The sequence below is a fragment of the Hyposmocoma kahamanoa genome, unplaced genomic scaffold, assembly GCF_003589595.1.
Source record: "Hyposmocoma kahamanoa isolate Upper Pololo Valley unplaced genomic scaffold, ASM358959v1 97, whole genome shotgun sequence".
NCBI lineage: Eukaryota > Metazoa > Arthropoda > Insecta > Lepidoptera > Cosmopterigidae > Hyposmocoma > Hyposmocoma kahamanoa.
This window is the reverse complement of record NW_020655294.1, coordinates 1,614,583-1,675,298: the sequence shown is the minus strand read 5'-3', so window position 1 is coordinate 1,675,298 and position 60,716 is coordinate 1,614,583. Positions and strand designations below refer to the sequence as shown.

General features: G+C 36.1%; 1 protein-coding gene across 1 annotated transcript; it reads left to right on the top strand.

Annotated features, from left to right (window-relative positions):
* Positions 1-23,861: 23,861 nt before the first annotated feature.
* On the top strand, positions 23,862-38,428 carry LOC113238625. Its single transcript, XM_026475452.1, has 3 exons — positions 23,862-24,129; positions 35,349-35,494; positions 37,648-38,428. Exons 1-3 carry the CDS (start codon positions 23,937-23,939, stop codon positions 38,083-38,085), a joined length of 777 nt encoding a protein of 258 aa, XP_026331237.1. The 5' UTR covers positions 23,862-23,936; the 3' UTR covers positions 38,086-38,428.
* Positions 38,429-60,716: the final 22,288 nt, after the last annotated feature.

Sequence of the window (60,716 nt, the reverse complement as noted above, 5' to 3'; positions counted from 1 at the left end):
ATGTGAACGATGTAGGTTTTCAATTAACTATCGATTGAACCTGTGTGTTCTTTCATTTACCAGTAAATTGCTTCCGCTTCTACCGGCATTCTGTCACGTTTCTTACATTTTTTCACTGTATAGATAACATGAACCATTTTTAAAATTATCACCAGCAAAAAAACAATAATTTTGTTCCCTCTTAAGTAATATTGTAGATTTACATGACAAGTTTAGACCAATTTTATCATTCATTCTTAGTAGCTGTAGAACTCCTCGTGAAAGAGGTCGTCCACGGAAGTATTGCCATCTTACTTTTTGCTGCCGCCAAGCAGTAATGTAAGCATTACGGCATTCCAGTTTTGAAGTGTAAGGGTTTTGTGAAATTATAGGCCCATGGGACTTGTCAACTTACGTTACAGGGTGATGGGCGCAGTGGCGCACTTCTTTGCGACTTAAAGTTCTGACTGGCATTGCAACTGTTATAGACAGGCATGTCGCACAACACCAGGCTTTAGTACGACTGACTTTTACATGACATCCAGCAAATTATTATTAGCATAGTCTTAGTATAGTCGTGAGGCCAAAATTTCTTTCAGCCTTTATGTATACCATACACATGATATTTTGCAATCACCAACAGTAGGAACGACCGAAATTTGAGACAGTTAAAGATTATTTTCTTTGGCATTCACATCTAAACAGTTTATACAAAAGCTTTTATGTAATGTCAGTCAGAATATACAACCGAACTATTAATAAATTTGAAAAAAATCGATTAATATTTACAAAAGTTTCTTAAAGATTTGGCAATTAACGATGTGACATGTTTATTAAATGTGATTGTTTTTGATTGTTAATTAATTTAATTTTAGTCTAATGACATTTAAATGTATATGATGTTATACACCTTAATAATTGGTAGACTACGGAATGACTACTGGCAATTAAATGTTTTTAATACAGTTGCTCAAAACGTGGTATTTTTCGCACTACAAATCGTGCCGAAAGTTGGAATTTTCGCACTAGTGCTTTTTACTTTTCCATTTTTTTTTAATTTACTGTTGTTTCAAATCTTAAGCACAGAACTAAAGAAGTTGTATATTTATTTAATATTTATGTGCTTTGTGACGTAAGTCATTCGTCATTAAAACTTATATTTATTTACAAATACTATATAATGAACGTATCGAGTGGAGGTCTCTGCCTACCCCTGAATGGGTGACAGGCGAGATTTTTATGTATATATTTGTTTTATGTATTACAGATAAATTGTATCTCACTACCGTGCACAGGTTCCTAAAGAAGTTTAAACAAAAGTACCAGGACTTCATAATAAGAAAAGTGGTTACAGACCGATATTACAGAAAATAAACAAAAACAGCACGTTAGAACTAGATTTCCATAGACTTTTAAATAATGGTTGCAGTGGTTGTATTTCATTATTTTAATTTACTAGCAGAAAATGAGTTTTTTTTAAAAACTGTTTTATTTTACTTTCAATGTAGTTTTTTCGCAAATGTATTAAAAAACGTCGTTTGATACACGAGCGGATTTGTCATTTTCACTTGTCTCACGTCTTGACCCTCGCCTCTGGCTCGGGCCAAGAAGCCTCGAGCCTCGTGAATAATGACTAACATTCCGCACTTATATCAAAAATAATTATTATTTAAATGTCGCATAGGCTCTTTTATGCATCCGTTTGGATTTATTAACTTGGAATTTATTGTTAATGTTTAGATAGTTTTTGGCAAATGTTGAGAATGCCTATAATTGGCAAGCATATTTATTTTGATACCACTGTTTTTAAAGTGCTACGATGCGAATTGTTATATTATAATATGTTTTGCTGTTGGTGTACCTTTTTTTTAAAAAAAAGATCACGAGGCTCCCCTTGCGACTTTCCATTCCTCATCGTCATCATCATATCAGCCGGAAGACGTCCACTGCTGAACATAGGCCTCCCCAAAGATTTCCAGACCAGCCGATCGGACGCGGCGTGCATCCATCGGTCAACCGCCGCCCTTACCAGGTCATCTGTCCATCTAGTAGGGGTCCGTCCCACTGAACGCCTTCCGGTTCGTGATCTCCATTCAAGAACCTTTCTGCCGCAACGGCCGTCAGTTCTACGAGCTATGCGCCTTGCCCACTGCCACTTCAGCTTGCTAATGCTAGCTTCGAGCTATGTCGGTGACTTTCGTTCTGCTACGGATCTCCTCATTTCTGATTGAATCACGTAGAGAACTCGAAGACGTTTGCCTTCAAGGACTGCGGTATTGCTGACGAGAAGACGTCCCGGAGCTTCCCGAAAGCTGCCCAACCGAGTCGGGTTCCACGATTGACCTCTTTCCAGAAGTTGGCCCTGCCTAATTGGACGGTTTGTCCGAGGTAGACATACTCGTCAACAACTTCGAGAGTAGAGGTTCCCATTGTTATAGTACCATTATTTTCCTGTAAGTCTCGCGCATCCTGAGTAACAATAGGCGAGAATTTTCGCCGATTGGCAAATCCTTTAATTACTATAGTTTCTTCTTCTTATCGTGTCGATGACATATATTATACTATAGTAGCCCAGAATTCAGCTACGCCGACCGCGTCACTAATAGCCGCCTTTAAATCCTCAAGTGTGCAGGTGGGCTATCAAATTCAAATTCAAATTCAAATTCAAAATAATCTTTATTTCATAGATAAGCATTATTACACTTGAAATCGTCACAATGGTTAAACTCTACCGCTCATTCGTAAGGCAGATTCCCCCGAGAAGAATGAGCAAGAAACTCTAGGGGTTGCTCTTTGTAAATAACATTTACAATATTTTTTTTTTCTATTTGAAACATCAGAGATCGAGACTACCTCCATGAGCTAAACGGGTTACTGCCACGGATTTTTGTCATCCAAGTACGCAGAAGTTGTATAATAACCTTTTGGTATAAAGTTTTTGTTTCACTATAGTTTTAAACCTCGTGAAAGGCAAATTTTGTATATCAACCGGAATCTTGTTATAGAAGCGTATACATTGCCCCTTAAATAATTTTTTTACTTTGTGAAGACGACTATTATGAAAAGATAGTTTATTTTTATTCCTCGTATTAATGTTATGTCTGTCACTATTTTTCATAAAGAAATTGCTATTCCTTTTAACATAAATTACATTTTCATAAATGTATTGTGAGGCTAGTGTAAGAATGTTAATTTCCTTAAACTTATCTCTCAAAGATACTTCGGGGCCCAGATTGTAAATTGCCCTAACTGCACGTTTCTGCAGGACAAAGATTCTATTGATATCGGCGGTATTACCCCAAAGCAAAATGCCGTATGTCATTAGAATGTGAAAGTAGCTGAAGTAAACCAATCTAGCGGTTTCGACGTCTCAAAGTTTCCTTATTTTTTTAATCGCGTACACTGCAGAGCCGAGCCGTTTTGATAAATTACTTATATGGGGATTACTTATATCGTTTGAATCACACCGTAGAAACAATCCACGTCAGAGCCTTCTGAAAATCCTACTATGAGCTCGTAAAGCAATCCTGTTTAAGCCCGTAATTTGGATAGCCTGTCAAATTCGTACTATGACCTCACAAAAACAACTCCCTGTCCATGCAGGTTACGTTCCCCATCCGAAATCCGTTCACCTTTTCTTTCATAGCAAAATCGTATCATAACGTGTCATTTGCCATGCACATGGCAGTCTCATCTGTCAAAATAAGCAATTCAAAGAAACTTACTGCGTGACTAACTTTTTTTTCCAAAATGTTGAGATTTTGTTACATTTTAAGAAATGTCGTTTAAGTTTTATTATGTTTCCAGTTTCTAGTTCATAATTATTTGTTATCTTTTTAGGCTACATAGCCAATTGTCATTAGGTAAATATTTCAACTATTGAAGTTTTTTTGAAGTTTACAAAAAATACAAATACAAAATACAAAATACAAAAATATTTATTCATCAACAAATCATACAAAACAAATTAGTGGCAAGGGTACTCCTTTTAAGTATATAAATACCTGTGTCAGGAGACCCCGCTCTTCCTTAGTAGAATGTACAAAAAGTTTATGATTTATTTCCAATTATTTGTTTTAAATCTAAAAGTAAATAGTTCAAAAATAAAAACAAAAAGAAAACATAGCGAAAATGTCTGAATGTGTGTGTGTGCGTGTATGAGTGAGTGTGTGTGTGTGTGTGCGTGTGTGTGTGTTTCACTGTATTTTTGTGTTTTAAGCCATGCGTTCAGGGTACTCTTACACTCGTATAAATTCATAGGGTAAATGTTCAATTTCTTATTTATCAAATTATATAAGTCAGCACTTTGTCTTGTAAATTGTCTTTTAGCAAAACTTGTTTTAACAGGTATGACAGACAGAACAGTACAATTTCTTCTTTTATTTATTATATTTGAGTCATATGTTAGAGTTTTATGTATTTTTAGAATGCAACCCAAAATATATAGTTTTCTAATCGACAAGAGATCAGCATACGTATACAACTCTTTAGTGGGAAACCTGTATGGTAAAAAGTACATCACTTTAAGTAGGGATCTTTGTACTCTTTCTAACTCTAGAAACTTTGTCTTTGCAGCGCCACCCCATACAGAAATGCAATAACATAGAAGTGACTGAGCTAGTGCTATGTACACTTTGTTTACATTTAGGTCGAGTTTCCTATCTACAGAGTATTGTTGGTAAATTATTAGCATGAATGTAATTACAATTTTTAAATTGTATATTAATACATGTATTTATACAACGTATTTTAATAATTTTATAGACTGCGAAATTCATAATAATCTCAGTACAGAGTACTAAAAAAACCGACCTCAAAAGTACGTGGAATTACGTCTATTTGCTAAGTTTTATTGAAATATCCCCTAGTTCGCCACTATACAGGACTTGCCACTGGAGATAATAGAAATCGGTTCTCACTACTCAAAGTATATGGAGAGAAAAAGCCTTGAATTGGAGAAATAGCAAAATCAACCATTAAAGTAATTGCTCCTAAATAAAAATTAGGCGCTTTATAATAATGAATCTTCATGGGTGAACAGTCACCCTTTGAGGTGGATGATTTTCTTCAAAATGAAATGAGACCACTATGGAAGTACCCCCTTTCCAACAAAAAAAGAATCATGAAAATCGGTTCACAAATACCGGAGTTATCGCGTAACATACATACAAAAAAAAGAAAAAAAAGAACATACAGTCGAATTGAGAACCTCCTCCTTCTTTGAAGTCGGTTAATAAAATAACTTTTAAATAGTGCCAAATTTGACTTTAACGCATATATCAATGAAAATGTACGAATTCACCATATTCATTTCATTGATAATGACTAGATATGACACCTAATTTTGTCTTACGTCAAATTGTAAAGTATATAAACCTTTGATATATGAAATATAAACGTCAAAGTAGACACGCCAAGAAGAAGAAGTCGCTCCCAGGGTAGTGCATATGTCTATTTCCTTCATATAATTTAGGCTCCCAGAACAAATTGTCCTTACCCCGACCAACGTGATGCCTATTTAAAGACTTCCAGATCAGCCATGGCTATTCGTGTCCAGGAAGATGGCTCTCAGAAGGTGATACTGCTTTCCGTCAAAGGTTGCAGCTCGTCTGAGCCGGCTTAATGCTCAGAGGATCGATGCTTATGTGGTCTGTGGTCGACACATTTGACGAAACTTTGCCGGCTCCTTAGTCTCTCTCGCAAAGCGAAGTGATCGTGCATAGAGTGCCGTGTGTTGATGGCCATTTTTGCTCTTTCGCATTATGCCGCTACATTTCTGCGGATGTCTGGCGGATCTATGTCAGCTATGCGTAATGTGTAAAGTTGTCTCTTTTTAAAAAAAATATTTTTTACATCGAAAGAAGGATGGCGAAAGTTGCCCAATAACGACGAAGAGCCGTTCATGGACTTTGGCAATATAATTTTACGTTTCAGAAGTCGGGGATAAAAGATGTAAAACAGTGTATTTTAGAACAGATGCAAGAACACAACGCAATTGATTCTGATCGACCATAGATTAGGTAACGTTCTTGTACGTACGTTTCTTTTTAAGCATGATTGAATGTTTACCTTTCTGAAGTATTGGTTATTTTATAGTACACACATAAAACATTAAAGCTATAAAATACCTAAAGAAATAATCAATTAAACAGTAATTGCATAAAGCAAAAAATGAAACACAATGTGACAAAAATATTTAGACAATATTTAAATGACGGATATTGAAAGTTGCAAACGAACGAGACCTCTTGCCAATGTCAATGTCACATTGATATTGAGAACAGTGTGACCATTTGTGGCAGATTTCTGCCGTTTGGACAGATTTTATTTTTATTCATTTCCATTGCTGCAGAACATGATAAGTTATATCAAATGTGGCAGAGTTTGGCAGATTTGGAAATATTCGGGTAGTGCTTTATTATTTTTGGGAACAAACTGAAAACTTGTTATTTTCTACTACTACGAACAAACATCTGAAATACAGGACAATGTTGTAGACATAACCTATATCAACTTTATAACCCCAGCTTCTACAGGCTGTACTCAATTAGCTTTTTTGATGCTTTGATAATGAATCACAAGTATTGATAGGTATCCTAAATGCTCGTTGTTAAAAACACTGGGTCACAAAATACACGGGATGTCGCCATCCTTCTTTCTAATACGTATGGAATTATACCAAATTTCGTATTCGCCGTTTGTGCGCATGATTTTGGGTAAAAGCTCTAAACATTTCTGGTAAGGTAACAATTTTTTTATTACTGACCATGTATACACTCTTTAAAAAAGATTTTTGAATGTCCCAAAGAAAATTCAATAATATCGTGCAAATATGCAAATTATTATAATCCGTCCCATTAGGCGCACAGTGCGCGAAACAATAAAACTGGTGGCCAAAATATATCGATAAATTACAGGATTTGCCACCCAACTATCTGTGGGGTTACCATGAACGACGATAGTTTGCGGATTATGTCACGTAAATTCGGTAGTTTATTTGTATTGGTATTGAAATTTTATGCAATACAATAATATTTAATATCTGTTTGTTGTATTTGAGGTTTGGTTAATTTCATAATGGATGCATTATTTATTTAATTTTCATTTGTATTTAATAATATTTTATGCAATCATTGCATAATGGGGGTTCTTAAAGCCGAGTGCCCACGAGACTTTGCCGAGTGTAATGATTGCATCCAACACTTTTTCTACGAGTAAATAAAATTATGTAACAATAAATTTTTAATATACATTAATTTTATTAACAATCCATGACGACAAGCGCAACTTTTTAATAAATTTTAACCCATTCGTTAGGGTAGGCAAAGGTTCCGCCATACAGACTATTCATATATAAAACAAAAATCAAAGAGATAGGATAGAACTGGTCATGTGCCGCATATATTTTAATAATTTTGTTGTTGCAAGTTGCAGTTGTTGTTTTGTTGGTTACAAGATTTTTAGGCCAATTTTGATTAAAATCAGGAGTAAAGCGTTTGAGTAACGTCCGTTTTTAATTAGTAAAAATAAGACGTCCTTTTTGAAACTCATTATAGTTATGTGTACAGTACTTACTTATAATTATTATTCTTCTTATAAAAAACTATTTAGCAAATTTTAGAGTAATTATAAACCAAGTAACCATATAGAGAAAAAAATAATATTGTTGACGAGCTGTTAAAACAGTTGTACAATTAAAGCCTTTGATGTAATTAGAGCACATCTGTAAAATAACAACTTTTTAGGACAGAGGTTTAAGGATTCTACAAATGAAATTAGTTGATAATTTTTTATGCTTAAATGGGAGAGTCATAAAATGTTAAATATACGAAATTTTTTTTTCATGTAGTTCGTGTTATTTTTATGACTTTCATGTGATAAAAGCACTTTAGACGCATGGTCACACGTGACCTTATTATACCAAAGGTAGCAAAGCGTCCTTTCAGTACTCTTGGTATATAGTTTTCATTGTATGGTAATTAAAATATATAATGTTATCCCAATAAATATAAAAACACAAGATACACATAAGGCCTTTGTAGCCCATCTTAAGAGCTTAAAGTAAAAATAATTTGTAAATATTATGTCAAATAAGTGTATCAGGAATGAGATCTGAATGTCAAAGGAATTACTAATATTTATTGTTGTATTTGCTTAAAATTCTTAATTTTATTTTAATAAACTAATTAGAAAAATAAGGACTTAATGCATTCAAAATGGTGCAGTGTCTCCACGGGGTGTTACATCTTAAGTACCATCAGCATAAGCACACCTGTTATATAGCCATGTAACTTACAAATAAAGAATATGAATAAGGTACGAGTTAGACAGCAGAATCGTCATTATACATCATCGTGGGTCTTACTGCTGGCCATGCATTCACTAAGAGGATGTGGACCATAGTTCGGCAAATGCGGATTGCGTAGTTCATGCGTTTTCTAAAGGGTTATGATATGTATGATACGTGCAGCTTGTAGGCCAATTATATGCGAAAATATTTTTTCACACAGTTTTTCAAACATACCAACGTTTCGGGTCCTTTACAAGTCCAATGGTCACCGGTGACTGTGATTATGACCATGAGATCTGAAAAAATATCAATGTGTAACAATCGCGAAAACCTTAACAACTCGATATATCGAAAGGCTTACAGTGCTTTCTAGAACAATATAATAACACCTTTAGGGAGCTGTTGAGGCTGCGGCGTTTCTGTAGTGCATCAGGAATGTTTGATGAAGCACAAGTTGATTGTTTTTACGGCACAATGCGCATCCTCGGGTTTGTAGGACGTGTGACTGCTGCAACAGTATATTGTACATGTACGCCTACAGGATGGACTCCTAATATATCAGCCACAATAGCGCCGTTTCAATAGACTGTATTTGATGATATATGTATTTTACTTTATGTTAGCGGCAGTAGAGCTCCTTGTGAAAGAGTTCGTCCAGGGAAGTACTGTCACCTTACCTATTTCTGCCGGTGAGCAGTAATGTCAGCATTACTGCGTTTTGATTTTAAAGGGTAAGAATGCTAGTAAAATTACAGGCACATTAGACTTCTCAACTTATGCCTTTGGGTGATGGACGCAGTGGCAGTGCCCGTCAGATATTTGCGATTTAAAGCTCTGAGTGTTACTCCAACTGCTATGGACAGGCGTGTAGCTTACCATCAGGTGCTTAATATTATAAAGAAAAGCTTAATGATTTGTCCTAATGATAATAGTAGCATAGTACCGCTGCATTTAGAGGGAGTTTCCGATGCTTAGCCACTCGTTGTTGGAACAATATTCCTCCTACTATCCGTAACAGCGTCACAAAAAGAACTTTCAAGCAGAAGCTGCAAGAGTATCTTTTATATATGCAGAAATTGGAAATATGAGTGGCTAAGGTGTTTAAGAAAAAATAAATAAATAAAAAATAAAAGTAAATAAGTAAATTGGATGAAATTAAATTGAATAGGATTGAATTTGAATAGAAATAAATTGGTTTCGTTTTGGATTTTTACGAGTGGCGTCCCTGTTCTATAGGGTCCTGGCAGAATATCAGCGCCTTTTCATTGCCATGGCTTCCAAGAGAGATATTAATAGAATATATTGTGTTACGTCTAAGTTAATGTCTGTATCATGTGTCTGTGTATGTATTTGTCATGGTGGGGAATAAAGATTTTATCTATCTATCTATTTAATGCCTCTGAAGCAGACCGTCGTAGGTTTGAATCTGGACTTGCACTCCGATTTCTTGGAATTTATGTACGAAATTAAAAAAATATTAGAAATTTGCTTTATTAGCTTTTTGGTGAAGGCAAGCAACGCGAGGAAACCTGCACAAGTTCCCAATAAGCACTGTGCTCATGCGGGAACTACAGCCCAAACTTCTCGTTGTGTGTGATATATGTACAGGCTAACTATTATTGTTATAATGTATATTTTAGCGATTCTAATTATGAGTTGGTCAATTATCTTCCAAATAGAAAGTGGTTGTGGCGCCTCTGGAGGCAATTTGCGACAAGTGTTTGACTTGGCAGGATATCAAGGGTGAGTGGTGTCTTTGGTGAGAAAACATGGCTGAGGGACTTTGTGCTATTATTTTATTAATTTATTTTTTAATATATAATTTTATTGATTTAAGTTTAATTGTTTTAAATTCTAACATTAGCTCAAAATCAAATAAAATATTCATAAAAGTACGTTACTAAGAAATAAAATTCATTGGTAGATGCTGCCACAACAACTCGAACTGCTAACGTCTCCCAACAGTTAAAACTTACTATATATAACTTGTGTGATTTTATAAATGAAAAAAAAAGGAAGATAGCATAACCAAACAAAAATTACTTATTTTAAATATAAAACTAAAATATATAGAGCTGAGTGAAGAAGTAGATTTCTCATAGATGGCGTTACGGTAAGAAAGTCGTTTAAACCAAAAACAAAGATCAACAAGCACATAGAAAAATTCGTAACGAACTAACAGTAGTTCGTAAGGGTAATTATAACAAGTTAGTGAAGTAATTTCACAAAAACAATTGAATGTCATCGTGGTACAACATTGTGACATTCAATTATATTAATAATAGATAACGCACACGTACATAGACAACCACAAATTACATCCAACCTCATGAAAGAAATAAATGTAGGCTATACAAATATTTCTCCAGGCCCGGGTATCGGACTCGGGATCGGGAGTTCAAGTTAACTGTTTGGTCACAGACTTTTTCAATGCAGGAATATGTCATGGTTACATACAACAAATTTGATCTACACATTCGGTAAATTGGTCTATTTGCAGAAACATTGTTATTACTTAAAACTTGAGCAACAAATAATTGGGGTCGATGGATTGAACGAGTTATCACCTTTATGCAAATTCTGTCTAGTAACATTTCATCAGATCTGCCATTTATTGTTTTATGTAATGTGCATAAGTCAGTGGTAATTTTTCTTCCATTATTATTCTTTTGTCACAAATTATTAACAGACACCCTACAAATAATAAATAGCCGAGGCGGAACTCACAAACAAATGTGTGCCGGTCGACCGCGTTCGACGTAATACAAATTAATCACTGCGTTTTGCCCAGTGCGGTCACTGGATCCGGACCACTGTGCAACTGTGCAATTTCATAACGCCCTTTAATATCGTTTTATTATACTTGTACGTGATACTAGGAAGTACGTTTTCACGAGAGTTACGAGATTTTTTACGAGAGATTTGAAATTACGTTCTATAAGAATGAAATGGCGCCCAAGTATATTTTTTTATGATAGCTAGGGACGGGACGAATAAGTCGTGCGCCTGGTTGTAATTGTAAACGACACGCCGGTATATAGCAGTTACAGTGCCACTTAGAGCTTTAAATTGTAAAGATGCCATCCATCGAGTATATAACCGGAACAGAGACGAAATAAGGGCCCTCCATCCCTGGAAAGTCATCAGGAAAATGGGACTTACATCACTTTTAAATATCACGTTTGCACTGAAATAGCAAATTAGAAAGCTGAAATAGTACAGCGCCAACAACTGACCTGTGTGTAAGTCTCCGTATATTCCAAAAATATTCTGTATTTATTGTAATAAAGATAATATCTCTAACTATGGGGCTGTTCCATTCGGTGGTGTGGAAAAACAGCAAAACATCTAATTACAAAACAAACGGAATGACATTTCGTCAGTAGTTAAATATTAAATATGTAATTTTTAAATTTTCGTTAATTATAGCAAAGCTCAAGTTAAACTGGTCGATTTGAAGTAAAACAATTGATGACACCCGTCATTTGTTTCGAATTCGGGTTGGCGAACCGGAGCGCAGTAACGATTTGGCAGAATAGGTTTCAAACAAATTAAATGACATTTCGTCTCTATTTCTGGTTATATACTCGATGATCCCATCACACTGAGACATAAAAAGTCCCATGTGTCTCTAATTTCACCAGCACCCTTACCCTTTAAAATCAAAACGCAGTAATGCTAATTTAGTGGCAGTAATAGGTAAGGTGGCAGTATTTCCCTGGTCGAACATTTATTTTCATTTCATGAAAACTCATGGACGTGTGCATTCTACCCATCCTCACCAATGGCGCACAGACCTGGCCACCGACAGCTCGGCAAAAGTCCAAACTTGCCAACGCGTTATGGCGTAGCATCCTGGAAGTCAAAATGTCAGACCAAATTAGGAAAAGTGATCTGCGCTCCAAAACATAAATCGTAGATGTGGGCCAACAAGCCGGTAAACTAAAATGGGACTGGGCGGGTCACATCTGCCGCATGTCAGACGAGTCGTGGGCGAAGGCCACCATAGAATGGCTCCCCAAAGATAGAAAATGGCCATGCAGCAGGCCAAAGCGTGGATGGAGAGACGAGCTAGACGCGCACCTAAAATACTGGGCCTCAGTGGCGCAAAACAGAGAGGTGTGAAGTGACGGGAGGGAGACCTTTGCCCGGCAGTGGGACAGTATAGGCTTAAAAAAAAAGAACTTTTTCATAAAGAGATCTACTACTCCTACAAAATGTAATTTATGTCAAGAGAAAACTGGTCATAAACATAATATTAACACAACAACATGACTTATGTTGCTCTGATCCCAAAGTGAGTAGCTAAAGCACTTGTGCCATGGAAATTGACCGGGGAACGAACCCGGGACTGATGATGGCGACACAAAGAAAACCAGTGTGCAAGACGTCGTCACTAAGTCACAAATTTCGCCGTTATACTGGGAAAAACAATTATTCTACAAAATATCGACTTTGAAATAAAAAACTACGACGAAAATTTCTTAGGCATACCATGGTCATCCCACGTTAATTTATAACGAATGATTCCACATTTTATGTTTTACCGAAATCTGAAAATGTTTGCGTTTTACGCAAGTAATTTTGTCGCGTTATCCTATATTAAGTAATTTTCTGTGAAAATTCCAGATAATTGGTTTTCGCAGTGTAACGACGATTTATGTATTTATTTATTCATTTATTTATTATAACACGTATAATTTTCAGGTTAGTTTTCTCTACCTAACTTCGGTGGCAATTTATATTATTTCAGTACCTATTCGAGTATATTATCGTGAAATATTAAATAAACAATATAATAATAATATTTCAGGATACCATACTCGAATATGATATATAATAAAAGTTGCCACCGAAATTAGATAGAGAAAACTTATAGATGACTCGGATTTAGTAGAGGCGGAGCTGCAGAGCCTTGAACACCGTCGTAAAGTTACCTGCTTATCGGTATTCTACAAGATATATCACGGAGAGCGTGCGATGGAATTGCGTGATTTGATTCCGCCTTCCCCCTTTCATCAGCGGGCGATCAGACGTGGGCTGGGGTTTCACCCTTATGTTGTAGATATTCCCAGTATACGCACGAAGCGGCTAGCTCTAACTCGACCACGAAAGCCATGACGTCGTCACTAAGTCACAAAATGTATTTATTTATTCTTTTAACGCATTGTTACACTTATTTTAGGTACAGTTGCTTGTAAATGTGCATGTGAGACCATGTAGACCAAAGCAAAGTGATGTAAGAGGCAATGTATACGTTTCTTGGAGGTCCCGGTTGGTTGTCATAAGAGGCATTTATGAGATTTTGAACTATAGCGAAACAATAACTGTAATCAAAGGTTATGAGATACCTTTCTGCGTACTGGGATGACGAAAATGTATGCCATCCACTACGATCAGGTATTAAATATAATCTCAGTTCAGAGACTAAAAAACCGACTCCAAAAGTTCGTGGAATAACATCTATTTGCTAAGTTTTATTGAAATTTTCTTAAAAAAAGATTTTTTAGAAGATGAAATTCTTGGTATCTGAGTTTTGTTAACTAGTTGTAAACATATTTGTTTAAATTTAGTTTTAGTTACAATAGAAAAAGTACATATTATAAAAACAGTAAATTGTATAAAACTGTTGACAGATATTTAATTAATTAAACATTAAGTAAATGTAACAATTAGGATAGTCCTCTCTTCTACTATTTACTGTGCCCTATTGAGGGTCCATAATTTAATGTACATTATGTTATTGTATGCAAATAAATGAGAATAAATAATAAATCGATTACAGGTAAGTGCGCGAAATCGGAATCATCCCCTGGTTTGCCACCTTTAGAGGTTGAATATTTTCTTGAAATTTTATGTTTTCGGTCTAAAAAGTCGTTGAAAACCAAACACAAAGATCCGACAAAAAGCACATAGAAAATTTCGGCAAGTCCGCTGATTTGTTCCTTGGCTTAGTTGGCTTAGCGTCTGGTTTGCTAGGAGACGTCGGTTCGTATCCGGCCGGATCGAAGGAATTTTTTCTAAGCGTTCGACCTTTGTATTAATAATTATAACAAACTAGTGGAGTAATTTCACAAAAACTAATTGAATATCATTGTGATTAAACATTCTGACATTCCATAAAAATTTAATTAAATAATGTTTCAGGATATATATAAATAATAAAAATTGCCACCGAAATTAGATACAGCAATTTCACCCGAAAATTACCCAATTAGTGATAATCATTTAATCAAAAATAGTGACCGGAATAATGAATTATATCATATTATTATTACAATTCATTTGATCAGGTATTGCGATTGATTCAGTTAAATTGGAAAACAGGATTATTTCAATGCATAAATATAAATACGTCTGCTGCGGTATGCCACAATGAGTCTGTAATTGCTTTCAAAGAAATGTATGTAAAATAAGTGGAATAGTAGAAACCCAGTGGCGTATATTGCGTTCCAATGTCTATTTTCATCGCGTAAGTGTCGCATGTCGGGCCACAACCACAATACTGCCACACAATTTACAAACGTACTAAATAATGTTTACATAGTAACATCAGTGTTGTCTCTTCGTCTAAAGTTCCATATATATTTTAGTAACACTGTGGTCGCATATTAATTGTTTGTAATAAATTGACGTTTAGTGAGGAGCTAGTAGTTAATAGTTATTTGTTACGCTATGCTGCAAAGTTGTTGTTTGACGTATGTGCTGCTTGTATTAAAACCTGAGAAAGTGAAGGATTCTAAGATTCAAAAATACAATTCTGATCGTAGCGAGGGTTTCAAGGCATGAGATGCAAAACAACTACTGCCGAGGGATACACACAACTTTTCACTTTAGCGAGGAAAATGGTAGATGAAAGAAAAACAGTTGAACTACACTACTATACCAAATCAATTTTAATAAACAAAATTACTTATCGTTGTCAATTTAATACCAACAATAACAAGAATAACGTATAAAAACGGATTTAAATTACATAAATAATGTACAACAAATCGCGTGGTTGAACGTGTCATTATGTTTTTTTCATCGAAAGAAAAAGTTAGGTGCACCACAGTCCACCGTCCAGTTCGAATTCCAAAAATCTTTTCCACTAGGAAAAAACTATTTTGCCCGCAGATTTCTAAAAAAGAAAGAAAGCCTTTCCGAGCTACTGAGGTGAAAAGAAAAAATCCTTTGACAGGAACAGGACACAGAACAGGATTTGACAGGACCCGAACCTACGTCTGTATTCCAATCTAGGACAGCCCAACGCGGACAAGCTGTACAAGGTGTACCTTTAATAAATATTAGGCTTTTAATAGTAGAACTCCTTGAGTAAGAGTTCCTCCAGGAAAGTACTGCCACCTTACCTAATTCTGCCGCCAAGCAGTAATATAAGCATTACTGCGCTCCGGTTTTGAAGGGTAAAGGTGGTGGTGAAATTACAGGAACATGGGACTTGTTAAGTTATGTCTCAGGGTGACGGGCGCAGTGGCAGTGCTCCTCATATCTTTGTGATTCAAAACACTGAATGGCACCACTAGGCACACGACTTATTGGTCCCATCATTTGGTGTTATAAAATATATGCTACTATTAAATATTCATTGTTAGCTTTTTTATAGTAGTAAGTGAAGGGACGAATAAGTCATTCGCCTGGACGTAAGCGACACGCCTGTCATAACAGTTGCAGTGCCACTCAGATCTTTAAATCGCAATAATCTGAGGGGCACTGCCACTGCGCCCGACACCCTGGGACATAGTTGACAAGTGTCATTTGCCTGTAATTGCACCAGCACCCTTACCCTTCAAAACCGGAACACAGTAATGCTCACATTACTGCTTGGTGGCAAAAATAGGTAAGGTGGCAGTATACTTCCCTGGACAACCTCTTTCGTAAGGAACTCTAAGGCTGTTAGTTTTCGAAATGTAAAAAAAAAGTTATTTAAATAAATGATTATCACGAATATCAGGTTTCTTACCACGGTATGACTTCTTTTTATTTACCGTGGTAAGAAACCTGATATTAGTGATAATCATTTAGTGAATAACCACGAAAGTCTTAAAATCTATATAGTTATTTAAATCTTCAAAAATAAATAGTCTTATGAAATAGGACACTTTATATAAACTTTATCATCCCCTTTCAGATGCTTTAGGGGTTTATTTTCAACAAAATTCTTACTATAGCGAAGGTTAACATCATCAATAAAACGGCTGTCCAAATTTCACACTCATATCATTAGTCGTTTATGCTGTGGGTTAGTCTGCCAGTCAGCTCTGGTGGTTAAGTTAGTTACTGCCTTTGTTGCTATGCGGTTACTGCATTTATATTATCTCGTACAACGTAAACATGGTCAGTAATATTCTGCTGTATGTGGTTTTATTGCTTTTTAACTCTGTAAGCGGAAATATACTAAACATTGAAGTTTTTCGAGAGATGGTTTACGATTCCAGTGATAAAATGTAGTGAATTGCGTTGGACTAGGTCTGAAAAACAGCTTTGTTATAGGAAATGAAACTATTTTTCCGGATTTTTTCGGAAAGAAAACATTCCAATTTACGCTATATTAAGTTTTACTGTTATTTAATGTTTTCTCTGTAAAATTAAAAATAAGGTATTTAATTAATAACTATTGTAACTATGGTGAAAAAATAAGGTGGTTTGCATCAATATTAGACATAACTGGTTGAAGACTGTACCACCTCAGTCAACCGTGACCATGGGACCTGTAAAGGGCCCGAAACGTCGGTTTGTTTTAAAAAACAAATATACGCAATTTAAATCCGGAAAAATAGTTTCATTTCCTATGTGTAACAATCGCGAAAACCTAAGAACTAGAACTAGAACTCGATACAGCTTTGTTATAATAAGTTTATTGAATATCACAATGTCTTACCACCATCAATTATTTTTATAATTATATTACAAAGAACGAACACAAGGAAAAATTCCATCGATTCGGGTGGACATGAACAGGCCTTAACATGGCCGCAGCAGACTTTACAAATTTTTCCATGTTTGTGCTTGTTGCAGATCTTTGTAAAAACACCAAAAGGTTTTAATTCCTTATTGCCGTAACGCCATCTATGATAAATCTATGAAGATATTAAGTAAAGGGACAGGACTATCCAGAACAAATGCAGGATACCCAAAGCTGCAAGCTGCAGAGGGCAACTTTAAGGCTGGACCAGGCGGCAGAAATCATCGCTACACCACTACACAGTAATGCTCACAATACCGCTTGGCGGCAGAACTTGGACGAACTCTTTCACAAGGAGCTCTACTGCTACTAAACAATTGGGACTAGACGAATAATCTGTAAAAGATCTGAGAGGCTCTGCCACTGCGCCCGTCACCCTGAGACATAAAGTTGAAGTTTCACAAGCATCCCTTACCGTTTAAAACCAGTGACGCTCACATTTAGGCTTGACGGCCGAAATAGCCGCTCACGCGATGCGCTCCTCCTACCGCAAAATGGCGGCTATATGGTTTCGCAAATTAGAAAAGCATTCAGTTTAAATACAAGTTTTCATAAATAAAAATTATTATTCTGCATTGCTAAATAAATACCCTCCGTACTACCAACAAAAACACCTCAAATAAAATGCAGTAATATACCGCGAATTCTGCACTTAAAAAGCACTAATTAAATTTTTGGTGTACTTGGATAAATATGATAATATTCCGTTTGAGTGGTTCTAACGTTTACCATGAAATTACTCCTTATAGTTTATAAACATTTATATTCAGGGTAAACTTAAAAACGCTACTTACGGTATGTTTTTAATAAATAAACACCGAAATCACCAGCCCAAACAATAACACACACGATTGTCGTGACGTATATTTGAAGTTGTTTATTTTTTTAAATGACAGACCCAGGCATTAAAAACTTTATGGTTTGCTAGAGTAGTTACCGAAATAGCAATTAATATTAGTTCTTTTACCTGTTATAACTTCGATATCCGATAAATCGGTATAAAATCATCACCGGCACCTCTAGGTGTGGTATGCGTCTACAGCTGCATGTACCGCGTGAGCGGTTAAGTATGGGTTACAATTGGCAAGTACCTTTACGTTGATTGGCAAATCCTTTTCGTCTCGATGGCAAGCATTATAGTTTATGCCATCAATACGAGGAGAATTTGAAAAATACATTGGGATATATCCGGCTAGTGTTTCATAATAAATATTCTTACCATAATTCAATCTTGTTTCCCTCTAAAAATCTAAGTACAGAGTACTAAAAAAACCGACCTCAAAAGTATGTGGAATTACGTCTATTTGCCAAGTTTTATTAAATATCCCATAGTTCGCCACTATACGGGACTTGACACAGGAGATAATAAAAATCGGTTCTCACTACTCAAAGTATATTGAGAGAGAAAAACGCCTTGAATTGGAGAATAGCAAATTGAACCATTAAAATAATTGCTCGTTATAATAAAATGTAGGCCGGACTAAACCGGACACGGTTTTGTAACGGCGGGATATTATAAACTATTTTAGGGACAGCGGGACACGAAGCTTAGAAGCAGGACTGTCCCACTCAAAGTGGGACGTATGGTCGTGTTAGATAATATGGTGTTTGTGGCCAGTGATTCATATGAACATTGTTATCATGATTCAACCTTTTTAGTATTCCTGTGTATAAAGGAACATTTGTCGCTATAGTAGGTTATGTTTACGTCCGGGTTATTCCCATCTGATCCTCAACAACTGATCCTCCGTCAGTTTTAAATTCCAACTGATCCACTCTATATTTTGCTTTAAACGGATTCCCTCATTGTATTTGTAAGGTCAAGGGAAACAGAAGTTTTAAAATCAATTATATTGAGCAATAAAATTGTGATCAAATGTTGTCAAATCAATTTTTTTTGTGACAGGTCATTAATATTGACATATTGCTAATCATAAGTAACTAAATAAAAAAAAATCAATACATTAAAAATCAAAAGTTGATCAGTGATGTATTTTGCGGGTTTATTAACTGTAATTTATATTCAATAGAGCTTTTGAAAGCTTTTCTCGTTGCCTGTATCACAGTACACCAAAAATAAGCTTATAAGTACCAGGTTATCGGGTGTGAATAAAATAGTAATTATTTATTCTTGATCCCCTGGTGGGGACCAAATGGGAATAATCCTCTCTTTCCGGATATCTTACTTCTAAGGATATTTCGATAAGTGCCCGAAGGAAGACACTTTTATCTACGGCACTGACCTATAAGTACATTCAAGCACTTATCTCGTTCTAGAACACGAATAGCTTCACGCAAAGAGAAATTCTTAAAAGGAATACAATAGTTTCTACCTACGTCCGGAGACCCATTTAGCTCTTAAGGAGAGGCTATTCAGACGTCCATTATGCAGCAGCATTTAGATACTGGTTATGACGTGCCGTCAACGTGTTGTCTAGCGTGTTGTCACAAAACGGATCTATCTTCTAATGATGGCGACGTGATATTTAATCGAGAATTTTGATTAAATTTTGGTTTAAAGTATATTTTTCGCGCGTAAATATGCGAAAAAAAGTTTAATGGGGCGTTCGAGATTGGGCGCGCAAACGTGTGTCTTGTGTTGGATACATACAACACAAGAGACTATGTAACGCGAAAGTGTAGACGCGAAAACATTGAACGCATCGAACGCAGCAACGTTGCGAATTTGTGGCTTTAAATCTTTGCAATTTAAGGTGTTATTTGGATCTGAACCTGGATTCATGAGGCGTGGTGGGAACTGCCAATTAATTTAATTTCGATTTTTTACAATATAGATTGAGAAAGTTTAAAAAAAAGTCAATTCCACAATATTTTTTTTAATTTGTTTGGATGTATGTTACGCGATAACTTTGGCATTTGTGAATCGATTTTGATGATTCTTTCTTTTGTTGGAAAGGGGGCACTTCAGTAGTGGACCCATTTAATTTGAAGAAAATATGCCACCTCTAAACGTGGCACTTTCCGGTAACCGAATTCAATGAAAGTTGGAAAATAGATGTAATTCCACGTACTTTTGAGGTCGGTTTTTTTATTCGGTACTCTGTACTGATATTACTGTAAGTCGATGTTAATTTACGTAATTGTTACATTATCTTATTTAATTTATACATTACACAGCAGAAAAAACGACCAACATTTAATTTCAATTTATTTTAAAGGTGGAATATTCAATCGAGAGAAATACTACATGGTACTAAATACACTTAAATGTTTTTCCCAAACTTATCAGGCTATTAATCACTTGCGCAAATGCCGCTTGGAGTCGTTGATACGTGAATATCAAACTTTTCTGCCAAACGGTTTTTCCGTTACTGTGATCAACATCGGGCTGTTACGGACTGTTTTGATAATGGCTCAATTTTAATTTCAGGTATGTTAAATATGGTTAATCACTAACAAAACGACATATCCAATGAACACTACGTTAACTTATTTTTTTTACTTGTACTGTTTTTTTATTAATCGACTTCAAATAAAGGAGGAGGAGACTTATGTCTCAGAGTGACGAGCGCAGTAGCAGTGCCGCTTAGATCTTTACTATTTAAAGCTCTGACTGGCATTACAACTGCTGTGGACAGGTGTGTCGCTTACCACCAGACGCACGACCTTTTTGTTCCTTCTCTTGGTGCCATAATAAAAAAAGAAAAAAACTGTACGGCAAAAATGTTAACAATAACTGGAGGCGAAAATAAATCTTAAGAAAACTGATCTTCGCTTCACTAGGATTATATTGCGCTAACTATTATTTCGTATTTTAAATATTGTATTAACTTATTAGCTTCAACAAACAAAATTTTGTCAATCTCCCACCATCCACTCAAAATCCGACAAAAACGTGAAAGGGTTGCAACCCTAACAAGCCGTGATCAGGTTCACAGCATTAAAACAGAAAACTTCCGGTCCACAAGTTTACTTAATGTCTGGTTAAGAGAAACGATAACAAACAATTAAGGAGTAAGGCGTAAGAAGTGAGGGTAAAGCTATATATAGAAAAACACATTAATATAAAAAAAAACACTCCCTAACTTGATGGATATAAAGAGTTACCAAGTAGACACTTACCCCTAAAAGGGCCGAGTTATACTGAATTACAGATACGTATTCATAGGTACAAGATAAGGCTGTAGACTGTTATGCTCTTATTACAATTGATATATGATTTAGATTATATTATAATGATTATAACTTAGTAAAAAAATCAAAATTAGACGATTGAATTTAAACAGCTCCGTCCGCTGTCGCGATCGAGCAGGGAATGACGATGGAACGACACTAGAATGTGAGGCGAAATAATGGAACAATTCAAAATTTGAATTTAAATACGAGTATGAGAATAAAATAAGAGGATGACGATGCAAGGAGGTCACCGTCACGTAAACGTAACTAAAATATTATTACATACACTTACAATGCTTGTTATACTATATAACATAGCAATAGCGTAATCAAGCGCAAACTATATTTCATCAATAAATCAACGAACAGATATTTGAAAGTGTTACACGCTAAATTGTTTTAACGAATGAACACGCTATAATTATTTTCGCAAAGAAGACGGCGCCATCTATCTAATGTTAAGTGAGATAGCCAAGGATTAATTTGCTTCCATCCTATGCTACGTTACGTATAGCAATCGACGCACTGAAACGTTGTAAAATCATGCCGTTAGATGGCACTTGTTTCAATTAACTAACCTTACTTCAATAGAAAAAGTCAAGTATTAAAATTTTAGCAGTTTTTTTCTATCACATATAATTGCTATGGTTATTATTATTGTAAAATTTAACATTATATTTTGAGCTATATATCTATTGTATTAACCATCTTTAGTGCGAAACGCACTTACTATCGCTTCGACAGTTGTACTTCTAACTTCCATAATCTCTTCTATCTATAACAATCGAAGAACCTTTTCTAGTTCCGATCATAACAGACCTAGAACATCAACTACTTTCTAAACTTTTTTCTAAATTCACTACCATTAATAAAGTAATTAGTAACAGTAGAGCTACTTGAGAAAGAGCTCGTTCAGGGAAGGACTGTCACTTAACCTATTTCTGCCGCCAAGTCGTGATGTGGGCATTATCGTGTTCCGGTTTTGAAGGGTAAGAATTACAGACACATGGGACTTGTCAACTTACGTCTCAGGGTGACGGGCGCAGTGGCAGTGCCCCTAAGATCTTTGCGGCACTGTAACTGATATGGACAGGCGGACGTGTCGCTTACCAATAGCTGTCGCTTACCAATCATGAAAAAAGTGTCCGTCAAGACGAAAAACACCGTTGTTGGCATATTCTAAGCGCCTGAGTAAGTATTATTAGCAATTACACGGAGAAGATAAACTGTATTTTTAGAAGATAACTTTTGCGAAGGCGTCAGAATGGCTGGCCACTTTATTTCTTTAATATTTTCGTTACCGCTAAGGTAGAAAATGTGTCAATATAGGTACTAAGTAGGTAGTAAATAATGAGCACAGTTTGATTTGTATATCTCATTTGGTCGAGCCATCCCGACGGACACTGAAAAAAACGATTGAAAATTAAAGAACAATATACACGGCCACGTGTTTTTCCCTAGATCCCTTGCCTGAACTATGTATTAAATATCAGTCCATTGCTGGACTCTCCAAAAAAGTAGGATTTGAATTTTAAATTGACCCAATTCACCACGTGGACAGTTTTCTTGGATACATCCCATAGTCATACGATAACCACGGATCGTTTATAAGTCCTATTCGTGACTGGAAGGGTGTCGTACAACAATAAAATAAGTCAATAACAATTATTGCCTTACTGTCGGGCTTAATTTGGTTAAATAACCAGTTTATATTGAGCCTTACTCTTGACGATATCCCGTATCAAGCAGGGAATTATAACCACTTTTGGTTATAATTCCCTGCTTGATAAATCCCCCTTTCATTTACTATTTATGTATATAGAATAATAATTAGTACGCAGCAGTACATAGTTATTGGACTAATAATTTCATAAATCAATTATTTACATAGACAACTAACTCTAACAATCTCAGTACACAGTACCAAAATACCGACCTTAAAAGTCAGTCATCCCCTAGTTTGCCACCCTTAATTATTGTATGCATAAATATTTTCTTCTTTAAATGGGACCAATACCCTCTTTCCAACCAAAGAATAATCGTTAAAATCGGTTCACAAAGGCCGGAGTTATCGCGTACTTAAAAAAATGCAGACGAATTGAAAACCTGTTCCTTTTTTTGAAGTCGGTTAAAAAGGGTTGTCTTGTTAATATATTTATGTTCAATAAATTACAATACATATTCGTAATCTTATAACAAAATGATGAATCAAAGAAACAGTGGGAAATGAATAAACAATACAATTGATAATATGAAATCGACAACCGCCGGTTTCGGCAAACCGGACACAGTCACCGGTTGCCCCAATCGTAATTTGTATGAAAATAGATTATATTCCCTTCTAGTTGGCAGTTGCTAGTATCCAACACAAGATACGCGTTGCGCAGCAAGGCAAGGCGAGTGACATCACCCCAGTCAGAAAAGGACAGGTGACAGTCGCGCAACTAACGAAAGAAAGGGACCGAGCGACTTTTTGTTGCCCCGCGTCCAGTCTACCGATAAACCACATTCAAACACCACGCGTCTAATTCTTAATTCAAATAATTAAAAATTGTACCAATAACAATGACTTTAGCACGCGAAGATATTAACAACGATGTTCTTATACGCGAAATGGAGATTCGTCCCGCGTTGTACGATAAACAATTGAAGGATTACAACGATTTGCCCCTCAAGAAATGTTTATGGGAACAAATCGCTGCCAAACTGTTCCCTATTACCTGGCCACAAATGACAGTTGACCAACGAGATAAAGCTGGTAAGTCAAAATGTTGTTTCTAAGATATTTAGAATGGAGATATTGTGTTGTTTTCCGAATTTGGTCGGATTGTTGCAGCGTGACTGCTTTGTCGTGCTAGAGTTGGTGGGAAGGAATTTTGTTCGTATCGATAAATTTACATCGATACAAAAACTTTATGTAATATACATTCGCTGCAGGCTGCAGTAATATTATCTTATATAATATTTTTATGTTTGAGAAATAATAATTAATGATGTGTTCTCTTTTTTAAGTGCCATTTAATTAATAATATTTATAATTCGCATATTTTACCTTAGGTACACCTGTTATTTGTTGAATTACAATTAGGCTATAATATCGTCAGTTGAACACAAGCGGGTTGAATATACTACTTGTTTAACTAAATACAGTATGTTTTTGAACTATAAATTATGACTTAAACATTCGCATAGCTATCTACGTTTAACTAGAGGAGTTAAAGGTTAATTTTTGTTTTTCTCTTGTATATTCAGTGTATTTTTTTCGTTTTTGACATCACATAATTCCTGTTAATATTACGATTTGAAAGTTATTACGTTTCAATTTGCTAAAACATGGAAAAGGACGAGGTGATATCGATATTGTTGTCATTCACAAATCTGAACATTCAACTCTAGCTCATTTAAAATGGCGTTGCCAGTGTTCGAGCACAGTCGGGCAACTTCGTTGATCATCGTTGGTTATCACAAGAGACGCGCGATCTCGAGCGAGCGACCAACGAGAATTGAGTCTAAAGACTTGTTTTCATTATTCTTACTTTGATATTGTTTAGGTCTTTCGACATTGTCATTTAAATAAATAATTATTACTGTTTGCTATGTCATTTGTAAAAGGATAAAGGGTGCAAACGAATTATAATTGCCTCATTATAATGACTTTGAACTAAGATAATTGCAATTAATCTGTTTTAGTTTTTAGAGAAATTTAAGAAACAAGTTGATTAATAAACAGTCGCTATTAATAACAAAACTATTTAGAAGAAAAATCCTCTAAATGTTATCTTTTTAAACCTTTCAACTATCACTGGACACTTCACAAATAGAATGAAAAAGAATGTGAACGAAGTACGGTATTAATTAATTTCTTTCATATATACACGACGATTGGGTTTGGACAGAACTATAAATTCATTTCTTTGGTACGGGATAGTAAAATTTTAAAATCGCTTAATCTTTTCGATATATTTTAAATTGATGCTTCCAATATTGTCCGAGTCTGATTAAATAGCACCTTGTATTTTTAAATTAGGGATCCTATGATGACCTCAGTGGCCCAACGACTTGCACTGCGGGCGATTGGTGTTCGTGGACCATGACCTTACTTAACACTAGATTTGTACCTTTGAATTAATTATTTATTATCCGAAAAGTAAGTATACTTTAACTTTCACGGAACTAGTCAGTAGTATGAAGCAATAAAATAGAATCACGTTAATTTAAATGTAAATGTCAAAGTTCCTGTTATCTGCTATTATTTGATAGAAGCCGTCGTTACCATAGACGAAAGATGGCATCTATAAATTATGGAAGTGAAACTATTTTCAAACAAACCAAAGTTTTAGGTCCCATGGTTACAGTTACGTCTTAAAATATTAATGCAAAACACCCTATTTTCACTATAGTTACAAAAGTTATTGCCATATTTTAATTTTCCAAAGAACATTCCAATTTATGTTTTAGAAATTATTTTCTTTTAACAATATTCCCTTTACACAGTCACCGCGCGTGATTAGGAGGGTACAGTAGGCTTAGCATGAGCATGAGAAAGTTAAATTTTCTCCCAAAAATGACGTCACTAAACTCCGTCCAACCATTTTTTTTTCTTCTTTCCATAAAGGAAAAGGCAAAGGTTTTACACCATACAGCCAAGTCTTGGTACATTATTCTTTTTTAGTACATGAAGTTGAATTATGTTTCTGTAAATATGGCCGCCACAAAGAGGATAGGCAATTTGAGGCGGCGTGCTTGGATTGACTCGGGATTCCTTAGAACGGACCGATACGGGTATTTTAGTTCGAGATTCGTATAATTTCGCGTTTTAATCTTCGATTAAGGCACAATAGCACTATCCTATTCCACTTTAAACTAGATTTCACAAAATAATTGAAAGTCAAAATAAAAACGACACTTTTCCCTCCAAAAGGTCCAGAGCGAATTCCGTAATTCTTGACATACAACCATAGACAAAAAATGCAATACTTCCTGAACTTTTTATTTTTTAATTTTAGTAAAGCGACGTGCTTTTTAGCTCATAAATTTATTGAGCCAACAAATTATGTAACGAAGATTATTCAACTTGATACATTTTGTTACCTGTCTAAATAATTATAAATAATTATAATAAATTCTTATAGTTTATTATAATGAATCGTCGGATTCTTCTCCATCTGAACGGGAATCGTCACTTGAATACTCCTTAACATTGATTATTAATTCTTGAGTACACAAATTGTCAAACGCATCACGATCCCAATTACACAATGTCTTATTTTTTTAAAACTTCGTCATTAATAAAATCGATTGTTATACAAAATCGTATCGGAAACGCATTGGGCCATCGCTAATTGATTAGAAATCGAGCTATCAAAAGTAAATAAATGGTTCGACGGAGTATACGAATTATCTCTAACCCGCCTCTACAGGCGCGAGCATAAGTGCTATGAAGTTTAAGTTGCCGCGCATGCAAATGTCAAATGAAGAGAATTTCTCTCTAACCATAGCAGGATAACCAGATTTTGTATACTTTTGACAGATCATCGTAACGAAATATCTCTATCACCCTTGAGGCAGAAGACAAGCGATGCTTTTAATTTAAATACTATATTATTACCTTCCTAATTCGTGATTTAAATTTTATAATAATTTTATGCCCTGAAAATACTTCGAGCCTATCGTAATTAATTATTAAGTTTTTGCAAGGAAAACTGGCACGAAAGAACCGAAGAACGGCCGCGAACTGCTTCATCTCCCTGAGGCCGAGTTCTTCAGTCATTTCGAGGTGTCCTGTGAATTAATAGATTATTTTGTGCCAGGAGCTAGATTCCCAAAACGGCCACAGGTAAATCTGTGAGGTTCAAAGTAAGTGAAGGAAAGGAAGACGCGTTTATTACCCAGAATTTCATCCTTAAATTTCGGTGATAAACTTCGTGAACATTTGAAAGAACAGACAAATAATAAAAACAAGTTGCTTTGTTTTTGTTTTTTGCTATTTCCTTTTTCGTCAAAATGCGATTTCGACTCAATAAAAATATCAATATGATTTGCGTAACAAAGATAGCTATGTTGCCTTAAGGCCACCCTAGGCCCGGGCCAAATTTTAGGGGCCGCCAATAATAACAAGAAAAACTCAAAGTACCTAAATATTTTAAAGGCTCACGCACATTATGACGGGCCGCACTGCACCGCATCGTAAAACAATAATCTTTCCAATATCACTTTCGTACATTTTATTTATAATTATAGATATGTCTACCAGTAGGTATATGAGTGCTGAGAAAGGGGCGGCTGGTACTGACTACATGGCCTGGGGCCTAGGCCGGCCAAGACTGCAAATCCGCCACTGTACTTTAGACCAAGATCATTAGTCCATGTACGCATCGAGCACAAGAAGGTGTCAATGGTTTTATTACTCTATTGTAATAGAAAGGATAAGAATGGTTACATACGGCGACGTTACATCTACAAATACATGTATACATATGTATATATGTATACATATATATAGATTTGGCTACTTTCGAGGGAGTGTTCGGCTAGTAATTGGATTTAGCTTCATCTATCCTTTGTATGTACTCGTATACGTGATTTTAACCAACATTTTTCATATCGAGTTCTTAGGTTTTCGCGATTGTTACACGTAGGAAAAGAAACTATTTTTCCGGATTTAAATCGCGTATATTTGTTTTTTCAAACAAACCGACGTTTCGGGCCCTTTACAGGTCCCATGGTCACGGTTGACTGAGGTGGTACAGTCTTCAACCAGTTATGTCTAATACTGATGCAAATCACCCTATATATTTTTTCACTATAGTTACAATAGTCATTAGTTAAATACCTTATTTTTAATTTTACAAAGAAAGCATTCCAATTTACGCTACATTAAGTTTTACAAATCGACACATCCGTAGAACAAAGGTCTATGTGCAAGGCTACTTATTCTCAGGACATAGTACATTTCGTTCGTTCTTCTTCGCTGTGAATGTCAGATCGACTATTGTTCAATTTTATAATTTCCGAAACGAAACAAGATATATAAATTCTCAAAACACCTTTACGTAGGCCTTAAGTTTGAATAATGAAATTATTCTGTAACGTACTTATTCTCTTTTCGCTATATAATCACATCGGACTCTGTTCTTCGGATGAGTCGAAATTATTTATTGAATGAATTTTTATTAAGTTCAATTTATTATTAATTAATAATAGAAATTAGAATAAACTAAAACATATTAATTAGTACTGCAGTCTTATGTCTGTTTGGGATTTTTCATTAGAGGAAATACTGGATCCCAAACTGGTGGTACGGAGAAACCATCTTCCCTGTTGAAATTAGGATGTTTTTTAATTTCAATGGCCTCTCGCAGCATCCTGGGTAGATAACGGACTTCTTCTGCAAGGACCTGGGGTTTGTCAAATTTTATTGAATGTGTAGGTTTATCCATGACATGCTCGCAGACTGCAGACTTGTTTACGCGACGGTGTTTGACATCAGCTATATGTTCTTTGACGCGGGTACAAATACTTCGCTTTGTTTGTCCAATATAAGAGAGACCGCACTCACAGTCAAGCTTGTAAACTCCTGCATCCTGTAAGGGGATTGAAGACTGTACCACCTCAGTCAACCGTGACCATGGGACCTGTAAAGGGCCCGAAACGTCGGTTTGTTTGAAAAAACAAATATACGCAACATTTTGTATTTTTTATGTGTACTGTTCATCCCTATCCAGACTTCAAATCAGATTGTTCTAAATTGCTATGTTGTTATATTAAATGATATAGGTACTTAGGTACCAATATGTTTATAGGTTTAAGTCGTAAATTGTTTGGTATTAATGGCTGTTTTGTTTCTGTGGAGCTGGTCCAGTTGCGTCACATAACTCTTATTTCAAATGTAGCGAGTTTCTTCAAAAGTGTGTGCTCTGAAGAAAAGCTTAAGCTGAGACTCTTCTGCACACGATCTCGATCGTAGAATCTATTACACACGATGTTATTTAAGGATAAACTTGTCTATTACTGTGCTCATTGTAGATAAATAAAGTTCTTTATTATTATTATTATTATTATTATTATTATAACACACGCATTCATAGCTTTACACTGGGGAAACATGGACACACACATAGACAACCACAAATTACACCCAAACTCACGAGAAAAATAAATGTAAGCCATACAAATATTGGCATTATGTTGTTTCGCCAATTGATCGGGATTTATTTGTGTTCACACGCGGCGACTTTTATCAGCGATTGCATCGATACAAACACGCGTTTGCATCGATGCAATCGTCTATAAAATCCCAAGTTTGCATTGATGCAATAGCGCGTTTGTATCGATACAGTTGCGCGCTTTCATCGCCTTTGCATCGTTTGCATCGCTGCTAAAAATTGCCGTGTGTGTGTCTAAGCCGTTCCAAGAGATAACACTCCTCAGTGCAAATGATATTTCTACAACTATACTTACTAAGTGTGACCAATGGTGGTTCGCGTTTGTCTTAAAAAATGCCTAATCACTAAACTACGAACAGTCCCAAATTGATGGAAAGGACAGACCGGCGTATTCCATAACAATGGAAATCTCGTTAGATCCCTTTGTTACCACATCTATAATTTAAGGCATTTATGAACCATGAGAGTATTCCAATTTACTCTCTGGAGGATTTACCCCGCAGTTGAAATGGCCCCCCATCTGACCTTGAACGTTTTAGGATGTCCATAACGTACCCGCTCTTACCTTGCCCATTTAAATCCGAACGAGGTTTATTATTACACTGAAGAACTGTTGTGTATTTTGATAGAGATATGTACTACAAAAGAAATAATCTACTTCCTTAGAAGCGATAAAAAACAAACGAATCCGGTCAATGTTGTTTGACTTTTCAATTGAAATTAAAAAGTAATAATATCTAAACGTTTCCGTAACAGCTTTTTGGAGCTATCGCTAGTGTAATGATCGATCATGGAGTATATAATCAGAAATAAAGAAGAAATAAGGGCCATACATACATAGACAGCGCCACCAACTGACCTGTGTATTTATTGTAATAAAGATAATATCTCTAACAATGGGGTGCTGTTGCATTCGGTGGTGTGGGGAAAAAAAATAGTAAAACATCTAATTAGAAAATAAACGGAATCAAATTTCATTAGTAATTAAATATTAAATATATAATTTTGCAATTTCCGTCCATTATAACATAGCTTTTAACTGGTCGATTTGAAGTGAAACAATTGACGACATTCATTGTTTTAGAATTCGGGCGGGCCAATCAGAGCGCAGTTGTCGCAGTAATGATATAGCACAATAGTTTTCAAACAAATTAAATGACATTTCGTCTCTATTTCTGATTATATACTCGATCTGATCCATATAACAATAAATGATCTATATTTTCTTTTAATTTAAATACTATATTATTACCTTCCTATTATATATACTCTCTATTATATATATCTTCCTAGTATACCTTCGTGATTTAAATTTAATAATAATTTTATGCCCTGAAAATACTTCGAGCCTATCGTAATTAATTATTTAGTTTTTACGAGGAAAAATCGGCACGAAAGAAACGAAGAACGACCGCCAACTGTTTCAGCTCTCCAAGTTCGTCAGTTATTTCGAGTTGTCCTGTGAATTAATAGATTATTTTGTGCCAGGAGCTAGATCCCCAAAACCCCACAGGTATACCTATCTGCGTTTAATACCCAGAATTTCATCCGTAAATTTCGGTGATAAACTTCGTGAACACTTGAAAGAACAACAGACAAATAATAAAAACAAGTTGCTTTGTTTTTGTTTTTTGCTACTTTTTCGTCAAAATGCGAATTCGACTCAATAAAAATATCAATATGATTTGCGTAACAAAGATAGCTATGTTGCCTTAAGGCCACCCTAGGCCCGGGCCTAGGGCGGCCAGTTTTTGGGGGCGGCCCATAATAACAAGAAATAACTCAACGTAGCTACACGACATAATTTCAAAGGACATAATCACTCATAGGATAGGTATAACTGATACATAAGTGGCATAACAATAAGAGTTATAATTTAACTATGTATAACGTCGAAGATAGTGCAATTAAGCGTAACTATCATTGGATTACAAGTTTCCATTTCGGCAATTTAGTGGCCAAACCCAATCCGCGTAATTGTCGTGATTTACGGGAATCTATTTTTTGTTAGTTCGTAGTCCAACATAAATTAATGCTTACTGTGTAAAAATGAAAATATCTGTAACCAGAAAACTGCTTTGGTGGCCTACCACGGTTATGTGTGTTGTGAAATTATTGTCTGGGGTAATTCTGTTCACATAAGTCAAGCTTTTATCCTACAGAAGAAGTGCGTAAAGGCGATGTGTGGTGCTGGTTTACGAGATAGCTACAAACTCTTACTAAAAAACTAGATCGAGATGTGTATTTTTGTCAAAAAACGTAGTTATTTATTTACTTCAAAAAATGTTCTTTTTTTAACCCGAAAACCCTATCTTTTGGCCAGACATATTTATATGCACACTACATAGGGCGCATTATAAGTTTCCGGAACTGGCCACTTACGTAAACAACACTTAAAAAGTTATTACAACATTTGAAAATGGTATTCTTTGGCTGTAGAATACAGTTTGTTTCATCTGACTTCACTTGTTTTTACATTGTGGCGTCATTTTAGAAATTGTTTGCCTACGTCACCATGGATTTAACTCGAAAATCGTTGAAAATTTTCGTAGTGTGATTTTCTACAACTTTAAGTGTAATTGAACAGCTCAGCGGAGCTTCGCTCGGTTTCAAACTGCTTTTGGCGATGAAGCACCATGCAAGGCGACTATTTATAGCTGACTTGCAGAATTCAAAGCGGTCGTGTGAATCTCAGTGACGAATTTCGTGATGGTCGCCCGTCCACTGCTGTGAACAACAAAAACATCGATGCTGTGCACCGTATGATCAAAACAGACAGGCATGTGACATACCGTAAGATTCGGCATCTTTAAGCACAGGCATGAGTCAAATATAATCAATACTACACGAACATTTGGGTGTGAAAAAGCTGTGCTTTCGTTGGATTCTACAGATTCAACGAAGGGGCGTCAAATTTGATGTGGGATATAGCAACAGGTGACGAAACATGGATTTATAGTTCCGATCCCAAAACAAAGCAGCAATCAAGCGTGTGGGACTTTCCAGATGAGCCGAAATCAACCAAAGTGGCGCGCGTGCAAAGTGCCTCTAAGCGGATGATTGCTTCTTTTTTTGATAAAACTGGACACGTGGCTACTGTTGCTTTGGAGAATCGTTGTACCGTGAATAATGATTGGTACACGACCATTTGTTTGCCGGAAATTATTGACAAACTCCGTAAAAATAACCTTAAACGCCGTATCCATTTTGCACCACGATAATGCCAGTTCTCACACGGCCAGACAGACATGAATTTTTGAAGGTGAACAACGTTGAACTTATGAGCCATCACGCGTACAGTCCCGACCTGGCACCTTGTGACTTTTATTTATTTCCAAAAATTAAGAACCCGTTACGCGGTCAACGATTTTCATCACCTGAATAGGCTATCGAAGAGTATGAAAAATATGTTTCAGAGATTGTCATGAAGGAGTGGCATTAATGTTTTCAAAACTGGTTCATTCGTATGAAAAAGCGTATTAATGCTAACGAAGAATATTTTGAGAAACAAGAAATTCATTTCTGATCATTTATAGTAGTTTTTTCTTTTTTATTCCGGAAACTTATAGTGCATTCAAGTACTACATGTTTCTAAAGGAATTGCTATTATATGCGTAAAATTATAAAATGTATTTACCTGACCATTGACTTACAAATAAATGGACGACGGGTCTAATACAAAAACCACGAAAAAAATGTCCCAAGTCAACCTATTTAAACGTAGTGACATGTAAAGGAATATGAAAAAGCTAAAACATTGAATTTAAATTGTAATGTCATCGCAGTACTGTCTAATTTTGCTTGTTTCGCTGTCAGTCGAACAAACGAAGACTAAAGCGTGAATGACGCTCTGTGTACGATTTTAACGCCCTATAAGTTCGGACACTTTTTAGCGCGGACCCGACGTCCATATAATTGTAAGTCAATGTACCTGACGATAAAAAAATGTTACCTACGTCTAGATTTAAGAAAATACTATTTGAATTGCTTGTGTTAAGTTGTTTTTATAATGTAAATGAGTTTTTGACATTTAAATTTGTGAGCCTGCGACCCTCTACATATTTATTATTCAGACATACGTTCCTCTTTATAATTTTTCTTTAATTACCTATGTTATTCAATTTAAAAAAAAATTATATAATGTAAGAATGGCACGAGTGTGGGCGAAGTTAGATACTGGAGTCTCCAACGGCGTTTAATCACGGAGGGAAATTAACATAAGCGGCGCAATCGCAGGCGTATCCGGAGCTGGCAAACCGTCACACGAGGTGGTAGCGGTAGACGGCGAGCGAATATAGCGAACGACAGAACTATAAGCTTTCATCCAAGTATCCCAGCAGGAATGGAAACACTTAAAATGCCACTTGTAGGCCCTATGATTCGATGCAAAACAATTCTCTTTCAACGCTTATATTAGGGGTTAAAGTATGAAATTGCCGTTTTATTGCAATAGGTTCTTTGAATTTTCATAGAATCTTCATGGTTTGAGGTTTTCGAATGAAACTTTTTTCAAATGGTTTCTGTGATTTTTTTTTTTTAAATTTGAAACATTTGAATATCGACTTTCAATTGTTTTTGTTATTCAATTTAGACAAGAAAGATGGATACTGCGAAAATTCGAGTGATTTTTGAATACGAGTTCCGACGCGGAACTAACGCGGCAGAAACAGCCCGCAATATCAATGCTGCGTTTGGAAAGGGGTCTACTAATGAACGCACCGTGCGATTTTGGTTTAAACGCTTTCGTGATGGAAATTTCGACTTAAAGAACGAGCCACGAGGAAGACCGCCCACACAGGTGAATAACGATGAATTAAGAGAGATAGTGGAAGCCGATCCTAGTCAAACTACCCAGGAATTAGCGGCATGGTTTAACGTTACCTTACCCACAATATTGACTCACTTGCGTCAAATCAATAAAATAAAAAAATACGAAAAATGGGTGCCTCATGATTTGACTGATCTGCAGAAAGAAACGCGTGTTGAAACTTGTGTTGCCTTGTTGAACCGGTACAGAAATGAAGGAATATTGGATCGAATTGTAACATGTGATGAAAAGTGGATTCTTTATGATAACCGGAAAAGAAAAATGCAATGGCTGACCCCAGGTCAAATGCCACAACAGTGTCCTAAAGCAAAACATACCAATAAAAAGGTAATGGTAACTATTTGGTGGTCTCAGCATGGTGTTATTCACTATAGTTTTCTCCGATCTGGTCAAGCAATAACGGCAGATGTCTATTGTGCCGAACTCCGAACCATGTTGACAAAACTAGCAGTAAAACAGCCCCGACTCATGAATCGATCTTCACCATTATTGCTCCACGACAACGCGAGACCTCACACAGCACGAGAAACCATTTTGACCCTTCAGGAACTGCAGTTAGAAACCATTCGTCATCCTCCGTATTCACCAGACCTTGCTCCAACGGACTACCATTTTTTTCGTGATTTGGACAATTATCTACGTGACAAGAAGTTTTCTTCCCAGGAGGCAGTACAAAATGCTTTCACACAGTTTGTGCAGTCTAGATCGTCGGAGTTCTATCGCAAAGGCATTAATAACCTTCCCATTAGATGGCAGCAATGTATAGATAATAATGGCAACTATTTTGATTAAATAAATTTGTTAAAAATTTAAAAAATAAACAATTTAGATTTTCAGTACAAATCGGCAATTTCATACTTTAACCCCTATTACATATATTAATTTAGTAAACACTTTGATAGCGTGTTCTATTTCGATTCTAGTCTCTTATCATCTTACTCTGTCACTGTTATATTTAATAAAGGTTTTTTTTTACTTTTCAAGTCCGTGACGCCCAGAAGCGTTGGAAGAATCTCCGAGCGTGCTTCACTCGAGAAATGCGCCTACAGAAGACCGGCCGTGACACTAATAGGCGCAAATACGTTTACTTCAACCGACTCAGTTTCTTGACGCCTTCCATTGAGTTACAGGTAAGTGTAAGGCGCTGCCAAACGTAGACGCTTTTAGTTACCGACACAACACACCTTAACAGGAAAGCCTTCCTACGTCCGGTAACGGCAATTGGATACAGTAGCTGGTTGCTACTTCTGGACATCCATACCTACGGGACTAGAGACGGGGAAAAGCGTTACATTTCTATCACCGTGACAATCGTTCCAGTTACAAAAAACATCGTGTATGTAACCAGATATAGAGACGAAATAAGGGTCATCCATCCCTGGCAACCCATCAGGCAAATGGGCCTTAAGTGACTTTTAAATATCAACTCTCGTTTGCATGACGTCAGAAATCAGGAAGTTGAAATAGTGCAGCGCCAACAACTGACCTGTGTGTACGCTTTTATTTCCATAAATATACTGTATTTATTGTAATAAAGATATTATCTCTAACTATGGTGGGCTGTTCCAATCGGTGGTGTGGGAAAAACAGCAAAACATCTTATTGCAAAACAAACGGAATCGCATTTCATCGGTAATTAAACATTAAAAATGTAATTTTTCAATTTTCGTTCATTATAGCAAAGCTCAAGTTACGTTGGTGGATTTGAAGTAAAACAAATGACGACACCCGTCAATCGTTTCGAATTCAGGCTGGCCGATCGGAGCGCAGTTATCACTGTAATGATTTGGCAGAATACTTTTCAAACAAATTGTATGACATTTCGTTTCTATTTCTGGTTATATACTCGATGCAAAAATATCACAACGACAAATCACCGTGACTTTGTCACGCCTGTCACTTACATCACGCTGAACGGTTTTGGCAAGCGGCTACTTTCTAATAGTCGTTCTAAATAGAATAATTGAAGTTATTAGTTATTACTTATTTTAAAGCATTGTTTAATTCCATTTGTAAAGTTGATCCGCAATAACTTTCACAGTTTTACAGGCATAAGACTATCGCATTGTTCGTTAATAAGACCATGCGGTAGCGTGAGTTACCCATCAGTAGTCAGAAATGACATTTTCCAGAAATAACGTTAGATCGAAATTTCATAACCTCGAAAGTAATTATGAGAAGAAAATGTTTTTTCTTTTAAACCTAACTTAACTTGGTTTTTTTGTCCGGTAGTCCGGGGGAATCTGCTTACAGATACCCTCGCCCCGCGGGGGTAGAGCCGGGTTTATGTGGGACTGCACTGAACCCTGAAGGGGAGCAGTCCGACCGTATAAATTGAGTGATTTTGGGGGCTTGTAGCATCTGAACCCGGGGTCGGCTGCAACGGAACCAAATGAGCCCAAATGCGAGTATCATGTGATCCCGAGACTGGTTGTTTGTCTATAATAATTAAAATTGAGTCGCATTCAATCCCGGGTGCAGTTGCACGTCAGAATGTCGTTCCTTTGTAAAAAGTCACGGTGATACTATTTGACGGCTGATCATTGTAATTTTCACGTCGTAACGTTATTTACCACCCACCTCTATACGGGACTACACTCGAAGTTCGTCAACGAAAAGACTGTTGTCATATATTCTTAGTTCGAGCCCAAATCGAAACTCAAATCTGTAGGTCATTCATATTGGGAAAACGGCTGTTACGGCCAACGGATATCGATCGTGCTTGAATTTCCAAATGTCAATAAAGAAACACTATTTTGCTTGTTGTCCTGGCTATACGTCAATGCAGACTTCGTCGCACTCAATGCTTACAGGCAAATCAACCGCATCAACAGCAATTTCTAGTTGCTTACACCCATCGAGTACACCATACTCGATGCTTACATCAAACAAATTTTTGATTGACAATCTATAAAAAACTACTGGGATCCCTGATAAAATTGAAACATTTTTTTTTATCGCAGCCCTGTTTTATTTTTTCTAATATTAGACAAGGTTATATACGTTGTCCTGATCCAAAAGTAAGTAACTAAAGTAATTGTGTTATGGAAATCCGAACAACAAATGTACCATAAACACCTAGACCCGAGACAATATAGTAAGTTAATATTTCCACATTGACCCGGCCCGGGATCCAACCCAGAGATGGCGACGCCATGAAAACCGGTGTGCGAGCCACTTGGCCACGGAGGTCGTCGTTATTGAATCTACGAATGCTAATTACAATTATATTGACTCTGTTGCATGTTCAATCATTGTACTTACATTGTCTATTGTTTTACAGGAAATATCAAAAACAGACGATCTAGATCAGGAAGAATATCGCGAAGAAGAAGATTATGAAGTCAAAGAAGATACAATAACAATACCAATAAATCTTCCTTCGAGCAATATTTCAAAAAAACGAAAAGTAGATCCCTTTATTGAATTTGTCGATAACGTAAGCAAACACGATGAAAACTATTTTGATCCCACGAACAATTATAAGTCGAATTGCATGCTGAATAATTGCAATTCGAAAATAGATTCCGACCCTGATACAAATTTCGCCCTGTCAATAGTGCCGATGTTAAGAGTGATACCGTTGCACAAAAAAGTCGATGCTCAAATATCTATATTGCAGATTTTGAAACAACACATGAGTCAGGGGAAGAGAAATTTGAATTGCAATGTGTCTATAAAGGAGGAGAATTTTTTGAGTGACAATGAAAGTGACATTTGATAATGTAAGCTCTAGACTTGTATAAAGACTAGGAAGACTTTCATAATTTTGTTGTTACTTAGAACTATTATAACGTCGCAATAATTCGCGACATTTCTGTCTCGGCGTCTTCTTAAGTTGGTGGAAGAGCTCAATCGCGTCACACGCGCCGTGTAGTCAATTTAATTTGTAAAATCATTTTGTATTGTATTAACATGTCACCCTTCAATGTTTTATTTTTAAAATAAATGCATTATCTGGGCTCTGTCACTCGCTCGAGGTTACGCGATGAGTGCTTAGCGCCGAGTATATCGCCGACAGTGCAAACGCTTGTCTGAACAAGTCTTTCATTTACATTACAATCCTTGTACAACACCAGCATTTGGTTCCGCAAGACTGCACACGGCGGGCAACGTTATTTTCATCACCTTGAGCGCGTGCTTAGGTTCCCTTTTCTACGACGTATTTTGGGATTTACACTCTCTTTTTCTCTGGTCTGGTGGGGTTCTCTTTGCAGAACTCGGACAGGGACTAACTCCTTTCCTGTTTCCATCACAAAGCAACAGTGCTGCATTTTTCTTTACTCATGTGGCAGTATTACGGATTGAAGCTTTCTTTACTCATGTGGCTGTATTACGGGTTGAAGACTAAGGAGAAGAGACATTGGAATCACAGTAACTGCAGACTTAATCTTATTGCACATTCAACAATAAAGTGATGGAATTCCATAAGTACATTTTTGGGAAACTGCCAAGTAACTTTTAGTCAAAAATAGTCAGCTATGTCCACGGAAGAAAAAAAAACAATGGAAGTGCCTCGATTTCTATCTGAACCGCTGTCGCCAAAACACACATTCGTTATTTGAAATACTATGAAATCTTGATAATGATTGTTCGTAGTTTAAATTTAATAATCTCAGTACAGAGTACTAAAAAAACCGACCTCAAAAGTACGTGGAATTACGTCTATTTGCTAAGTTTATTTGAAATATCCCCTAGTTCTCCACTATACAGGACTTGATACTGGAGATAATAAAAATAGATTCTCACTACGACACTGCTCAAAGTATATCGAGAAAAAAACGCCTTGAATTGGAGAAATAGCAAAATCAACTAAATAATTGCTAAAAGTAATTGCTCCTAAATTAAAGTTAGGCGCTATTTATAAAAATGAATCTTCATGCGTGAACAGCCACCCTTTGAGGTGGATGATTTTCTTCAAAATGAAATGGGACCACTATGGAAATACCCCCTTTCCAACAAAAAAGAATCATGAAAATCGGTTCACAAATACCGGAGTTATCGCGTAACATACATACAAAAAAAAAGAAAAAAGAACATACAGTCGAATTGAGAACCTCCTCCTTTTTTGAAGTCGGTTAAAAAGAAATAATAATTTTGGACCGTTAATATAATTTAAACTTTACTCTGTTGGCATATCGTTAAAAGTTCAAATAAAAAAATACTGTAAACGTCATTTACAAAGAGCAACCCCTACAGTTTCTTGCTCATTCTTCTCAGGGGAATCTGCCTTACGAATGAGCGGTAGAGTTTAACCATTGTGACGATTTCAAGTGTAATAATGCTTACCTATGAAATAAAGATTATTTTGAATTTGAATTTGAAAAGTTCAATATCATCAATATCTTTAATCGCAAGTTACGACGTTTCGATTTTATATTGAAATTTAGCGGTTTATTTATTTATTTATTAGCAACACTAACATTATTTTCACAACAAAATCAGACATCTAAAATAAAGAAAGCCACTATTTCAAGTTTCAGAAGTACTTTGCAATCCTTTAGACAGGTTTGTAATCAGTACCGTAGTCACCTTAGGGAAATTGTGGCAGGAGCACGGAGCTCAAACGCTCAGTTGACTAAGCCTAAATGGATAAGGGTTCCACCAAACAAGCCGACGCGGAGGCGTAATCCGGGCAGAAACAGCTTTATGTCCATTGCAATAAGGATATAAATAACGCTCATGCCATCGACCCGTACTGTGTCGCGTCGCGCTGAAGCGATGAGAATGACATCTTTTACATAATTATTACCATGGGCACAAAACTTTTTCTAACACACTTAAGCGGATTGGTGGAAGCCTAAGAAAACACAGGCCAACAAACAGATAAGGTCAACATTAGGCCCTGTTTGTTTTTGCTTCCACGGCCTGTAGTCAAAAGGTTTCCGATAAAGGTCAGAGTGAACTTAGTTTTTCAGTGGTTTTTACTGTCCATTCTCATAATCAACTTAGGTTTAGTTAGGCAATAGTCCGCAAGAAATAAATAAAAAGAGGGAATAAAAATACTTTATTCTTCAACAGAAAACACACAACAATGTTTAAGATAAAGCAATGCTTAAATCTATGTCGAAGAAAAGGTCCTCAGCAATTTGATTCGGCAAGTATTCGCAATCTTTTATCTTTTCGATTATACATTATATAAATAGAAGTGTACCTCACTCACTATATACGTTTAACTTAACATAATTGTAACTTTTTCATTGAAAATTATAAAAAAACGACCTCAAGTTTGCTTATTGCTCTTTTCTCTTGACTCCTTTATACATTTTATATTTTCTTTTCTGGTTGTCATGGTGACGACGGTGATTTGTTAATTACATCTAAGTAGGTATTGTGTCAACTTAGAATAATAACGCATAGAATGATAGTTTCATATCAAACGAACTGTCACAAGTGAGGCAAAAATCAAATTCATGTAGGCTAGTTTTAGTAGTAGGTTAATTTTCGGCTTTAGTGAATATTTATATAAAAATACAAGTTGAAACGCGTTACTTCCTTGTGGAATGTGATGTTAGTATCTATTTTATGTTTGTCTGATGAATTTTTACACTCATTTACCGCACATTTCGTCATTTTTAGCTAAAATTATTGATCTGTTCGCGGTGCAAGTTGACCTTGAGCACTGACGGCACGCCCGCTCGTGTAGGCCCTTTGGGCGCACTTCAATTAAGACTAGGTTTCTATGCGTTATTATTCTAAGTTGTGTCAATTGAAAAATCGGCTTTTATTTGGGGAAAATAATTAGTAATTTGTGATAGCCGCTATGAACCCGGAACAGCATCAGGAACCACCTCGAGAGTACACCCTTTCAAACAATAGAAGAATTTTCAAAATCGGTGCACAGTTGATGGAGAAATTGGTGAATACATGGACATGCCTATAAAATTAGAGGATGTCCTTCGATCATTGACTGACAAATAAATGGACGACGGGTCTAATACGAAAACCACGAAAAAAATGTCCCAAGTCAACCTATTTAAACGTAGTGACATGTAAAGGAGTATGAAAAAGCTAAAACGTTAGATTTAAATTGTAATGTCATCGCAGTACTGTCTAATTTTGCTTGCTTCGCTGTCAGTCGAATAAACGAAGACTAAAGCGTGAATGACGCTCTGTATACGATTTTAACGCCCTATAAGTTCGGACACTTTGTAGCGCGCACCCGACGTCCATATAATTGTAAGTCAATGGATTCCCTCATCAGAGTCTGACTTGGTGATAATGGGACCACTACGAGAGTGCACCCTTTCAAACAAAAAAGAATTTTCAAAATCGATACACAAAAGCCGAAAGTATAACCTCCTCCTTCTTTTGAAGTCGCTTAATCACATACGTATCGAATAAATAAAGTAAAACAAATAGTTTAAACAAATATTATATAACAGTAGATATAATAGCTTATAAATTAAGAATATGGCAAGGTTTTATTTTACCTGTGGGTTCTTAGGCAAAATAATATATAAATAAAACCTGTGCTGCCTGGTTCATATCCGGCTCGGAGGACCATAAACCGACGCCTCCTACGTAAAGTATCGTATGTCGAAATTGCCAAGTTTACGGGAGAGTGTTTTAAAGTTCTCCGTTTCATTCGGCGATGCTTGTCACTCACATAGAGTGATCACCTAATAGATCATCTAACCGATATCTAGGATTTTATGATACTCAACGCGTGTAACGAGATTTGCCGAATAAAAGTGAGAAATCTAAAGTCACGTGTTATGCTATTTCAGAGAATTCAGAACTTTAAAAGGCTCCCCTGTAAACTTGGCAATTTTGACATACGATACTTTACGTGGGAGGGGTCGAAACTTGCATTATAAATAAAAGGCATGTTAATTTTAAATCAATGGCCAGTATTTCCAAAAATGACATACAATTAAAGCTGCCGTTGCAACGGTTTCTTCTAAAGAGAAGAAAAGCAGTGTTACCTGCCCAAAACAAAAAAAACCTTGCCATATTAATATTTTATAAATTCTACTCATTGCTTAAACTATATCTATAAATATTTCTTAAACAATCTACTACATAAATGCTTTAAACGTAGAGACTAATAATCTCCCGTAGCAGAAATGTAACGTCAAACGGTACGACGAGAAGTAGTGGATTTAAATAAAATCGCCTAAAAAAAAATGTTTGTAAACTTTTAAAACAAGTTACCGACAAAGTTTCCATTCATCCCGGGTGGTTAAATCATCCGGAGCTTTGCAGTCACAAAACGAAAACTTTTTACTGCCAATGAGCGAGCTTTATAGTACTACTTACTTTATCTTTTTTAGAGTTCCGTGGGCAGCTTTTGCCACTGCGTCCACAACGGTATACAATACCAAGTGAGGTGAATAAGTCGTGCACCTCGTCACGCCTGTCCATAACAGTTGCAGTGCCACTCAGAGCTTTAAATCGCAAAGATTTGAGGGGCAGTCACCCTGAGACATAAGGTCTAATAAGCCTGTAATTTCATTAGCACCCTTACCCTTCAAAAACTAGAACTCAGTAATGCTTGCAATACTGCTTATTTCTTATCTACTTATGTCTCACTGTTCCTCAGATCATTTCAATTTAAAGCTCTGAGTGGCACTGCTACTGCTAATTGGCCAGCAATTGCCTTCGAATTACAGAGCTAGGATGTGGTAGTACTTTGTGGTTTTAATTACCACATGATAAATCCGATACTCGTTTTTTCGCATCGGTGGTTAATAAAGCATTGAACGAGTTTGGCACGAGCAAAAGCACAAGATGTTTTGTAATAAATCGAAAATATATTTCCCGAATTCAGTTACAACAGCTAGTCAGGAACAGGACGACGTATTGTGATGTAAATAATATTCCTTTTCCGAAAATGTTCGTCTATTAGAACGTACGGATCTGTGGGTGATTATGATACGATCCGTAACGGCTTGCCTGACATTGTAGAAAGTATTTAACGAAAAATGTTTGACTGAGCAGCATCAGCTATGATAGTCTAATGGTTTGACTTACTAATACTACAAATCTGTCTAAAATTATTGCATTTATCCATTGACTTACAATTATATGGACGTCGGGTCCGCGTTAAAAAGTGTCCGAACTTGTAAGGCGTTAAAATCGTATACAGAGCGTCAAACTCCACTTTAGTCTTCATTTGTTCGACTGACAGCGCGATACTGCGATGACATTACAATTTCAATTCAACGTTTTAGCTTTTTCATATTCCTTTACATGTCACTACGTTTAAATAGGTTGACTTGGGACATTTTTTTCATGGTTTTTGTATTAGACCCGTCGTCCATTTATTTGTAAGTCAATGCATTTATCCGACACTTTTCGATGTCATCGCGCTCACCCCGCGCGGTCGAAGAGCGGTGCCCGCGTTGTCGCCGCGGCCGCGTGCTTCTAACTATCATAGCAAAATACATTCTATTTGTTTAGCATTTACGTTTTAACTAAAATGAGCGTCTCTGCTACGCGGGCGAGACAGGCTTGTATTTGGTCTACGCGGCGGCCCTAAATTTTGTTGCCTAGTAAACAGAATTAAGATTCGCCATTAATGTACATGAAAAGGAACTCGACTTGGAAAGGATGCCAAGCTTCTTGGCTGCATTTTTGGCCATGAATTCAATATATCTGCCGAAGTTCAGATTGGACGACAAGTCCATTCCAAGTAGCTGGAGACGGTCGGCTATCGGTATGGATACATCACGAAAACTCGGAGTCAGGTGAAAGGGCCTCCGTTTTTAATAAAATGAAAAGTGTTAGAACCTTATGACATGAGCGTACGATTAACTCTTGACGAGTTTTTTTAATTTCTTGCGAGTGCAGTGGGTAAGGACAATTTATGTTTGTTTTTTGTTGAACGCTAACTGCGCCTCGAGCAAGTAGAAACTTAAGAGGTCGTTTTGGTGGTGAAACTTTCAGATTTTAAAATGTTAAATCACGGAAGAATTTTGCACATTACCTTCTGTCTACCAGGTAATGCATGGCTTTTCTAGAAACTTCAAGTTTTTTCAGATTCGACATTGAGACTGGATAGACATTAAAATAGGGCATTGGTTTGTAGTCTGTCATGCTGACCCGAAGGTACGTATGCTGAGACATTACTTGATATAAATTTTTTGGTTAAAATGTCAATATGTTCTTGATTGACGGCCGACGTTGCTTCAAATATCATCATCATTATTTCAGCTGAAGCTCGGCACTTAACCACATCTTCAGGCCGTCAATCCCATAAAGTTTAAAAACCACAGCATTTGACCAGTGCATTCTATCAGATATTTCCTATGTGGCCGAGATTTGGATATTAACAACAACCTTCATCCACGAATTCAAAGTCGCTCAGCGTGTGACGTAGCGAGCAGTGCTTGAGGTTTCTCTGATGGACCGAATCCCTAACGAGATCATACGTCAGAGTACTAAAGTAGCTGACATAGCTCGCAAAATCAGTAAGCTTAAGTGGTAGTGGTAGGATTGTTCACCGATGGAGCAGACTTGTTCTGGAATGGCGATCACGTCAAGGCAAACTTAATGCAGGACGCCCTACGGCAAGCGGCACAAGACCAGGAGAGTTCGCGTGCTCAAAGGGAGGCTTATGTCCAGCAGTGTATGATGAGTGAGAGACGTCTTCCGCAATGATTGCCTTAAAGGCCGGTTTGTTTTGTGCTGCTCGCATCCAATGAATTTCCGCCACTTTTATTAGGTCCACATGCCATCTTGTGGGTAGTCGTCTAGCGCCGTTGTCTTCAGGTACGCGGCCGCATCGACCAAATGTTCTTCGAGCTGTATGCCTCGTTCATTGCGTCTTAAATTTAGCAATTCTTTGATAACAACTCTTACACGGGCGCTGTGGCAGTGCCCCTCAGATCGTTGTCATTTAAAGCTCTGAATGGCATTGCAACTGTTATGGATAGGCGCATCGCTTACCACCAAGTGCGCGACTTGTTCGTCCCGTCTCTTGGCATCATGAAAAATTGCTATGTCGGTTTCTCAGGGTCTTCTAGGGTTCTCTTCATGTCCGATTCGATTTTGTAGATAAACTCCAAAATTGCCCACTTTATTGCTCTTTAGATGACCTTGAACCTTTTTATGAAGCCCACGGTGAGCAATCTCTGCGTTGTAAGTCACACATTGGCGACACATTGGTCAAATTATACTACGTAGAAAAATAAAAATATTGAGTGATCTGCCTCATCCTGTAAAGGGTTAGTGTCTATATCGTTGTTGATGTTCAAACTAAGATGAGCGACCAAGGTCAATAATGTAAGTTTCCAAATATGTAGACTTATTATCGCGTTTGCGTTAAGATTTTAATTTAAACCTTATTGACATTTGGTTAAGATCTAATTAAAAATCTTAACGCAAACTTAAGTTTAAATGATTACATATTTACACTCAAGCCTCTGGGCCTGTAGGTAACATGTACCTCGCGTGTTATTTTAGTCTTAAATGTTTTAGTTTTTAATTATTAATGTCGTTTTTGCTCTAGGCTTTGTGTAGTAGTTAATACGGCGTGATCTTAACTATTAAAAACTATGACAGAATGTCAGCGTGGGCTATTATTTCATTAGTGACGGTCACTAGGCTTTGGCCAATGTCAGTTTCGATGTATGTTGTCGGTTAATACCTATATTTATGGTTAATACCTACTTATCGAGGACGTCAACGTTTAGGTTTAAGACAAGGTATTTATTTTTGAAAGGACGTCTGGGGTCCTAAAGAGGCTGCATTGGCTAAATCATAATATGATTAATTGACAATTCATATTATGAATTTTCAAACGCAAAGGCATAAAACGCAATTCATCTATATGAAAGTGTTCTATGGGGACCTCAATAAGATCACTATTAAATAGATGAATTGCGTTATATGAATTGTAAGCAATTCATAATATGAATAGTTCATTAATGAAAGAAAGAAAGAAAGAAAGAAAATACATTTATTTGTTTACCACAATGACACCACAAAAGACAAAAGACAAAAAAAAGAGAAAACGGAACATTCAACGTAAAACATAAATAAATAATTTATGTTTTTTTTTTATTAATCATATTACGATTCTGCCAATTCCGAAACGGCCTTCTTAGCCATGCAGTACCTAAGCCCGTTTGACACGTTTGATTGTTTCGTATTTTTAAAGTCCTTAATTGACCCGCAAGTTTCCTTATGAAGTCTTCCTTGCTTCATGGAACGACCTTACAATTTGAATATATTTCTAAAACTAAATATAACTCCACAATTCCCAAACGCAATTCTCAAACCGATCGCACAATGAATTTTAAACGGGCTTGATCGCATTAGCATGTTACCGTTAATAACTACCCGATCGTAATTTTAGGTTTGCACGGGTCTAGAATATAACAGCCTACATTCTGATATGTTCTTCTTGTTTCTAACCCTACAGGGTAAACAAGGAGTGCAAATAATTTCATGTTTCAGTTCTCGACTCGGTTCTATTGCGTGTCGTTTACCAACAGGTTTAAAATTTGTTCGTCCCGTCACTTGATATTATGAAAAATAAATAGTAATTGAAAAACAATTAAATATAAATGTTTGTTGAAAAACAACGGCTTTCTGAACACCATAACGGAGGATGTAGCGTGTTCGATATTGTGTTATTGTACCAGACTTCATGGCACCATCTAATTGCGCGGACCTAGTGTTAATGACTGTTAATTATTTTTTTTAAGTGTAATTTACTAAAATAGTCCTAAGTTTTCAATTGTTAGTAAAAAGCGCATCAACTATCTTAAATAAAATTAATATTATGTATTACATTATTATTATTATTTAAAAATCTATGTTTTTACGAGGTAGCCAAATGCTTTAACCTGCCGCCTCTCAAGCAGAGGGCCGTGGTTTCGAATCTGGACTTTTTTTCTGGTATTTATGCGCAAAAGTTAATTAGAAATTTACCATGAGGTTTTCAGTGAAGAAAAACAAGAAACCTGGGGCCTTACCATGAACTCTTATTACAGTTCAGTGTAGGTTTGTAACGTCAAAAAAGCGGGATGGTGATATACACGTCATGTAGCGTTATCTCACAACGATTCATTTTAGATCCTAAACTATGGGTCTACTCTCGATCTCGAAACAATTACTGTCAAACAAGGAATAAGAGTTCATGATAAGGCGCCTGCACACACCTGCAAAGCGATTTAATGACGTGTGTGTTCAGTTCAAACCCTTTGCCAGAGGAGGCCTGTGCCCAACGGTAGGTACTTTTATAATACCAAGTGACAGGACGAACAAGTCGCGCGCGTGGTATTATGCCAAACGCCTGTCCATGGCAGTTGCAGCGCCACTCAGAGCTTTAAATCGCAAATATCTGAGGGACACTGCCGCAATACCTGTCACCCTGAGACATAAGTTGACAAGTCCAATGTGACTGTAATGCACACATTACTGCTTGGCGGCAGAAAGAGATGAGGTGGTATTATTTAACTATACAAGAAATTTGATAACTTTTGCCATAATTTTTCTCGTTCTGAAATATTTTATTATGTAAATAACTATTTTGTACTTTGATTTAAGCTTTCACGATTCTCACACATCCATGGTGTCGAAGGTCCCTTCGAGACCATGGATGTTGCAATATATCCGAAACGTCGAGGTAAATAAAATATGTTTTATACGCATTGACTTACAAATAAATGGACGACGGGACTAATACAAAATCCACGAAAAAAATGTCCCAAGTCAACCTATTCGAAATTTAAATTGTAATGTCATCGCAGTATCGCGCTGTCAGTAGAACAAATGAAGACTAAAGCGGAGTTTGGCGCTCTGTATACGATTTTAGCGCCTTACAAGTGCGGACACTTTTTAGCGCGGACCCGACGTCCATATAATTGTGATTAAGTCCCGAATTAAAAATCAAATAATGTATTTTGTACTTTCAGTAGTGTTCAGGATCCTTCTACTTTCATTAATTCTCTCTTCCCTCTTTATTAGTTAGGCTCTCCGTCCAGTTAACCCTTTGCAACCACCTACTAAGTAATTAAATAGCATTAATTAAAATGTGGTGCAAACCATTTAGTTCTAAGTGGAGCGTTCTATTTTGGGGATAAGCAGATATTAGAGATTTATTCGAGCCAACGGCTATATTTATTAGCAAGCCGCATCCGGTTCCGGTCGGAGCTTGATTTAAACGCGTATTTCCGGTGAATCACTTCACTCGCTTCCGGTACGGTTGTTACTTTAATATAGGCTGTTACAAAAGTGGGTAGTGAATAAGTTTATTTGATTTCCTGCCTCATTGGGACATATTTACACCCTGCAATTACTACGTGGTAAGTTATAGGAGAAAATATGATAATAATTATAAGTTTTTTTATTAAAGACAACATAGGTTGACTTGTTAGTTTTACAGAAACCTTAGGTACTATGTTAGTTTACAGTTTAATAAATAAAAATGTAATAAAATAAAATTCAACAAAATTGACATTAAAATTGAAAAATGTAATACAATGACATGGAAAACTGAAAATTTAAATAAAACATTAAAATTGAAGCATGGGTATTTTTTTAATTAAACAAATTACAACACACATTAAAATTGAAACGTTAAACACGTTGCCTAGCAGGACCATGTAAAGTAAAAACTCTTGTATTTTTAAATGTTTACGTGCAGTCAAGAGCACGTCAAGCTTGACACTTTGTACTTTGGACCGTTCTTATTGTAAGCGGCTAGTTGGATTTAAGTCTCAAGTGCCAAGCTTGACGTGCTCTTGACCTTGTACCAATATTTTTTTTACACAAGTTACACTTTCGCAACATAGACCGAGTCTCAGAAAAATTAATCTAATTTTTGGTGGTGGCACCCCACTTTACCATCGCCATTTTAACTGGTCTACGATTGGTCAATTTAGTGATTGGTCGAAATCACTAATTGGTCAAAACCAGACCACTAACAATCGATTTACCAACTGTATCTTATGAAAAGGAATTGAGTTACTTATTATACATTTTTTTATAATGTCAAGTGACGGGACGAACAAGTTGTGCGCCTGTTGGTAAGCTACACGCCTGTCCGTAACAGTTGCAGTGCCTCTCAGATCTTCAAATTGCAATGATCTGAGGGGCACTACCACTGCGCCCGTTAACCTGAGACACAAGTTGACAAGTCCCATGTACCTGAAGTTTCACGAGCAGAAGATCTTTTTTTGTTGGAAAGAGAGTACCTCAGATGTGGTCCCATTTAAATTTGAAGAAAATATTCCTACTCGAAGGGTGGCAAACTAGGGGATGAATGACTTTTGGGGTCGGTTATTTAGTACTCTGTACAGTTTTATTATTATATCGCACTGCTATTATAATAGTGTTGTAACTCAAAAAGAGGACTTTCTCAGAATCGATGAAAAACGAATTACCCACTTCCCGCAAAAAATCATTAAAATTTGTATGTTATAGTTTATTATAAACACTTAAACAATTTACAAAATATATTTAACAATAAAATGGAAAAAATAATTTCATGTTTTTCAATAAGGATTATTTTGGCTAGAACTAGCTCACATAAAGTGTGTCTCATTTTGAGTTAAGTAGATGTCTTTTGATTGTTTCTTACAATATTCCAACGACGGTTGTTTTGAAGTGTAGAGAATCAAGTTTTACGTTCAGTAATGATATAATATTAAATTTCACATATTTTGAGTTACAACACTATTGTAATGGCAGTGCGATATGCATAACCCTTCGGAAAACTTTTAGGTAATTTTAAAATGCTAAATAAAAAAAATCAGACGTGATGGTTTTTTTTACTATTTTATTCGTAATCAACGTATTAAAAATTATCGGTAACGTTATTCAGATCTTGAAAGGGAAAACCATTGTAAACCTGTGTAATTCACTGCCATACAAGTCCTGATTGACGCTGATTTGCGATATTATACATGTTGAATTTTAATTAATAGTTTTTATCAAAATATTTAATGATAATTTAAATTTACAAATTCAAAATAATTCATCATCTTCACTATCAACATCACACAGGCGAGGGCTTAGGCCATAATCCGACACGCTGGCCCAATACGTTTACAACACACTTAACACGTTTGTGAACCTTCTTGACGTACAGGTTTTATCACGACCTTTTCCTTCTGAAAACTCAGAGGTGCGAGTCCGGATTAAAACTCACGACCCGCCTATTTTTAAACTATTTCAAAAGAAATATGGATGCTGATAAGCAAAAACGTGTCAACCGACATGATCATAGGTTTGTGAAATTGGTACTTAAACATTTTTCCGTTGTGTTTAACAGTTTGTTGTAAAATGCACTTGTAAAATGAAAACTTATGCTGTTGTAACCTCAGGAATAATGAATTGTTGTGCTTTATTACTATAATTCCCCAACAACAACAAGCACAACAGCAAATGTTTTCATTTTATAAATAAATTTTAAAACAAGCAATAATTTTATAAATAATTTTAAAAATAAAAACGGACCTCATTATTCATAGAATTACATCTATTTTCCAAGTTTTATTGAAATCGGTAACCGGAAAAGTGCATAGAGGTGGTATATTTTCTTCAAATTTAAATTGGATCAATACTGAGGTGGGTATCTTTCCAACAAAAAAGAATCATCAATATCGGTTATTGTACATACAAAAAAATACAGAATGAAGAACCTCCTCCTTTTTTCAAGTCGTTAAAAACAATGAAAAAAAGTTTTGGTGCCATTTTCGAAAAACTATGATCTTTTTGGTTCACATATTGATATTGCATGACATCATCCATATAATTCGAATATAATAATGTAGTCTTACATTATTATATTTGTATAACATTAGCTAAGAACTTTATAATCTATATATATAATATTTATGTTTCTTCTACTAGTTTACTTATAGTGCAGCATAGAGGTCTACTATAGATTAATTTATCACCATGTATTTAAAACCAGGTTTTCCCCACTACCTGGTCTCGTCATCTCTCAAGAACGACTACCACCAGGTTATTCGTGTGGAATCCATGAATCGACTTCCAAGGTCGCTACAGGGATGATAATCTTACTTGATGTGAATGCGGTACCCCAAGACAGTCTACGCAGCATTTACTGTCGTGCGCCTTGTGCCCTAACATCTGTACGAGGAAAGATCTGTACCCGACCACGGATAACGCAGTCAAGGTGGCCAATATAGTATTCAAAGTAGATGTAGTCCTAAAAATAAAAGTAGCGTGGACATGAAAAGAAAAACTAAGTATTTCAAGTATTTACTGTGACCTATGTGGACGAATAAGTATATTTAAATATCATTGAGGACGAATAGGCTTTTGTTACCCACCCTCCAGATAGAGACACGCCATGCTGCATTTGCTTGATGTTGAGTGTGGTTCAAACCAGCTAACAAACTGAGAAAAATGGAGAATATAACAATAATAAAAATAGTTTTTTATTTAAGACAACAAAAGATCCATTTGTAAGTTTTACAGAAATCTTAGGTACTATGTCAGTTTACAGTTCAATATTTCGTTATGAATTTGTCAAAGGAGCATGTTTTAGTTTTTCAAGAGTGTTTTAAAATAGGAAATGAAACTATTTTTCCGGATTTAAATCGCGTATATTTGTTTTTTCAAACAAACCGACGTTTCGGGCCCTTTAACAAAAACATTTTGATTTTGAGAAAACAATTGAAAAACAGTTTCATTTCCTATGTGTAACAATCGCGAAAACCTAAGAACTCGATATGTGTTTTAAAATATTTACGCTTTGTTTGAAATTCCATTTTAAAAGTTAAACTTAATTAAAGCCAAAATTGACATGCTCCCCTGAAAAAAACAGCAACGATATATAAATATAATAAAATAAAAACATTCAAAAATAAAATTAAAATGTAAAATTGAAATAAAATAACATTAAAAACTGAAATTGAAATATTATAATAAAAAAAAATAATAATAAAATAAAATAAACACTAACATTTAAATAAAAGAAAATAAAGTAAAAATAAAATAAAAAATGCACCCCCTGGACATTTATTTTTATATTATGCACATACATACATTAACGTAACGCATACAATTATTATTTTGATATTATTATATTATTTAATATGTTCCTACATTATTTCACATAATTATTTTAACTATGTAAAAATTACGACTAATTTATCATCACAAAACTTGTACTGGGTATTTGTAATTTTTTAACTGTAATATTTATTACTATCATAACGAATCTCGTACAATATATTACATATTATGTAAAGTTTACAGATAATAAATAAATCTGAATGTCTTTTTAGGGCAGCCTGTATATAGTATATTTAAGGATAGTTACAACCATAATTCCAGTTCGGTTTTGTCCTTGACTACGCTCTTCGCGTAACGCAACGCAAAATCTTATTTATATTGTCTACTATTACAAGGCTTGCCCATTTGTTCCGAGCATTTACAATGTTTTTCTAAGAGATAGCAAAAATGCTTAGCTTGTTCTTTATGTCTGTAGTTTTCTTTTTCATAGAGAGCGATGATTATTGGCACTGAAAATGGAAATAACTGGTTGGATTCCCGGAAAACAACGCCAGATGACGATCGCAAGTAAAATTATTCTTAAAATATAAGGATAATATACTACTGAAATGACTCGGGTGACTGTTATAGGGAACCGTGGCGTACTTGCACTTGCAACATAAGGTGAAAACACCTTTTTTATTAAAAATTACACCTATTTTGTTATAATTATTAATACAAAGATCGAACACTCAGAAAAAGCACTCAGAAAAAATTCCTTCGATCCGGTCGGATTCGAACCGACGTCTTCTTGCATACCGTGCCAGACGCTATACCAACTAAGCCACGGAACGAACCAACGGACCTCACGAATTTTTCTATGTGCTTGCGTCGTGTCTTTGTACTTGGTCTTTCAACGACTTTTTAGTCGTAGCGCCATCTATGAGAAATCTTTGACAGATTTATCACCCAGTTAGTACCTTTACAGCTACCAGTCCCGGCGAGAGATGTCGCTATTCACTGTATTAATATATAAAATATAATAAATATATATTAAAAGTATAGCGTCTGCCACGGTATGCAAGAAGACGTCGGTTCGAATCCGACCGGATCGAAGGAATTTTTTCTGAGTGCTTTTTCTGAGTGTTCGATCTTTGTATTAATAATTATAACAAACTAGTGGAGTAATTTCACAAAAAAATAATTGAATATCAATTCAATAAAAATTTAATTTACACCTATTTGCCAAGTTTTATTGACAATGGTTAACGGAAAGTGGTTGAAAACCAATATACCTGTATATCCCTTAATTTGCTACCCTTAGAGGTTGAAAAATTTTCTTCAAATTTAAATGGGACAATTGCTGAGGTATCCTTTTTTCATTAAAAAGAATCGTCAAAATCGGTTAACAAACGCCGGAGTAACGTACACACAAAACAAAAATACAGAGGAATTGAAAACTTCAACCTTTTTTAAAGTCGGTTAAAAAGAAACTGGCTGTTCCAGACATTCGTCTTTACAATGTCACAAATCCATTTAACGATTTTTTAAATAAAATGTAAGTAAGTACCTATGTTGACCTCCACTTCACCAGACGGAAAGTGACGATGAGGTCGACGCAGGAGCATGCCCTACCTATTCGTTATTTATATGCTTCTATAATAAGATTCCGGTTGATATTAAAAATATACCTTTCTGGAGGTTGAGAACTACAGTGAAACAAAAACTGTATGCTATAGGCATTGACTTACAATTATATGGACGTCGGGTCCGCGCTAAAAAGTGTCCGAACTTATAGGGCGTTAAAATCGTATACAGAGCGTCATTCACGCTTTAGTCTTCGTTTGTTCGACTGACAGCGAAGCAAGCAAAATTAGACAGTACTGCGATGACATTACAATTTAAATTCAACGTTTTAGCTTTTTCATATTCCTTTACATGTCACTACGTTTAAATAGGTTGACTTGGGACATTATTTTTGGGTTTTTTGTATTATACCCGTCGTCCATTTATTTGTAAGTCAATGGCCTAAATGGTAAATGTGTGCAAATGTTTATTAAATATATTCACAAAGAGCGAGAGTTTCTTATTCATTCTTGTCAGGGGAATCAGCTTTACGAATGAGCAGTAGAGTTTAATCCAAAATATATGTCGATTCCAAGTGTACTTTGCATACCTGTGAAATTAAGATTATTCGACTTCGAAATAACCTTTTAACTAGCCCTAGGACAATTTGTTACTAACTGCTGCGGCCCCATCAACTCCACTCCACTCATGAAATCCAGACTCCATGTACCTGGTCATAAGCCTGCCTTGAACTGTCCCCATGGATACAGATTACTTAGTTACTACGTAATCATGGAGTTAAAGAAAGGCAACAGCGCCTAAATTCTCAAATAGTCTTACACATGTAAACATTGTTTGCTTTTACTTTTATAACAGGCACTTTTTGTACGTCTTGTGAGACGTGTGACGCCGCTTCACTCGACTATAACCTAGCGCTAGGTAAAGTTGTTATCAAAGCTTTGATATTTTATTAACAAAATATTAGACCCATTAAGTTTCTGAAACAGTAACATAAATCCGAAATAAATATTTTTATTATTATAAGTGTACTATGCGCTATAACAATATTCTTGGTCTACAGAAACAATGTGTTTTTAAAATCTATTGGAAGAAGCTACAGTATTTCTCATTTTATCTTTGTTTTATTTGCCTTGTATTTCGGTTATAGTCCGAGAGCTATCTTTTTAAATGTTTAGATTTTGTTTTGCTTGAAATAGTATGTACACGCCAGCACATCAAGCTACACACTGATGTATCTTGTTGCGTTGCACTGGAGGCGATTTTCGAACAAAAATTTGTAGTCTGATGTGCCGTTGTCCGTACATTAAATAATTGATGATTAATATACATAAAAAGTTGAAAACTAAAGGTAGAATTTATTTTATAAAATTTAATTTTTAAAGCAGTTTTATTGAGAGTCGTGGCTTGAGGCGAAGCTTTTGATATTAGGTGTCGCAAATCAAGTGAATAATTTGATAATATCTAAACCACCGTCTAGCCAAAGCCTGTTCTGTATTCAACCACTCAACAACGAAAAGGAATCAACCAATAAGGACTTTTCTTTCTAAGAGTGGTTACACACGGCTACTTTGAACAACGATGCAAGCGCGCGATTGCATCGATACAAACGCGCGATTGCATCGCTACACTTGGGATTTATAGGCGATTGCATCGATGTAATCGCGCGTTTGAATCGGTGCAGTCGCGTGATTTCATCGATGCAATCACCTATAAATCGCAGGTGTAGCGATGCAATTGCGCCTTTCACGAACGCGCGTTTGCATCGCTGCTAAATGTGACCGTGTGTGAACACTCTTAGATCCCCATCAATTGGCGAAACAACAAAATGACATTACGTATAGATATACATGGTTATTTTTTAACAGACTTAAAAAAAAGGAGGAGGTTCTCAATTCGACTGTATGTTTTTTTTGTATGTATATTTCGCGATAACTCCGGTATTTGTGAACCGATTTTCATGATTCTTTCTTTGTTGGAAAGAGGGTACCTCCATAGTGGTCCCATTTAATTTTGAAGAAAATCATCCACCTCTAAGGGTGTCTGTTCACTCATGAAGACTCATTTTTATAAATAGCGCCTAAATTTTATTGTAAGGAGCAATTATTTTGAAGATTGATTTTGCTATTCCCCAATTCAAGGCGTTTTTCTCTCTCAATATACTTTGAGTAGTGAGAACCGATGTTTATTATCTCCTGTGTCAAGTCCCGTACAGTGGCGAATTAGGGGATGAATCCGGGTTTGCGCACTTTCCGGTAACCGATTTCAATAAAACTTGGTAATTATATGTAATTTCACGTTCTTTTGAGGTCGGTTTTTTTAGTACACTGTACTGAGATTATAAAATACTGAGAACCTCGCCAGACAATATTACTAACATCACAAAGAACAACTTTGTTCCATATGCTTTTGCAAACATTTGTATGGCCTACATTTATTTCTCTCATGAGTTTGGGTGTAATTTGTGGTTGTCTACGTGTGTGTCCATGTTTCCGTAGTGTAGGGCTGTGAAGGCGTGCGTTATATGTATACATATATTTAAATATTAAATAATTTTAAAAGTAACTGTTTAATATTTTGATGTGTATAATTTTGACGCGAATTTAGATTTGGTAAATTCCAGTTAGCTTTTTATTGTTAAAAGCAAATTCAAATGTAAATAAAAATTCGAAAACTTCACTTCATCAATGTATCTTGATGTCAGCAGTCTTTCGTACACCGCCACTCCATCTGGCCAGATGGTGCGGGGCTATGAGAGTGCGCGTTATTATTACTATTACTTTAAAAAATTAAAAAAAAATTGACCTTGCGAAAACAACATCACAATCTCTATGATATTAACGACAAGAGGGTCCATAATAAGAATGCAAACCTCACCGTGCTATTAACTTTGCAAACAGGATTTTCCTGTTTGTGTACATAATGAGAAGAATCAAAAACTGCTCATGTCGCATTAAACGTCTGACATCTGCTTTGAGATAATTATGTCTATTAATTTCGGGAATTTTACAGATTATTATTCGAGTTTATATCAAGAGAAATGTCACTTAGAATTACTTCCTTTACAGCTGTTTTAGAAACTTCTTTGCGATATAAATTATTACAATTTAATAATTTCATTACTTTGTATAATGTAATTTGGATTCAATAGAATTTTATGGATAATTAGAAGTATACGGGGGAAGTTCGGATGTAAAATAAGATTGGTTTTAGGAACACAAATGGTGCAGACTGTAAATTCTATAGGACGTAAAAGTTATACCCTGCAAATGCTTACAACATTAAGATTTTTAGTATCAGTAGAGCTCCTTGTGAAAGAGTAAGTCGCATTCCAATCGACATGCCCGGGAAGGCTGTTAGACCTCTTAACTTGATTGGGCTGATTAGTGTACCAACATTGAAATATTTTCAATAGTTCAGTCCGCATACCCTTGTTCTTCATTTTTCTTCAAAGCATAATACGAAACGAGATCGAAGGCTTTGGAGAGATCCAATAAAATATAGAAACACCGGTGCCTTGCGTTCAGTATAAAATTGGACAGTATGATTAAAAACCAGAGTCGCGTTTTTGGTTGAGAATCTATGTTGAAACCTAAACTATGCGTCGTGGAGATCTAGATGTTTCTCTAGGCATGACTTAAGTATACTATCAAACACTTTAGCTATTGTGGTCGCGCGAGAAATTGGGCGGTAATTATTCATATCTGGAATGTCTCCTGTCTTGTTCGTCACTATGGACACTAATGTTGTTTTCATCAGGTTTTTTTTTATAATATCTAGTGACGGGACGAACAAGTCATGCGCCTGATGGTAAGCTACATGCCTGTCCATAACAGTGCAGTGCCACTCAGAGTTTAAATCGCTAAAATCTGAGGGGCGCTGCTACTGCGCCCATCATTCTGAGACATAAGTTGACAAGTCCTATGTGCCTGTAATTTCACCAGCACCCTTACCCTTTAGAACCGGAACACAATAATGTTGACATTATTGCTTGGCGGCAGAAATAGGCAAGGAGGCAGTACTACCATGGATGAACTCTTTCGCAAGGAGCTAATAAAATCATCTGTCATCTGGTAGGTAAGAATGAGTAGCGCACATAGTGAAAAACAGGGACAAGACGGTTGGTAAATGCCGTCCTGCATACTTTAGAATTAGATGCTCGATACTGAGCCCATCGTGCCCAGGAGATTCATTATTTTTTTAAAGAAAATGAATTATTTACGTCCCAATGTAGCACACACAATTCTGAAACAAACTGTATAAATAACTTTTTCGATCAAAATTGTAACTAGATCCATACATGGTGAAAGGGACAGGGAGGCGCTGATTATAATACACGTGTCGCAAAAAGTATTGCATATAAAATAGCAAAAAATAAATTTTGCTTCCACATCAATTCACCGCGAACATTTTAATTGAGAAACAAAATGTTTTATTGTGAATTTATCACGTTGTGTTATTTATTTATCACGATATGATAAGTTATACAGTCCTAGTAGCTGCAGGACCCCTTGTGAAAGAGTTCATCTGGGGAAGTAGTGCCTTCATACCTATTTACCTGTCGCCAAGCAGTAATGCTTTACTGCGTTCCGGTTTTGAGGGTAAGGTGCTCGTGACTCTTCAGGTATATGAGACTTGTCAACTTTACGTTTCAGGGTGATGGTCGCAGTGCAGTCCTCCTTAGACCTTTGCAATTCAAATTTTGAGTGTCACTTCAACTGTTAAGGATAGGTATGTAGCGTACCTTCGGGCGCACGACTTGCTTGTTTTATTATTATGCCTGCAGTTTCACCAGAAATTTCTAGTCCTTTAAAACTGGAACGCAGTAATTCTCGCACTACTGCTTGGTGGCGAGAATAGATAGTTTTTCGAAGAATAATTTGTAATATCACAAAATACTGGTGAACATCTATATAACGGTATGTTTTAAATTACTTTCCGAAATAGTCATAGAAGAGCTGGAGTAAAGACAGAACAATTCGCCAACTCTCCCGATCCTGTACCGCCCGCACCCAGCCGCTGCCGGCCACTTTTCTCAGGTCGTGTAACAACAACAATTTTATAGACAATTAAATCAGCCCTTCCTCTAAATTAAACTAGTGTTGCTATTTCACAATTACTCTTCTTATATTATTTACAGCTAGTGTTAGAAGGTGACCTTTTAAATGTCCATGGGCAGTCTGTCCGCTGACATATTGTTATTCGAATCGAGCTAAACAAGTGGTCTTGAAGTGAAACAGTTTTCTGTTGGATTCATTTTCAAACAATAGAAATGTTATTTCTGGTCTAACGGTTGTACTCCCTTTACTATCTACTCGTGAAAAGTTACGTGTTAATTTTGAATTGAACGGAAATAATGTTTTTGTTAGAATCATGGTTTGAATTGAAATTTGTTTTCAAATGTGGCACAAAAATTTGTGTTTGTATTTATAAAAAAATCGTTTTATAAATAATATGCAGGGTTATTTTAAAATACTAACAACCTCTCAGAAGCATATTACTAATAACATAAGCAACAAGATTAGTTCGTGGTCTTGAATGGAGACCACGAACTGTAAAGCGTTCAGTGGGACCGACGGCCCCCTACTAGATGAACGGATGACCTGGCGCGGGCGGCGGGCAACCGATGGCTGCACGTCGCGTCCGATGGGCTAGTCTAGATGTCTTTGGGGGAGGCCTATGTTCAGCAGTGGACGTCTTCCGTGATACGATGATGATGATGGATATGATAATATAGTATTTAAGCATATACAGCCTTTTGTAACACATTTAATTTCTATAACAATTTTATAGCAATATAAAGACGTCGACTCCTGTACTATATATAAACCCAGCGGCTGTTTTTCGCGAAGGAGGTAATAACAATAAGTCAATGGTGCTGCGGCGATCATGGCCGCAAATTACGGTGGCAAGATAAAATTCCTTTTATTGTCAAGAGCCGAAGATATAAAATGTTTATTCAATGGCCCGAAATTTTATAGCCAAGTCGCTTGGAACTGTTTCAAGACTATAATAATTTGTTTGTTTCTTCCACATTACAACGAAGAAGGAAAATATTATTAACATTTGTATATTAATAATAGTTATACGTGGCCCCAATTTATTTGCCATAATAATACTACAACATGCATAGTGTAGAAAGTAAGTGTCAAAGAATCAGAACATAGTGCCGACACACTTGCCCCATCCCATCTCCAGCACCCCGGCAAGAGGGCTGGCTCCGCAGCTGAGCTGGCGGAAAGAATAAAAAGTAATAAGTAGCAGGATCTCGGCTTCGACTACCTACTTACAGCCTTTGGAGTCGAAACCCTTGGCCTGTGGGGTCCCAGTGCCCTTCATCTATAGAAAATTTTATCGAAAAAATTAATTGACTGTCTGGGAAACCCAAGGGCCGGCAGCTACCTTGCCCAACGCATTAGCATAGCAATACAAAGGGAGAACGCTGCCAGCATCTTGGGCATCTTGCCGCGGGGACCCGATTTTGTTCATATAATATAAAAATCCAAGTTTTACTTTCTAGTAGTTAAATTTTATTGTCTTTTTTACCTTACCTGTATATTATCTCAATTAAATTATACGAGTAATTCATATGCAGGCTGATACTTCAAAAGGAAAACTTGTATATAAGTACCAGCAAACCTTCCAATGGCATAGTAAAATGTACAATGTCATTATTTTATATATACATTACACTACAACGATATACACCAACGCAATAGTATAATTAGTAATAATGATTTATGGATGCTGCAAATAAGTAAAATAAATTAATCTAGGAAATAAAACTATTTTTCCGGACTTAAATCGCGTATATTTGTTTTTTCAAACAAACCGACGTTTCGGGCC

Coding starts and splice junctions, on each gene's coding strand:
- LOC113238625 (XM_026475452.1), top strand. CDS start 23,937: ATGACTTTAGCACGCGAAGATATTAACAACGATGTTCTTATACGCGAA. Junction 24,130..35,348: donor TGACCAACGAGATAAAGCTG/GTAAGTCAAAAT, acceptor TTACTTTTCAAG/TCCGTGACGCCCAGAAGCGT. Junction 35,495..37,647: donor CGCCTTCCATTGAGTTACAG/GTAAGTGTAAGG, acceptor ATTGTTTTACAG/GAAATATCAAAAACAGACGA.